Source organism: Podarcis vaucheri (genome assembly GCF_965113315.1).
Source record: "Podarcis vaucheri genome assembly, chromosome: 7".
Classification (NCBI taxonomy): Eukaryota; Metazoa; Chordata; class Lepidosauria; order Squamata; family Lacertidae; genus Podarcis; species Podarcis vaucheri.
The window spans coordinates 98,262,364-98,332,358 of NC_138765.1; the positions used below are offsets into that span (position 1 = coordinate 98,262,364).

A 69,995-nucleotide genomic window follows, 5' to 3' on the forward strand; every position below is an offset into this window, starting at 1 on the left:
CAAATTCACCAATGACCAGCTTATGGGCTAACAATTTTAACTTGTGACAGCTGAGCTCATTAAGTTCCCAGAACCGGGATCAAAGGGCTCACCCCTTTCCTCGGATGTTTCACAGATGCACATTCCCAGGTAATGAAAAGACTGATAACAACACTAGGTGGGTGTGAATAGCTGGAGCCCCAGGTGTCAAGCCCCCAAATCAAACTAGAGAACTTCCTTCCTAAGATAACAATTTACACATTTGGAGACTGTCGGTCTGCAGGGTTAAAGCAACAGACCTCTTTCCCATAACTCTTGTGGCTTTTTGATTACCCACAATACTCTGCTCCTTTCTTGACCAAAGTTTGAAATCCTTAACTTCACTACACCCTCCCCTCTAAGATGAAATTACAGGGGTAAGTCCCTAAATTCCATCAAAACAGTGTACAAACTGATGTAAACATTTCCAGCTTCAGTGGTTAAGCAGCCTTTTAAAGAAAAAATCACTAGCAGCACACTCAAACTGATCTTCCCAGAACTAGGGGTGTTGCACAAATAACTCATCCTGGGTCAGTACCGCAGGCACAGTAAAAAAGCTGTGAAATAACAAAAAACTTCCTAGCCGATGTTCTGGACAGGATAGACAAGGATAACACATCAAAAGTACCTTTAGCCTGTTTGTACCCTTCTAGGAAGTCTAAGTGCACAAAGGCTACCTGTGTTCAACTTCCAAAAGGAGTTAACAAAGAAAATTCAAGTTCCACATACATTTTCACAGTATTAGCATGATGTTCTCTAAAAGAATTAGGCACCTTTTGGTATTTCTCTTGATAAAGCACAGGACTTAGCTTGGCCTCAGATGTACTAAGGCCAGGCCAGTAAACGACTCGCTTAGGGGGGAGACTGGTAAGATTTAAAGTTACAGCCCAGTCTCCTTTCTCTCTCTCATTTTTTTAAAATAATTTTTATTAACAGGCCAATCACATCACATTATCCAAATCACATTAGTTCCAAATTATACAGCCGAATTTTAAATTTTTTGGGGGGTACCCATACATCAAGCTCCGGACGAGTCCAAACATCACTTATATTGCTGCATTAATTAAACAGTTCTATCCAGTTCAATCCAGATAGTCCTTTATTACTTTCTTCATCTTCTTGTTGTTATTGTATATTCCTTTCTTTGCGATCTCTGATAATTTTCACAAGCAGATTGGAAACAGAAATGCTCTGTGTGGGTTTTGTACTCTCCAAATATCATATCGCTCAGGGACAGCTGCTGTTCCTCGCTTCCATAAAAAAAAAATATTAATCTTCGGTCTGTCCTTTACTTTTCTCAGACTTGCCCAGTATATCAGGAGGCTCTGTCAGGTCAAAATTACATTCCAGCAATCCTTCTCATTCCAATGGTCCTGATTCTCCTCTCCCTGTCCTCCCAGTTTTGGAATGTTTGGAAGATTTAATAAAAATGTTATAGGGGAAATGGTGGCGGGTTGCTTCTCTTATCAGTCCCTTCTCTGGGTTTCTTCTCAGTCATCGGAAGCGCTTCCTGCATCCTCCCTTGGCCAGCTGGTGGCTATTTCCTCTCTGTGCGCGCTGGATCAGGACCCGAAGTGCGGGCACCGGGCAGCAGAGGCCCTCTGCCATCTTTTGCCCATTCTGCAGCGCAACGAAGGTAAGACTGGAAGAATGCATCCCAGCATGGGGTGGGGTGAGGAAGACCCGAACTAACCCTTTGGCTTTCCTTTGCAGAGACACTGCCACGAACGCCAAGGAAGCAAATGCTTCTCATCAGAGCTGAGAACGTCCTCAATTGCGCCGGAGGACCGTTTCCTGAACTGTTCGTGGATAATTGTCACACTCTTGCCACGGTAAGTCGCTGTCTCTCAAGCCACATGTTCTGGGTTCCGCAGAGGCAACACCTGGGCTTCTGCTCCCCAGCCCTGCCCTGTGGGCATCTCTGACCTTCCTCTCTCGCTTCAGGTCTTTGGCGCCTTTCTGCCTGAGGAGCAGCTCTTGGAGGCCATGTGCTTCCTGGCCAGAGACCTGGTTCTTGAGAGCAGCTTCAACCCCTTGGACATCTCCCACCTGCTGCACGAGTTCATCCAGCAGTTTGGCGGCAGGAAAGTGGAGGTAAGGCGTCTGCAAAGGTAGGCGAGAAGAAGATTCTCTGCTTGGTGTAGGGGAGGCCACCTCCTGCCATTGGGTGGCCAGGACACATGTTAGTTGAGAGGGGCCTGGCAACGTCAGGACAAGAACCTCAGCCAAGGGTCCTGAGAAACATGGATTCAGGGAGGGGGAATCCTCCTCCTTCTGGGAGCAGAATGGAGAGGGGAACTGGCGCCCTGGAGCTGCCTGGGTCCAACACTCCCCAGGACCCTGAGTGGTACCTTGGAAGGAAGAGGCTGTGGTGGCGCACAGGTCAAGGGTCCCTCTTTCAATGAGGGATGGAGGGATCCGCCTGCAGACAGCCCCGCTTCCTTGTACTCTCCAAGCAACTCTCTCCTTTTCTCTGACAGGTGGAGGTGCTGCTGGAGGCCTTCTATACGATCAGCCAGGGGCCTACAGTGCAAGGCAGAGACATGGCCGCCTTTGCTTTGTCCATCCTGTCACACCAGGACCTGGTGAAAGTGGTGCAATATCTCCTCCAGTTTCCCTTCAGGTATGGAGCCCTCCAGGTTGTACTGGGCTAAGGGGAAGGTTGGCAAGCTGCAGGGCTTGCTCAGAAAGCCCTTGCTGCCATTTCCTCTCTCTGGAGCATGGCAGCAAGCAGAAGACTTGAATCTGACCATTGCTTTTGTTTTTGCATTCACAGAGACTGTGAGAGAGTTTGGGAGAAGGTTTTAGCAACGGCCGATCCAATACGACTGACCCATCTCATGGCCAAGCAGATGTACCAAAGCCTCTCTGCCACCAAAGTGGTAAGGACCAACCACCTGCCTTCTGGCTTCCTTCTTCCCAGGGTAATATCTAGGGGTTCCCGTATTCTGCAGAAAAGCAGGGAAAGTGACTTGCACCTCTCTCTCTTCCAGCAACATCTCACCAGCCTGTTGCACGCCATCCTCAGGATGGAGGAATACAAGGCAGCTGTGCGCCAGAACTTCCCACAGCTGCTGATCGCTCTCCTGGGGATGGTTTTCAACTTCCATTACGACCAGGAATTCCTCGGGTGAGTAGTGTGTTCCAAAGAGACCAATGGAGTCCTTACCCCTTCAGCCTCGGGGGGGGGGGGGTTCATTCCAGCTTGGTTTTCTTTTTTTTTTTTTAATAATTTTTATTACATTTTTTACAGAAATAACAGAAAGATCAAAAAGTAAAAAGAAAAAGATAAGAAGAAAAAAGTAGAAAAGAGAAAAATCACAACCACTTCATTGACTTATTTCAAATTCCCATTGGACTTCCCCCGTCTCCCGCATAGTGCATTCTTAACAATAAATTTATCAGCAAATTATATCCTTGTTTCGTGTGTTTCTTTATATTTTCAATTACAATTTAGATTTAAATCTCTTAATCACCATATACTCCAAAAATATACCGTAGTATCGTTTTTACCCATTTAAACCTTAATTCTTTCATAAATCTTATCAAATTTCATAAATAATTAAATTTCGTTACTGGGGCTAGATTCCAAATCATACGACATCTTATGTTTCATATAACTTATAATGCTTTTGCAAATAGTCTTTAAATTTTTTCCAATCCTCCTCCATTGCTTCTTCTCCCAAGTCTCGAATCCTTGCAGTCATCTCGGCTAGTTCCATGTAGTTCATCAATTGCGTCTGCCAGTCCTCCAGTGTGGGCAAATCTTGAGTCTTCCAATGTTTAGCGATAAGAATTCTTGCTGCTGTTGTAGCATACATAAAAAAGGTTCTATCCTTTTTAGACACCTTCTGGCCGACAATGCCCAGAAGGAAGGCCTCTGGTTTCTTGGGAAAGGTGTACTTAAACACCTTTTTTAACTCATTATAGATCATTTCCCAGAAGGCCTTCAATCTTGGACAAGTCCACCAGAGGTGAAAGAATGTCCCCTCAGCTTCCTTACATTTCCAACATTTATTATCGGACAAATGGTAGATCTTAGCTAACTTAACCGGGGTCATGTACCACCTGTATACCATTTTCATAATGTTTTCTTTCAAAGCATTACATGCAGTAAACTTCATACCGGTGGCATTCCAGCTTGGTTTTCCAAGGGAGGCTCTCCTTCAGGCGGCTGCTAGGGAGGAAGGAAGGGGAAGGAATTGGAGTGTGTGGCAATGACCCTCCTGGTGATCCTGGCCTTGCTTTGGTTCCAGAGGGGCTGAGGGAGTTCTGCACCTCCTTCTGGGCACCACTGGAGAGGAAGTAGAGACGGCCGTCGTCGACCAACTTTTCTGCCGGGAGACTTTCAGCCAGGGCTTGTCTGCCATGGTGAGGTAAGAGGAAGAACACGGTGACCTTCCCCAATGGTCTGGCAAACGGAGCTGAAGGCACGGGGTTGGACTGTGCCCCTGTTTGCTTCCTGCGGTGTCTTTCCCTTCCTTACCAAGATCTGCTTCTCCATTTCAGAGTTATCGGAAAGCAACGCTGGTGGATCCCTCCCATGGTGGAAAATATCATCGCTGCTCTCAAGGACCAGGATTTTGCCGGGATGCCACAAGTCGCGGCAGCTATCTACATCGAGGTGAGGGGGACTGAGGTGCAGGAGGAAATGGGGGCAGCAAGGAGGCTCTGGCTTGGCTTCGGTCGAGTGTTGGGCTACTTTGAGCCTAAGGACTGTTGCCTGTTTTAGTGCTCCTCAGAGTAGACCCATTGGATTTGATGTACATGGCAAACTTTGGTCCATTCACTTCAGTAGGTTTGCTCTGTGCAGAATTGCAAATGGTGGGTAAAAGGAGAACGTGCCTCAGCCTCTCCTCACTGAAGGGTTTCTTTCTCTTTGGGCCTCTTTAGCTGCTCAGCGGCCGTCTGGAGGTCTATCCCTGTAAAGATACATTGGACCAGCTCCTCAACTGACTGGAATGCAAACACCTGCAAGTCCGGGAGCTCAGCATCAGAGGGATATCCCTGCTCCTGGACTCTGACATGGCAAGTGATGCTCAGAGGGAGGGGGGGTACAGATCTCAATTCTAATCATGGCCCAGCACTCTTTTGCTGGCACAATACTGAAGGGCCTGTGCTAAAAGCTCTGCTGTAATGGGACATTGTCGTATCGGAACCGCACTGGACATTTGATAAGCATTAAACTAATTAAAGCTTCCGGGACGCCACGGGAAGGAGCGCGAGGCAACTCGTCTGAGGAGCCTCGAACAGCGTGGGGGTCTTAGAGGGGTCACGAAGGCTCCGTGAACCCCTAAACCACAGGTGGAATATCCTGTTGGTCAAAATACTCAGCAAGGCTGCGTGTGCTCGCCTGTGTTGCCGGCGTTTAACAAGGCTGGAGCCGCAGCGAGAAGGGGAAGCACCAGACTCCATGCTGTGAAGCCTCAGGCTCCGAGGGAAAGCGGCGGACCTCCGACAACAGAGGAAAAGCTGGGAAATAGTCCTAAAAGCTTTGAAGAAAGCAGAGGAGGGAGAACATTGGAAAACAATCAAAGTAAAAGCCAAAGGAATTCTGAATGAAGTACCCAGCAGAGAAGTAATTAAAGACAAAAGAAGGAGGAATTCACTACTGGCGGTAAGATTGACAAAGGAGTAAAGCGAAAAGCTGGCAGACGTGAATGAAAGAGCAAGAAGTAACCGCTAGCGAGGGGAAGGAATATCCTCGATAACAAAGTACATTTTACAAAGTACAAAGTACAGAGAGTTGGAAGCAAGGTAATATTGAGTTTGTTTGTTTTTTGATAGACTCTTTACCGGGTTTGAGAGGAGGAAAGGAGGTTTCTGGGGCATTTAGTTGATGCTTTAACCGACAGGCTTTTTGAGGACGTTATCGTTAACATCAACTTTCTTGTTTGAAGTGGGTGGAAGAAAGCCTGGGTCCTCCCCAGACCTTAATGCTGGTTTTATGTTAGTGACTTCCCTATGGGTTTAAAAAAGGGAGGAGGAAGCCATTTCGGGACTTAACTTGGCTTTGTTATTCGCCATTTCAATTTGTTCTTGATCTACTACGTCTCTGCATGCATTTGAGATTTAAAGGGACATGCGCCAAAAGCCAAACAGGAGAATTTAAACCAGCATAAAGAACACTTCCCAAAGAACCTCCAAGTCTCCAGTAAAGGAAAATTTTTGGTGACGCCAGACTTCTATAATACCACCCTCTAGGAGGGTAAAGACTGTAAAAGGTAAAGACTGTAAAACTTTGTGTATAGTCTGACGCCTACTATCTGCTATCTGCTATTACACCCCAACGCCAGACCCGGTAACCTACTAACCCATTAGAGACTATCTGTGATCCTGTGCCTCATCCCTTTTTGAAAGACATTAGGACAGAGACTAGCTTCTGGGGGAGATTATTCCAGATCCAAGGACCCACCACAAAAAGGCCCTGCTACATGTCTCATGGTTATGAATCCTGGGAACTGTGAGCAAATTGCAGTTCAGCAACATTCGGAGGGCTGCAGGTTGACCATTCAGGACTATGTCTCTCTATAAACCTGTCTATAAATCTGCTGCATTTATATAACTCCCCAAAGACATTAGTGTGGTGGACCCTAAGATCTTTCAAGCCTACAAAATGACAAACGGTGCAAAAAAGGGGGTGGTAACACCAGCGGAAAGGAGGCCGTCGAGACAAGAGGATGCTAAGGAAAGCAAAGAAATTAAAGACTATAGTAGTCTGATGGCAGAAATAAGGAAAGAATTCAAAAATAATGAACAATATATTGAGAGAAAATTACTTGAGGTACAAGACACTTTGGACAAGAAATTGGAGGGAGTGGTGGGGGAATTGACAGGAAAGGTTAAAGATTTATCAGTAAGAACCAAGGTTCTGGAAGATTCAATGAAAAAGGTGCAAAAAGATACGAAAACTAGTAAGAAGGAGGTGGATAGAATTAGAGTAGAAGTTAAAGAGATAGAAAGAGTGCAGGAAGAGTTGTTGGACAATATGGCCATGACACAAATGAGGCAAAATCAAACCAACCTGAAATTGAGGGGTGTACCAGAGACCCCAAATGAGAATATTAGATCTAAAATGATAAAAGAGCTGGCAACTTGGTTAAATAAGAGTGAGGAGGAGGTAAACTGTCATTTAGTAAATACTTTTCGAATAAGACCAAAATCAGACAGAGCCAGAAAGAAAAAGCTGCCAGGTGACGTAATTGTCATGTTCAACACTTTGGAAATAAGAAATGAAATACTGCAACAGAACCACATAAAAAGGTTATATATTGAAGGAAACCCAATTATTATCTTTAAAGAAATTCCTTCGAGATTTCTTCGAAGGAGAGAGACATACAAAAAATTAACAAACCAATTGAAGAAGAATGGGATATTGTATAGATGGGAGTTTCCTGAAGGCATTTCATTCTACTTTAAGGAAAAAAGGTTTAAATTAAGCACCAGTGTTGAACTTCAAAAATTTGCGAGGAGATATGAGAAGGACCTGGGAAAAGTTGAAGGGGAGGCGGAAAGGGAAGAACGACAGAGAGATGAGGAGGGTGAAGGGAGTGAAGAAGAAGAAAAAGAGGAGAGTATAACAGGAGAAGGGGAAGAACAAGAGGAGGAAAGCAAGGAACAGTAGTTTCTATTTAATCTAGCTAAATTAGCTAGAATAGTTTAATAGATGGCTTTAAAAACAATAAGCTGGAATGTGAACGGTTTGAACAATAAAAATAAGAGGAATCAGATTGCGCATGTATTGCTGAAAAAGAATTGGGATCTAATTTGTCTTCAAGAAACGCATGTAATAGGAAAACACAAGAGGGTATTAAGTAATAAGAGATTGGGATTGGAATTTGTGACCTCCGACAAGGTTAAGAAAAGAGGGGTAGTAATTTATATAAAGGAAAAATATGATCCGCAATTACTGTACAAAGATGAACATGGGAGAGTAGTGGTGGTGCAGATGGTCTTTCATGGAGAAAAAATAGTTGTGGTTGGAATATATGCCCCGAATGAGAAAAAAATCAGCTTTCTTTTTGGAATTAGATAATATACTAATGGAATGGATGGATCAGAAAATGATACTGATGGGAGATTTTAATGGGGTGGTGACGCCGAATACGGATAGATTAACAAAAAGACAAGATGGGAAAGAAGGTAAATTACCACGATCTTTCTTTGACATGGTAAATAATCTGGGATTGACGGATGCTTGGAGATTTAAAAATCCTACTGCAAAACAATTCACTTTTTTTCCAAATCCGAATCAGAGCTGAGGGCGGATAGACAGTATTTGGGTCTCGAGGGAATTGGTACAGAACTTAATTAAGTCTGAAATTTGGCCTCAAACTTTATCTGATCATAGTGCGGTTTCCATGGAGTTAAAAGGTAGAGAGGTTAAAACAGCCAGATGGAGAATGAATGAATATTTATTTAATGATCAAAAGATAGTAAATTAGGCTATAGAAACAATTGAAGAATACTTTAGGTGGAACTTAAATGGAGAAACTTCCATAGAGACGGTGTGGGACGCAGGAAAAGCGGTCATGAGGGGTTTTTTGATTCAGAAAAATAGCCAACTAAGAAAAGAAAAGGAAAAAAAGAAAGAGCAGATTTTAACACAGATTATGGAAAATGAAAGAAAATTAACTGTTAACCCTAGTGAAGAGAGTTTAAAACAGAACTTAAAAATATTACAAGCTAAATTTGCTACAATAATTAACCAAGAGATAGAGTGGAAAATTAAGAGGATGAATCAAAAGAACTTTGAGTCCGCAAATAAGATAGGGAAATATCTAGCGTGACAGTTGAGAGAAAGGAAGAAGTTGAGTACGATCAGTAAAATAAAAGAAGGAGATATGATTATGGAAGAACCAAAAGAAATAAAAAGAATATTCCAAAGATATTATAAGGATTTGTATAAAAGAGGAGAGGAAACAGAACAAGAAATAGATCAATTTTTGCAAAAACACCATCTGGAACAAATTGTAGAAGATGAAAGAGCAGCACTAGATGAGATAATAACACAGGAAGAGATAAAAAAGGCTATCAAAGAGATGAAAGCTGGGAAGGCGCCGGGACCGGACGGTCTTCCGGCCAAATATTATAAAATATTAATTAACCAAATATCACCAGTGCTGGGAGAGGTTATGAACAATATATTGAGAGAAGGAAAGATACCTAATACCTGGAAGGAAGCCTATGTTACATTGATTCCTAAAAAAGAGGTGGACACTACGGAAGTAAAGAACTATAGACCAATTTCATTATTAAATAATGATTATAAGCTATTTGCAGATATAATGGCGGAAAGATTAAAGAAGGTCTTGATTAATAAAATTCATGGTGACCAAACTGGATTTCTCCCAGGGAGACAATTACGGGATAATGTAAGGAATTTGATTGACATTATTGAATATTTGGACATGAAAATAGACAGAAAAGCTGCACTGGTTTTCATAGACGCCGAAAAGGCATTTGACAATGTTTCCTGGAACTTCCTAAAGAAGGTTTTGGAGAGGATGGGAATTGGCGAAAAATTTAGAAGAGGCATAGAAGCAATATACAAAGAACAGAAAGCAAAGCTGGTGATAAATAATAATACAACAGAATATTTTAACATTTATAAAGGGACCAGACAAGGTTGCCCCCTGTCCCCCTTATTATTTATTATAATTTTGGAAGTACTTAATAAGAGACTGAGGGAGGCAACAGAAGTGAAAGGAATTAGAGTAGGAAAGAAGGAATTCAAAATCAAAGCCTTCGCCGACGATATTGTTCTGACTTTGGAAGATCCACAAGATAGTGTAAAAGAAGCATTACAAAAAATTGAGGAATTTGGAGAGGTGGCAGGTTTTAAGGTAAATAAGAATAAAACTAAAATGCTGGTTAAAAATCTAACTAAGGAAGAAACGAAAGATCTAGAACAAAAAGTGGAAATCATGGTGGTGTAAAAAGTGAAATATCTGGGAGTGTGGATCACGGCAAAAAACATAAACCTATATAAAGATAATTATGAAGTTACATGGAAAAAAATAAAGATTTGGAAATATGGGGGAGGATGAAATTTTCCTTTTTAGGGAGGATAGCAGTGGTTAAAATGAATGTTTTGCCGAGGATGTTGTTTTTATTTCAAACTCTTCCAGTTATTAAAGGTTTAAAACAATGTAAAGAATGGCAGAGAACCCTGATGAAATTCATCTGGCAGGGGAAAAGACCAAGGATTAAAATGAAAATATTAACTGATAAAAAGGAAAGAGGAGGTTTTGCTCTCCCAGATTTGAGCCTATATTATGAAGCAGTGTGCCTACTTTGGCTAAAAGATTGGATAAAATTGGAGAACAGAGACCTATTGGATTTGGAAGGTTTCAATAATTGGTACGGGTGGCACGCATATCTCTGGTATGAGAAGGTGAAAGTCCACAGGGCTTTCTTAAATCATATTTTCAGGGGGCCAATATATCAGGTCTGGGAAAGAAATAAGAACCTTCTTGAAAGAAAAACACCATGGTGGATCTCACCGGTAGAGGTCTTAACAATAAAAAAAACCAACATGGAAGGGAAGACAGCCACTTACGAAGATTTGGTAAGAAAATCAGAACAAGGGTCTAAACTTAAACCTTATGAGGAAATAAAGGATCAATTCACCGGTTGGTTACAATATCATCAGGTGAATGATATGTTAAAGCAAGATAAAAGAAAAATGGGCTTTGAGGACAAGAAATCAAAATTCAATATAGAAATAATAGAAGGTAAAAACAAAACATTGTCTAAATTATATGACATATTACTGGAATGGCATACAAAAGACGAGGAAGTCAAAGAGGCAGTGATTAAATGGGCAATTGACTTCGACTATAACATCGAGTTTGAAAAGTGGTTGAAACTGTGGAATAGAGATATTAAATTTACGGCCTGTACGAGTTTGAGAGAAAATGTTTGGAAAATGCTCTATAGATGGTATCTTACACCGGCAAAATTGGCTAAAATCTATAGATCAGAAAATAAGACATGCTGGAAATGTGGTGAAGTGGAGGGAGACCTCTACCATATGTGGTGGCAATGCAACAAGGGGAAGGTTTTTTGGGAAGCAATATATAATGAACTTAAAAAAGTTTTTAAATACACTTTTCCCAAAAGACCTGAGGCCTTTTTGCTGGGAATTATGGGTAAGGAAATAAAAAATGAAGATAAAAAAATATTTCTCTATGCCACCACAGCCACAAGAATTATGCTGGCACAAAACTGGAAAACAGAAACTATACCTAACGTAAGTGACTGGCAGGTCAAAATGATTAACTATGCCGAGCTAGATAGATTAACAGGCAGAATACGAGACCAAGACGACCAGAAATTTCAAAAAAATTGGAGTAAATTTTGGAAATATATTGGAACGGATATATAGGAGGAACTGGCGGTATTAGAAAAACTTTATCAGCTAATAATTATTGTCAGGGGTTCAGGAGCAGAGGCGAGGGCAAGGGAGGAAACAGAGAGCGAGGGGGAGGAGGCAGAAGAAAGGATGAGTGACGACGACGACCCGAGATCTCCGAGTCTGTCCAGTGAATCAGAAGATTCACAAAGAGGAGCACCAGTGGCAAGGGCAAGGGGGGAGACTAGGGGGACACCCCAGGAAGAAAGAGCCAGAGGCTCTTTCAAAAACTGTTTTTGTTTTCTGGTATTAACTGAGATATTTATTGGCTTTAATCTGGGATAGATTTTGTTCTGGCTCAATCATGGAATCCACTCCATCTCCAATCACAACTTATATTATGATCCAACAGGGATCCTTACTGAGAGAGTCCATGATCCCAAGATTCTCCTCCTTGACCTCTTTATGCAAAGCTCTCTGGTCCGGATTCAGCAACGTGCACCCCTTGTCTGTGAAACAAACAGCAACATCTTCACCTGAACACTCCCCATCAGAAGGTATCTCAATCTGGTTGGTCAAAATTTAAATTGACAGATGGCAATATATACAACTTAGAAGTATATTCAACTCAGATCAAAAGAAAGGATTTGTGAAAGAAGATTTGAAATTTAAAGTCACAGTGATACAGAATAACAAGAAATTGTTATCCAAAACCTATAGTCTTTTATTGCACTGGGAATTGATGGAGGAGGAAATGAAAGAAACGATGATTAGATGGTCTCAGGATCTCAGACATACTATCTATCTAGAGCAATGGGAGAAACTCTGGCGAGAGGCTATACGATTTACTGCCTCATATACAATTAAAGAACATTTTGTAAAGATGTTCTATAGGTAGCATTTAACGCCAGTTAAGCTGGCAAAGATATACAAATTGAAATCCAACCTCTGTTGGAGATGTGGTGGAAAAATAGGAACAACAATACAGATGTGGTGGAGGTGTGAGGAAATTAAGAAATTTGGGATAGTAGTGCACGAAGAACTAAAGAAGATGTTGAAAATATCAATAACAAAGAGAACCAGAGACATATCTCCTTGGATTGAGAGATGAAGAGATACCACGGGGGGGGGGGATTTTTCTATATGCAAGTACTGTGAGGAGAATCAGAACGTACAGGGTTAAACAGTTCTGTGTGACGTCTCACATTCTGAGGTGTGGTTTTGTTCACATACGGGAATCTTTCTTTGCGTGTGAATTACTTTCGTTTTTAGCTGTCAAGCCGAGGAGATGTCCGCTCGATCTCCAGGTTGATTTATGATGTTTTTCTGTACAATGATTAAAGACTTCTTAGATGAGCAAGAAGCCTGCGTACAGCCTTGGATTTATCACCCACCCAAGGCACGACTGCTGCTGCGAAACTCGGCTTGGAGCCAGGAAGACAGCTTAAGGCTCACAGTTGGCACGGAGAGTTGGCACAGGAAAGTGTGGCGGACGCCATTACATTCCACAAGTACAGCTGCTAGAATAGTGATTGCTGCTCGGTGGAAGTCACAAACTATACCCACAAAGGAGGAATGGATTTGTAAACTAAATGAATATTTAATTCTGGCAAAATTAACTGAAATTAGAAGAAATCAGTCGAATCAAAAATTTAAAAAGGAGTGGAAATGTTTTGATGAATATATGGCAAAATATTGCTCAAGAAAAGATACGCTAATATGCCTAGATAAAATGTGAAGTACTGGATGGAAGAAAAATTAGTAAGGAAAGATAATAAGAATATGAAGATGATTTGAGAAGGTTGTAGAATGCAAAGATTATTGTAAATTGTATAATGTGGAGGAAATACAGTGGGGGCGGAGGGAAGTGGGAGGAGGGAGAAAAGGATAATAGGATGGATTGAGGAAATAGAAATGTAAATGTATGGGGGGATGGGAAGGAAATTGTGTTGGCTTTGGTACATCTGTATTGTAAAGTAATATGTGAAAACCAATAAAAATAATAATAATTTAAAAAATTAAAACAGGAAAATATTTAAATTTATACGTAAATCTCTTTCTTCACTTTGAACCCCCCCTCCCATTTTCATGATAAGACCAGCTTTGTGTTGTTTCATTGGTAACAGAAGCGGAAAAATGACTATTACTCACTTAATCTAAGCACAACGGCCACAAGAGCTCCAGTCTAGGCATTTGGCTCTGCGATGTTGAATGTTCTCTGTGCTCTCCTGTTTCCCCTTTTTTTGTTTCAGTTGAAAGCAATTCATGGACCCAGAACTCATACACTGACCACTAATGATGAACTATATGTTATAGATACTCCTGCAAATTTATTCTGCTATGTTTGAGATATACAGACTCAGCCTACATATTTGTATCATCTATTATTCCTATCTTGCTTGTTTTATAAAGTTAATAAAAGTTATACAAAAAGAAGAGAAAAAGGCAACACACGGAGGCCCCATCTGAGTTCACACTGCACAGCAGGATCAGGTTCCTTTAAGGAGTCCAGGGCTGCGCGATGGATCAGTGAGTTGTCAGCTATTGGTAGGGCATTCAGATCACAGAACTGGTTTTAGACATTTTGAGCTGCCAATACATCGCGTTGGCCGGGGAGCTGTAATCTATTCCTAGCTGAAATTGCCTGCAGATGACAAAAGCGTAGGCAGGCAGGCAGGCAGGCAGGCAGGCAGGCAGGTGGGGGAGCCCGAAAAGGTGCTCCCCTTCTCCATCTCCATCCGCCTGCCGGCCTGCCCCCACCCCCCAGCTGAGCAAGCCCCAATTCCTCTCTGGCTCCATCCCTCCAGGTCCCCATCTCCACTCTCCTGGGACTCACCAGATCTCTCAGAGGTCCCTGGGAGGGAACGCTCAGAGGTTGTGGGGAGGGATGCAGGAGACAGCCGGACCAGGTCAACCGTCCATCTTCCCCCTTCCATCCTTGCTAGGTTTGCAGGATCTGTCTCTTTCACCCTTTCTGAGGAGTCAAGGAGCCAAAACGAGCTGGAGGGTCCTGGGAGAGAGGAAGAAGCAAAGGGAGCCTCAGAGGCCCTGCAGGGATTTTCTGGCTGGAGGGGAAGCCTCCCAATATGTTGGGGGCCCCACCCACAGCAAAATCCCTGCTTTATCTCATTTCTGGCCAGAGAACTTTCCCTCTTCACCCTCCATCCCTCCATGTTCCCATCTCCCCTCCCCTGGAACTCACCAGATCTCTTGGAGGTCCCTGGGAGGGAACGCTCAGAGGTTGAGAGGAGGGATGCAGGAGACAACCTGACCAGGTCAACTGTCCATCTTCCCCCTTCCATCCTCACTAGGGTTGCAGAATCTGTCCCTTTTATCCTTCCTGAGGAGCCAAAACGAGCTGGAGGGTCCTGGGAGAGAGGAAGAAGGAAAGGCAGCCTCAGAGGCCCTGCAGGGATTCTCCTGCCCTAGATATTCTCCTGCCCCTGGAGAAGCACAAATGGGGCGGCCCCTTCCCAAGAGAAGCCCCATTTCTATACCTCTCCAGTGGTATAGAGTTGGATGTGGTCAAAAATGTGATGGCAAGAATAAATATTGACATCCTAGGCATCAGTGAACTAAAATGGACAGGGATGGGCGAATTCAGTTCAGATGACCATCATATCTACTACTGTGGGCAAGAATCCCGTAAAAGAAATGGAGTGGCCCTCATGGCCAAGAAAAGAGTGGCAAAAGCTGTACTGGGATGCAATCTCAAAAATGATAGAATGATCTTGATACGAATCCAAGGCAGACCTACAAGAAATAGAGTACAGATTTCCAAAGAATAGCAAGGAGAGACAAGAGCAATGCAAAGAAATAGAGGAAAACAATAGAATGGGAAAAAGCAGAGATCAGTTCAAGAAAATTGGAGATATGAAAGGAACATTTTGTACAAAGATTGCCATAATAAAGGACCAAAGTGGTAAGGACCTAACAGAAGCAGAAGACATCAAGAAGAGGGGGCAAGAATAAACAGAGGAGGAGGGGGAGGAGGAGGAGGAGAAGATATCCCGCTTTATCACTCCCCTTCAGGAGTCTCAAAGCGGCTCACATTCTCCTTTCCCTTCCTCCCCCACAACAAACACTCTGTGGGGTGAGTGGGGCTGAGAGACTTCACAGAAGTGTGACTGGCCCAAGGTCACCCAGCAGCTGCATGGGGAGGAGCGGAGACGCGAACCCGGTTCCCCAGATTACGAGTCTACCGCTCTTAACCACTACCCCACACTGGCTCTCCAGAGGAATTATACCAGGAAGATGGAGGGCACAAGGAGAAGGGGACGACAGAGGACGAGATGATTGGACAGTGTTCTCGAAGCTACCAGCATGAGTTTGGCCAAACTGCGGGAGGAAATAAAACACCACCTAACAGGGTGGATCCAGTATCACCAAATAAATGAGGTCTTCAAAGCTGACAAGAAAGAGGGTTTTGCAATTTCAGTATTGGATAAAGATTTACTACAAAACAAAACAAAATTAATTTTTAAAATCTATGGAATCTTACTGGAGTGGGAGGACATGGATGAACAGGTAAAGGCGGTAATGATCAAATTGGCTATGGGTTTAGGGAAACCTATTCAAGTAACATCATGGGGGAAATTATGGAAGGAGAGTTGGAATTTTACGGCTTGTGAGGCAATAACAGAAAATTTGATAAAGATTGTCAGGGTTACTTCCAGATCCTAGCTCACAGAGGATCACGCTAGCCAGCGGTTGTTGATTAAAAGTCTTTATTGAGTTACAGTCTCCATTCTCGAGCTGCTGCGTGCAACCCTACGCCTTATGCTTAGGTCGGCGAAGCTCCTTCTGAGTCTCCGCCCCTTGCGCACCAACTTAATATCCTAGCCCTGCTCCACCTTTTCCGCCTGACAGTTCTCCTCTGGGTCCCTCTGCCCCCCTGGGTCTCTCCCTTCCGGGATTCTTCTGACGCTGACCCCCCTGACTCCCCTGTCTCCTTGCGCCGGGCTTTAGGACCTGGCTCTCTTTCCGGGCTGCCTACTGCGCCACCTTCCTGTGCATTTGAACTTGGCGCGCGCGCCCAACCTTCCACTTTCCGTCTAACCGTCACTTCGCTCCCCGATGAAGGTGTGGCCACTCCTGACTCGTGCCCTCCCTCCTGTTGCGAGCTGCCAGCGCTAGCTCCCAGGCGCTCTTCCTCTTCCCTACTCTCTGGCGGTGACGTAGGTCCCGATCTCCAACTGCTCCCCTCTGAGTCCCCTCTGGCTCTTTCTTCCTGGGGTGTCCCCCTAGTCTCCCCCCTTGCCCTTGCCACTGGTGCTCCTCTTTGTGAATCTTCTGATTCACTGGACAGACTCGGAGATCTCGGGTCGTCGTCGTCACTCATCCTTTCTTCTGCCTCCTCCCCCTCGCTCTCTGTTTCCTCCCTTGCCCTCGCCTCTGCTCCTGAACCCCTGACAAAGATGTTTTAAATAAGGAAATATTTCTTTACGCCACAGTGGCAGTGAGAACATTTATTGCCAATTAATTGCCAAAAATTGGAAAAAAAGAAATAATTCTGACCAAAAAAAAGCTCTCTTTGGAGGAGGGTCCCTGGCACTCGGGGAGAGACCATAAATGTTGTAACTACTCCGGGTCAACGCTAGCTTTCCCCTTAATTCCTCATGAAGTTTCCTAATACCAGTTATACCATATGCCTTATACCATTTCCTAAAATTCTATGATTATCCCCGCTGTGTTTTATTTAATGGAAATTGAGACGGGTTTCCTAGGTGAAGCTTTTTCCACATTCTAAACAGTCCCTTGCAGGAAATATTTCATGGAAAATTAGATTCACCAAAAGAACGAAGCCAGACAAATGTAGAAAGGGAAAAAGAAAGTTAGACAGGATGTACCTCCACGTCCCTGAGATCTCTGAAGCCTACATGGAAGAAGGCCTGGGCAGCTCAGAGCAGCCTCATCCTGGTTGGAAAAGGCAGGACTGGTGGAAGAATATTCCCAGACAGAACAGGAGATGCATCTCCTATGGAGAGTTGTGGGTGGGTTAACATCTCAGGTGCTGCAGGGGGCGCTATGGGGCTCCCTCAAAAGAGAGGAGGTTTGTCCTTCAGAGATCTGTATGGAATTTCAAAACTGATCTCATGATCCAGCAGGGAGCCTTACCAGAGAGGCCGCGATCCCAGGATTCTCCTCCTCGACTTCCTTCTGCAGAGCTCTCTGGTCAGGATCCAGCAAAGCCCAGTCCTCCTCCTCTGTGAAAGGAACAGCTACGTCTTCAAAGCACACTGGACCCTAAGGGGGAAAGGGGGAATAAAGATGATATGATTCTACACGTTGCTCTGTTCTTGTCTGTTGTGTATTTAATTGATGGGTACAGTGGTACCTCGGGTTACAGACGCTTCAGGTTACAGACTCCGCTAACCCAGGCACAGTACCTCGGGTTAAGAACTTTGCTTCAGGATGAGAACAGAAATTGCACGGTGGTGGTAGTGGAGGCCCCATTTTCTAAAGTGGTACCTCAGGTTAAGAACAGTTTCAGGTTAAAGATGGACCTCCAGAATAAATTAAGTTCTTAACCCGAGGTACCACTGTATTAATCTTTGTGTCAGCGGGGGAATTCACGTAATAATATTATTATCTCTATATGGCACTCATCTTCATGGAAATCTTTGCAAGCATTCCCATTTTCCGGATGGAAGGACCTCCTCTCCCTTCATCTGGTGGGGTGGACCCTCCCCCTGCCCTCAAGCCAACTTGAAGGGGCACCAGGAGGGGGTGGGGAGGGGATGGTTGGTTGGTTGGCATCCATCTGTCTTAGGAGTGGGAGTGAGATCTGGGGGAGAGACATGTGCTGTTGCATCTGGGGCACAGGAAGTGGTGCTGGAGATGCAGAGGGGCTTTTCTTCTCCCTGTGCTCCCCCCACGTGGGAATGTTCCCCTCTGGCTGCAGCCTCTGGGCACAAAGGTGACCCCTCTCTCCATCTGAAGGGGGTTTATTTCCTTCTCCCAAAGCCCCCTCCCCCCGAAAGGAAGGCAGCCCCCTCCCTGGCTTGGCAGAGAGGGCAAAGGAGGACCCTCTGCTCCCCGACTTGGGGCTCTCCCCCCACCGCGCATGACCTGAGCAGGGACCCCCATGCCCCCTCCCTGCCCCCCCCCTTATCTCCTGGGGGGGGGGAGAAGAGGCGAAGGGCTGCCTAGTGGCGGGAGGTGCCTTGGGCTCAGAAATGGCTCCCTCCAGACCCCCCCCCAAGAAACACCCCCTCCCCCCCCACCAGGAAAATAGGGAGATGAAGACGTGTCCCAGGCCAGGGATGAAACGCCCTCGCCATCTTGGGGGGGAGGCCGAAAGGAGCTTCCAGGAGAGCCACCTGCAAAGGACCCCTGGAAGGGCTTGGGGCCCAGGAGGGATCCCTTCAGACCCATGGACCAGAGAGGGGTCCTGGGGAGGAGTCCGCCCCTGAAGGGCCGCCTGGCCGGCCAGGAATCCTTGGCGCCCCAAGGGAGGCGAGGCGGCAGTTGGGGAAAGCCGTTGAGGGGAAGCAGCCGCGGGGGGGGGGAGGGGGGGCCTCCCCCTCTCTCCTCCCTCAGGGACACAGAGAGAGAGAGAGAGAGAGAGAGAGAGAGAGACACAAGGGGGGGGCGGAGGAAAGGGGGGCTCTCCTCCCGGAAAGGGGGGGGCAGGGGGGTCTCCTCTCTCTCTCTCCCCCTCACAACCCCAGGGCCTTCCTCGAGAAAAGAGATGAGCCCCCCCCCCGCCTGTCTTCCCAGGCGGAGGTTTGGACAGACACCCAAGGAAGGGGGGGGGCCCTTCGGAGAATGGCTGGTCTGGACCACCTGAGTTGGGGAGGAGAATCCCTCAGAGGCTCCTTTCCTCCTCGCTGGTGTTACAACTCAGTGTGAGAAGGCGATGGGGAGCCTGGAAAGAGGGAGAGATTGACCGTTGAGAGGGGACTTGAGAGAACGTGACTGAAATCACGGGGGGGGGCCCACATATTTCAAGTTAAATGTTCCAAATATGACGCCTGCATGTGTCCTTTCCACTTGACAGCCCTCGCCTGCCCCCCCCCACCTGGGCCAAGACCTCTCTTCCTCAGTTCCACAGGAGAAGTGGCTCTCCCTCCAGATCCCTGCAGGCCTCAGGGGGCCACTGGAGCCCAGTGGGGGGGGGGACTCTGGGGAACTGGCCAAGTGAGGGCCGCCCAGAAAGGGCTCCTGGGACCCCCAGGGGCCAGAGGGGGGGTCTCCAGCCTGGCCTCTCCCCTCTTTCTGCAGGTGGAGCCCTTCTCCTAGCGCTGACTGGGAGAGGAATTTGGAGGTCTTCGATATATCCTAGAATCACAGAGTTGGAAGAGGCCACCAGGGCCATCGAGTCCAACCCCCTGCCAAGCAGGAAACACCATCAGAGCACTCCTGGCATGTGGTTGTCAAGCCTCTGCTTAAAGACCTCCAAAGGAGGAGACTCCACCACACTCCTGGGCAGCAAATTCCACTCTCGAACAGCTCTTACTGTCAGGAAGTTCTTCCTCATGTTTAGGTGTGATACGGACCGAGGGGGGGTGCCTATTCCCCCCTTCTTCTCGACTGTCCGAGGCGATGACCTCAAGGGTGCCATCGCACACCCACCCTAAAACCCCCTTCACCGTTGCACAAGCACCACACTTTTCCCAGACCTTTTCCCGAGCGAAATAAGCTCTAATATATATATATTCCCTATCCTTTCCTATGCCTATCTGCGCTCCATACTTAGAATGAGTAGACCGAGTGTTTCCCTTCTCCGCTTATTCCTATGGCCGCGCTTTGGCCAATCACAGCCATGCATTCGTCCTGCAGGAGCTAGCTCAGGGAGCTCTTGCACGCCTCATTTAACCTCCTGACGAGCTGCTGACGGCCCCCCACGGCGAGAACAATAGAACCGAAACTCCCGACCTCGTAAAACTGTCAAACCCTTGTTACAATGTATCCATTTCTACAAGAATGGATACATTCTGCTTCCGCTTTTGATCTAGGCTACGGAACAGGTTGAAAGTTATCAGAACCTTTCAAAATTCATATAAAATCAACCACAGCTCCAATTTTCTCGCTCTTGGTGTCATTTGACTCAGTTTCCCCAGGACTCCATGATGCTGCCCGACTCCATAATCCCCGAGACGGCAAGTCACGTACACAGGAACTCTCTAATCCCGTCAGATCGTTCTGCCCAGCCCTTCCTCCAGGCAATACCAGGTGGCAGACGGTGCATATCAGTAACCCATTGTCCCACCGCCACCGGTACTCATGAAATGTATATTTGTATATGACCCTCGCTCTGCATATTCCACCCCTCCCTTCTCTCAAATGTAGATTAGTGTAACCCCACCTTTCTCTGAGATATTCATGACGTGTGTAATGTATTCCTGATGTAATCCATAAGACCCAACCTTCCCATAATGTATTCATGACGTTTCGCGCACTGTGTTGTGGGACTTGGAGGGAACTTTTAAAAGTTTGTGTCGCCCCATTCTCGGGGTTCAATGCCATTTTGAACCTGTTGCGCAATAAACTCGGATCTTTGTACTTTGCTCCTGTGTCCGGCTGAGTTTCTTTTTCCTCCGCAAGGACCCGCGGACCTAGTCCGACGAGCCGGGTGGCTGTGCAACTACGCACCCGGAATTTTTCCGTAACAGGTGGAATCTTCTTTCTTGTAGTTTGGATCCATTGCTCCGTGTCCGCTTCTCCGGAGCAGCAGAAAACAACCTTTCTCCCTCCTCTATGTGACATCCTTTTATATATTTGAACATGGCTATCATCTCACCCCTGAACCTCCTCTTCTCCAGGCTAAACATACCTGCAGCAGTTTTCTCTCCAAAATAAAAGCGAGCAAGTTTAAGCAGCCTTGTTCCAAGATGTGACTGGGGTGGGATGGCCAGAGTGCCAGCTCCTACTCCCAGAGAGGAGGGTTCAATTCCCCACTCAGCCAGGAAGCACCTTAGTCGGCGTTTGCAGCCTCCCTCGCAGGGTTGTTGTGAGGAAGAAATGGGGAGGAGGAGAACCATGTACACCACCGTGTGTGTGTGTGTGTGTTACATTTATATACCACCTTTACTCCCAAGCAGCTCCTTGGAAGAAAAGGGTGGTATAGAAATGTAATAAGAAGAATAAATTGTATGTAGCTTGGCTGCCAGGCCTGCTGGCTTTGCTAGCTGTGCCTGTGAGGGAGAGGCAGCGTGGAAGCAGCATCTGGCATAAAGTGTCATGAGCTTCCTGCTTCTTCCAGTCCAAGATGGCTGGAATAGTGGGGAAGGAGGAGGACTGCATCACAGAGCAGGGAGGACATAGGTGGAGATGGCCTTGTGGTTCTTCCATCCTCCACCTCATCTAGCAGGGGGCAAAAATGGGCACAGGAGTGAATGTGAATTTTGCTTTGGTTCATGAGGCTGGTTTCTACACACAAACTGTGGCATTCCGCTCTATCCTCCAGCCAGACAAGCAAGAACCATTATCAGAGTTCAAGACCACATTCCAGCAAGTCAGAAACATTTGAGGAGAGGTTGCAAAGTAGGGCTAGTGAGAGGGGTGGAGATTCTGGGGGCAGGGGGGCCTGGAGAGAGTCCCAGGGGCGAAACAGAATAGACCTGGGGGGTCACATGTGGCCCATAGGCCTCTGCTCTCTAGCCCCCAGTGACCACGGCTGCAATCTCCCATCTTGATCCCGAGCAGCCCCATGGATGCAAGATGTGTGCAGAGTACCTTTGGAGAACAGGCGGGAGACTGAATGCTCTGCTCCTCCTTTTTCAGATACCAAAGCCAAGTGTTACCAGGGCGCTGGAGAGGGCTACATGGGGACATGGAACACAACTGTGAGTGGAGCCAAGTGCTTGAACTGGAAGCTCGATTCCTTGAGGAATAAGCGGTACAATGCGTACCGGGCAGATGCCGCTAGGTTGGGCCTTGGAAACCACAACTATTGCAGGTGAGAAAGTGAGTTTAGGAGGGGCCTCTTCCTCTTCTTGCCCCCCAATACCATGGGACATTATTGCAATCAAACCAATAATTCATGTTTTACCAGATTGGCACATGAAGGGGCTCATAGAGCTTTCTTGTCAAATTTGCTAGAGAGAACTCTGTGAGATCACTTCCTTTGTCTGCTTTGGCAGGAAGCTGTAGCCCTACATCCTTCCAGCCTGGGCAGCCTCCTCTTTCTTCGTCATGCTTCCAAGCTGACCACATGTCCATGTCTGAGGTCTGCAGCTCAGACACAATTTTGAACTTACCTTTTGTACTTTGGTAACTTAGATAGTACAATCGTACTTTGGTTTTGGAACAGCTTAGTTCCTGAACATTTTGGCTCCTGAATGCTGCAAACCCAGAAGTGAGTGTTTCAGTTTGCAAACTATTTTTGGAAGTTGAACGTCCAACAGGGCTTCTGCGGCTTCCGATTGGCTGCAGGAGCTTCCTGCAGCCAATCAGAAGCCACGCCTTAGTTTCTGAACGTTTTGGAAGTCAAATGGACTTCCAGAATGGATTCCTTTCGACTTCCAAGGTACGACTGTAGTTATAAACATGCTTTTATTTGGTGCTGCAATTGCTACTTCAACCTAGATTGTGTAAGTAAATACTACTTTTACTTCTTTACAAAACAGTGTTGTGATTGTTGTTTTTAAGGGGTAGACAATGGGTAATACCAGGAAAATCCAGTCTGCCTTTAGAGCATCCTGGATTATTGTTTGTAAAAGCTTAAATCAAACTTTTCTTAGCTTCAAAGTTTAAGCTGCAAAGGATGGTACTCTGTTAATCTCACAAATGTGAGCAAGGAAGAATAATAACTAAACCATGTATCCTCTCCTAGTGCCGAAATCCATTCCCACAAATACATCCTTGTAGGCAAAATCTACTCTGAGCGGGAGAAATATTGACATTGTCAAATAAGGATGCTGCAGAGCTGGAAAAGGTTCAGAAAAGGGCGACCAAAATGGTTGAGAGCATCTCCACTGTGAGGAAAGGTTACAACATTTTAGTTTAGTGTAAGTGAGACTTTGGGAAGACACACAAGGTGGAGGTGTATAATATCATTTCATCATAATTTCATGAAACTGTGTGCGCTTTGTGGAGAAAGGGAATAAATAGGAAGACATCTAGGCCATATAGTGAAGCTGAAGATTGGAAGATTCAGGGCTGACAACAGGAAGGACGTCTTTGGAGAAGAGAAGAGTTTTGGATTTGATATCCCGCCTTATCACTCCCCTTCAGGAGTCTCAAAGCGGCTCACATTCTCCTTTCCCTTCCTCCCCCACAACAAACACTCTGTGGGGTGAGTGGGGCTGAGAGACTTCAAAGAAGTGTGACTGGCCCAAGGTCACCCAGCAGCTGCATGTGGAGGAGCGGAGACGCGAACCCGGTTCCCCAGATTACGAGACTACCGCTCTTAACCACTACACCACACAAGTCTTCCCTCAGGGCTTAGAATTAAACTATGGAGCTCCTTCCCCCAAGGCGTAGTGTCAACCACCAACTTGGGTTGAGAAGACCAATTTCCACGAGCCTAAGAGGAGCCTGTGGGAGCCGGTGGAGGCAAAGCAGAGTCAAAATGGCCAGCAGCCATCAAGAGCCCCTCTCCGCTGCTGCCTCCTCCTCCTCCTCCTCCTCCTCCTCCATGAATTGGTCCAGTTCTCTTTTAAAGACATTCCGGTTGGTGGTTACCACTGCCCCTGTGGGCGTGAGTTCCAGAGCTGAATTCTGCACTTCAGGAAGAATTATTTTTTAAAAAAATCTATCCTGAATCTTCCAACATTCAGCTTCATTGGGTGTGATATGAGAGAGGGAAGAAAACGTCTCCAACCACTTTCTTCATGCCTTGCATAATTTCATAAAATTTCATTGTGTCACCTCACACTTGCCTTTTCTCTAAATTAAAAAGTCCCCAATGCAACAGCCTTTCTTCATAGGAGAGTCACTCCATCCCTTAATTAATTTAGCAGCCCTTTTCTTGACCTTTTCCTGGGGGATAAGGCTGTCAGTGGCTACTGGCCTTGACGGAGGTGATGCTTCCCTGGGGGGGGGGGAGGCAGTCGGCTTCTGAATAGCAAGTGGGGGGCGGGACAGGGCAAGTGCTGTTGCACCCAGGAAAGGCTGCTTCCAAGCCTTTCACTGACTTCTAGTTGGCTGCTGTGAGAACCGAGTGTCTGTCTAGATGTTTCTTCGTATGATCTAGCAAGACTCTTCCTACATTCTTAAAATTATCAGTGTATTATTTTGAGTATAAATGTTGGCCTCCCCCCCCATTTTTTCCCTTATTTTTGAGGTTGCAGCTGAGTTTGCAGCTGTCCCCAGTGGTGCAGTGGGCCAGTGCATCTGGCTATCAACCAGAAGGTTGGTGGTTGGACTAGATGACCCCTGGAGTCCCTTCCAGCTCTACAATTCCACACTGCTATGATAAATGTCTTAATGGTACAAAATGCCCAGTGTTTGCCTTTCCTTTCCTCTAGAAACCCTGATTCCGACATCATGCCCTGGTGCTTTGTCTACAAAGGAAACAAGTACAGCTTTGAGTTCTGCAGCCTCCCTCCCTGCGCCAACAGTAGGTTCAAGGCTCCTCTGCAGTGGGGCAGAGCCAGATGGGGCGGTGAAAATGTTGTGCTATGAGCATTGGAGCCGAAGGGAAGAAGGCTTTTAGCAGTTTCTCTCCACATCACGGCCCTGATCCAAATTAACTTGTGTGAATTCCACACCCACACACTTGTATTTTGGTCTGCTCCTTTTCAATAGAAATATGCACCAGACTCCGAGAATCTTGCGTGGAATCTGGAGCTCTAGTTCCACCACAATCATTCCCTATTTGTGCAGCATGTTTAGTTTTGCAGAAACAAAGAATTGGCTTCATCTATGGTTATTGCCATGCTTGCGGGAAAATGGAGTAGAAAACTTGTGTTAGTTGGCCTCAGTGACCAAACTCGCTCATTACGGTAGAAAAAGGAGACAATGAGAAGATGCAATATATACTAAAAGAGACTTGATTATGAATTAAATAAAAATGGGAGGGTGCTGGCTTCAAATAATCATTTTGCAATGTTCTGATGGCATTCAACTTAAACATTTTCTTAATGTTGCATTTTGGATATTGATACCTTCATGCTTGCAGGAAAAATGTATTATCTTGTTTATTACAAATTATTTAATAGGGCTCGTATTCATAAGGTATGTGTAAGCTTTGTTCTAAGACATGTACAGTAACTTTCAGCTTTTTATTAGGCCAGTCACACTTCTCTGTAGTCTCTCAGCCTCACTCACCTCACAGAGTGTTTGTTGTGGGGGAGGAAGGGAAAGGAGAATGTTAGCCGCTTTGAGACTCCTTCGGGTAGTGATAAAGCGGGATATTAAATCCAAACTCTCCTCCTCCTCCTCCTCCTCCTCCTCCTCCTCCTCCTTCTTTTTCTTCTTGTCTGTGTTGGTTTTCTAGTTAAATAAAAATCATTTAAAACTTTTCTAGTTAAATAAAATATGTAAAATTTAATTTAAGAACCAGCCCCATCCCTTGTAACATCTATGGCGCTGTACAGATGAAAAGTGGATCCCTGCCCCAAGGTTCATACATTTAAGGCACACACCCCCCAACTTGGAAACTGTGGGTCATCAGGGGTGCTGGGAATTGTAGCTCTGTGAGAGGTAAACTATAGCTCCTATGATTCTTGGGGGGGGGGGATGTGCTTTTAATGTAGGCTTCACAATTGAAAATCTGCAGTGAGAAAAAAACCTCAAACTATATGCCCCATGAATGTGGTTCGGGCCTGATGCAAACCTGCCTTTTTTGTCACAGAAAGTCACACTTGCATTTCTGGAAGAGGCAACAACTATCGAGGTCCCCACAACCGCACGGAATGGGGTGCTGCTTGCTTGAGGTGGGATTCCCAGTTCCTTACTGGGCTGGTCTTCAATTCCCATCGGGAGGATGCAGAGCAGCTCGGTCTCACCAGCCACAACTTCTGCAGGTAAGCCGACCCTCACCTTTTCTCCTTGCAGTTTTTTGTCCAAAAAGAAAAACTAAATGCAAAACATGGCTTATTGATAAGATATGTGTTTGGCTTTTCCAAAAAGGCTCTGGACCACTCTGCCTTATCTAGTGTAAGAACAATAACCTGCTGATTGGCTCTGCCCTGTGTGCTGCTTTTATTGAATTCATAGAAATAATTCTGCAATTAGATGAGGCTGTGTTTTTTGGGTCATCCAATCCATTTGTGCCATTTCATTCATGTTTGCTACAAATGCCTATGTGGTTGTTGATAAAATATTGGTGAAAACCCGAATTTGGATGTGGTCATGTGTAGGATTGCATTCAGGGTCTTGGCGTGTGTTCCACTGGTGTATGCATATATGATCTTGCACACTGGTAAAAAACCACACACCACACACAATGGATCTCGATGCAGTTATCTAGAAACTCAGGAAGTGGACTTGTACATTCCCTGCACCCACCACAATATGGCACTGACTGGCATTGGCACTGACTGGAGATGGAACGTGGGTCCCTTGGCATCCCACCATTGGCCAGGCTGGTGGGAAACATCTGGAGGGCATGTTTAGCAGCCACTTTCCAACTTTCACTGAGAGTCCCCTTCTCTCTGGGATCCTTTTAACTGAACATTTCAGGGATTGAACCTGGGACCTGTGGTCCATCCCTGAATGTACCTTGACTTGTCCCAAGGCAACCCTGACGCATTGTGGCAATGCATTGGTAGTGTGTTACCAGGGCACATCTGTGCACCGGGAACACATTGCAGGGAAGGGAAGAAGTGCAAAAGAACGGAAAGCTGTTGCAAAACATGCCTGCCTAGTGCTCTGTCCAACTTGAAAACAGTAAAAACAAGGGAGAGTTTCAATAGCATTGCTTTCCAGTGCAGAAACTATTCAGATCTTTTAGAATAAAATTGGGATGAGGACAATTTCTCTAAGCGCCCCCTTCCCAAGGACTCTGAGTGAGGCTTTGAATCACAGCTGAGGCCAGAGGCCACTTCACACAGTGTCTGTGAAAGCCGACCAGGAGGAGGAGATGATGCTGGATTTAATGGCTTTTGACTATCCCCAAGTGTTTCCAGGCCTGCCTGTGACTTTATAGTATAGGATGGATTGATGGATGGACACAGGAAGTCACGGCTGATGCAGAGCTTTCTGTGGCGTGGACCAGTTTCAAATTCATGTTGTGTTAAGCTGGGTGGGGAACCTTTGGCCCTCCGGTTGTTGCTGAACTCCAACTCCCATGCACCCACAAAAAGGGCCAAGGATGTTGGGAACTATCATTCAGCACCGTCTGGAGGGCCGCTTGAGTCATGGCTTTCCCCCAAATAATTCTGGGAAATATGGTTTGTTAAGGGTGCTCAGAGTTGTTAGGAGACTCATATTTGCCTCCCAGAGCTACAATTCCCAGAGTGGTTTAACTTATTGACAGTAAGAGCTGTTTGACAGTGGAATTTGCTGCCAAGGAGTGTGGTGGAGTCTCCTACTTTGGAGGTCTTTAAGCAGAGGCTTGACAACCATATGTCAGGAGTGCTCTGATGGTGTTTCCTGCTTGGCAGGGGGTTGGACTCGATGGCCCTTGTGGTCTCTTCCAACTCTATGATTCTATGATATTCATCCCTCTTCACAGGGAACTCTGGGAATTCTAGCTCTCGGATCAGGAACAGGAGTCTCCTACTAACCTTCAGGCTACTTAACAAACTGCAGCTCCCAGAATTCTTTGCAGGAAGCCCTCTAAAGTGGCATCATAGTGTTTTAAATGTATGGTGAGAATGTGGCGCCTTGACCAATCTGCATTGAATGGGGCTGATGGCCAAAACGTCAGGAGTGTTGGGAAAAAGCTGTTCTAAGTACATGCAAAAAACAAAGGTTATCAAGCAGCCCTCCGTAAACTCCAGAACATCATCCTCAGGGGACATACAAACCTGGGTAGCCCACACTGCTGCTCTTTGCAGGGGCAGAGAGGGGGGAGCATTTGATCTCTGAAGTAATCCTGTTCCACTTTTGTGTTGCAGGAATCCTGATAATAGCACCCAGCCTTGGTGCCACGTGCTCAGGGGTGGCAAGAGGAAATGGGAATACTGCAATGTGCCAGCTTGCTGTAAGTGCCTGCCTTATCCGTGGGGCAAAATGCCAGCAAACTGCATTTCAGTTGCTGGCTCCAATGGTGATCTGATGTACCTTTACTGTTGTTTTCATTGCTTTGTATTTTATAATAATGTTTCTAAATGTTGTGAGCCACCTTGGCTCTAGCTCTGGGAGGAAAGGTGGGATAAATACTACTGCTGTCTATTGTCTTCTGAGCACCAACCAAAGACCTTCCTCTTCCAACTTTTAAGCAGAGATCTTTCTGTGTCTGCATCTGTAGTGGAATTGTTTTGAAGATGCTTTTATCATTGAACTGTTTGCCACCCGGGTTCCTTTGAGAGGACGGATGGGATAGCAATGTGCTAAATAAATGAAGAGGCCCTGGGAGAGCATTTTGCCCCAAGCGGAGAGTTAACGTTGTATCTGAGTCTGGGGCACATTTTCCTTGTTTTCCTGGCCACGTGTGGAACGAGAAAGTACCGCCAGTCTCAGTTTCGGATCAAAGGAGGCCTCTACTCGTACATCCAGTCCCACCCGTGGCAGGCGGCCATCTTTGTCAGGGTACAAGGAGTGGAGGCCTACCTCTGTGGTGGGGTCCTGATCCATTCCTGTTGGGTCCTCTCAGCTGCCCACTGCTTTGTGGAAAGGTAAGAGTCCGGCGCCTGATTTGCCATCTCTTCTGCACTTGCTGCCCCCTCAGGAAGTCTCTTGAAGTCAGAGGCAATTTGTGGTTCTGGAGATGAAGAGCCAAGTGGGAGTTAGCAACATTTGTGCATTTAGCAATTGTTCCGTTCGTGCAGGTTTTTCTTGGAGTAATAGCAGGTGGGATTCTGCTGTGGGGAGGGTTTGCTGCTGCAGTCCGGATCTCCCCCGCTCCTCTTCCTGCTATTTGTATTGGGAGGCAAGTCCCAATTCTCCATCTACCTCAATACACCCCCCCCCCCGGACAGGAAACATCCCTTCAAGGTCTGGGGCAGGGTTTTTTCTTATTCCCCCCAAGACACAAAATGTTTGCTTTGTTGTTCTATGAAAGTAATCCATCCAGCAACTTTGCAAGGCAGCCAGTTTTCTCCCCCTGTAAGGGATGTTGTGAAGAAAGACAGTCAGTCCTTAACTAACGCACCAAGAAATGTAGCCTTTCTAGCCCTTTAAACCATGGATAGGAATCGTTGCACCCAAGCAGGGACGAAAAGAGTCAAACGACACCAAGGGGTTAAATCCAGAGAAAGAGCTTTTATTCTGCCATGGGGGGGGGGGCAGAGGAGCAAGTGTGATAGAGTCACAAAACAAGCAGGATTTCACAGCCATTTGCACAGAGTATATATTCCTCTTCCAGTTCCCTCCCCTTTCTCCTCCTTCTGAAAAGTTCTGCCCCATGTCTCCTGAGCATGAACAGAAAGTTCCTGTCTTGGGACTCTTTTTGGACTCTTCCCAGAAAGGGGGTGAGAAACCAAAGGGGGTTTCAGAGTGTTCAGATATGTTTCATTCTCTTGTCCTGGCATAGTTCCCGGAAAGAAAGTTGCAATTTGGTTTTTAACAAGGCCACTGGCCTTAGAAACAAACAGGCTCTGAGAAACAATGGACTCTGTTCTCTACCTTCGTTAGAGTCTTTTTGTTACAGCAAGAGGAATATGCTTAGCTAACGCTTTTAGCCTTATTTGAAAAGTGCTTGAGGCGAGGCTTTGAGGCCTGGCTGGGGAGGGGGAATTCATAAACAGTTTGGGGGTTTTAGGGTAACCTTAACTGACTGTCTTTCTTCAGTTGCACATGGTTGAGCTGAAGCTTGAGCGAGGCCCAGAGCAGGGTCTTGTCGCCTGGGCAGCCCAGGACCTCCGTCCACACTGCCCAGGCTTGTGCCCCAGGGAAGTCACTCCAGTGCTGCTATAGCAGCAGGTGGACTTCACCCCCAGAGGTGAACTCCATTGTCTCAAGACTGAAGGACGCTAACTTCCAATGTTCCAGCTCTCGTGTGCCATTTTTCAGCAGTTCATTTTTTGAACCTGCTGCTCCATAAGCCTGGGATATTTCTCCACCTTTGAGCCAAACAGCTACTTATTGAAAGTGCATTTTCTCTCTCTGTCTGTCCTGCTGTTTTTTCATGATCTTCCTTTCTCCCCTCTGCATTCCCTTTCTCTTACATACCATAGTTTATTAGATTGCAAGCCTGGGAGTCAGAATGTGCCCCTCTTTGATTTCTGCGTGGTGCCCAGCAGGATGCTGAGGACAGCACAAACAGCAAATGTTGGCGAAAGGTCAACTGCAGGAATCAAATAGTCCTCATATATAGAAATGACAGAAATAGAAGATAAAAGAAAAACAAGCAAAATGGTTCAGGGCAGTTAAAGGTGAAGAAAAGAAACAGAAATCATGCAGGATTATAATACTTCAGAATTTTGGGCAGCTATCCCTGAAGCCTTTGGAGCGCAGCTGGAGTTGCTTTCGCTGAAGCCAAGGAGAGTCCAGATAAGCTGTTTAAGTTTCAAAGAAACTCAAAAAACAGGGCTGAAAAGCTCCTGACTGCTGATGTTAAAGACTGGTACAGGGAGTTTCCAATCACAGGTTTTTATACTGTAAGGCAAAAGAATTTTTAAAGGGACAGACCATCTAGTTCAAACAAAGGGGGGATTGCTAAGATTTGTAAAGAATAACCAGAATAATATTAAATAGAGTTGTAAGAAATTATTACAAGAAGGAACAAAAGTCGATATAAGAATTGAGACCTGACGGAATTAAGGAACCAAATATAAAAATAAAATACGTTTATTTCTCAAAATATCTGCATTTATCTCAGGAGTTTGAGGTTTATAAATGATCAACCATCTGAAATCCACTGCCTTACGTTTAGCTTCTAAGAAGTGAGATGTAAGAGGTGCTTCCGTAACGTAACGTTCTGTAAAGGTAATGTTTCTGTGCCATTTCTCAGTTCCGCGACTGTCTCCCCCCCCCCCATCAGCCTCACCTGTGGAGCTCCTCTTCGGACGGGGAGTACTTGGCGGTGACGTCAGCCAGGTCTCCGAAAATCTGGTTGCCGTAGACGGTCAGCGAGGAGAGGAGGGCCAGCTCCTGCCAGGTGGAGCCCAGGAGACAGGTGTAGTCCTTGATGGACAGCTCGCCAAAGAAGGGCAACTTCTTGACCCAGGCGATCTGGCGGAAAAGGAGCTCATCGGCCAGGCGGCAGAGCAGCGCAAAGAGCTCCGACTGGGTCACTTTGTACCTGCGGGAGGGAGAGCGGTTAGGGGCCCAAAGCGAGTGTCGGTTATGGGCCCACCGGCCGACGTTGCATTCGCACCGTTTAATACCACCCCTCCGTGGGTTTCTTTTTCACGGGTCTGCTTTGCATTTTTTAAAGGACGCGGGTGGTGCTGTGGGTTAAATCACTGAGCCTAGGGTGGTCGGTTCGAATCCCCGTCAAGGGGCAAGCGCCCGTCACTCAGTCCCTGCTCCTGCCAACCTAGCAGATTGAAAGCACATCAAAAGTGCAAGTGGATCAATAGGTCCCGCTCCGGAGGGAAGGTAAACAGCATTTCCGTGCGCCCCCCCCGTGTGACAAGGCTCCCCACTGTGCTGCTCTGAGGGGGCCAACAGCGGGCAGAAAGGGGGTGCGCCACTCACCCGTCTTCGATGAGCATGGGGGTGCCGAGGGGCCCCATGTCCTCGGCCGAGACCAGCTGGCTGATGAGGAGAGCGGGAGCCTGGGGGTCAAGGCTCCGGGGGGGGGCAGCAGGGCCGAGTGCGCCGGGCAGCTCTGAAGGTGCGGGAGGTATTGGTAGGGGGTGGGCCCCGGGCCCCCCAGGTATGGATCCCTGAGTGCAGCAAATCCGTTCAGCTCAACAGATCTGCTGGAATAGGAAAGGCGGGGGTTAAGAGGCAGGGGTAGGGGGGCGCAGGAAATGGAAGAGGGGGGGTCCAGAGCTTCAACCATTCCATGCCATGATTAATTGTTTGATTGAATCAATATATCAACCGATACCAACGATGGCCAGACTTGGGGATGTTTTGGGACTACAATTCCCATCATCCCTGTCCTGGGAGCAGGCGATGATGGGAGTCAAACGTGGCCTTCCTGCTGTTTGGGGATTACATTGCCCATCTTCCCTGACCACTGCTCCTGGGAGCTAGGGATGATGGGAGTCAAACGTGGCCTTCCGGCTGTTTGGGGACTACATTTCCCATTATCCCTAACCACTGGTCCTACAAGCTATGGATGATGGGAGTCAAATGTGGCCTTCCGGCTGTTTGGGGACTACAATTCCAATCATCCCTGACCACTGCTCCTGGGAGCTAGGAATTATGCAAGTCAAACATGGCCCTCTAGCTGTTTGGGGATTACAATTCCCATCTTCCCTGACCACTGGTCCTACGAGCTAGGGATGATGGGAGTCAAACGTGGCCCTCTAGCTGTTTGGGGACTACAATTCCCATCTTCCCTGACCACTGCTCCTCGGAGCTAGAGATGATGGGAGTCAAACGTGGCCCTCTAGCTGTTTTGGGACTACAATTCCCATCTTCCCTGACCACTGCTCCTGGGAGCTAGGGATAATGGGAGTCAAACGTGGGATTCCGGCTGTTTGGGGACTACAATTCCCATCTTCCCTGACCACTGCTCCTGGGAGTGAGGGATTATGGGAGTCAAACGTGGGATTCCGGCTGTTTGGGGACTACAATTCCCATCTTCCCTGACCACTGCTCCTGTGAGCTAGGGATGATGGGAGTCAAACGTGGCCCTCTAGCTGTTTGAGGACTACAATTCCCATCTTCCCTGACCACTGCTCCTGGGAGCTAGGGATGATGGGGGTCAAACGTGGCCCTCTAGATGTTTGGGGACTACAATTCCCATCTTCCCTGACCACTGCTCCTGGGAGCTAGGGATGATGGGAGTCAAACGTGGCCTTCCTGTTGTTTGGGAACTACAATTCCCATCTTCCCTGACCAGTGGGCCTGGGAGCTAAGGATGATGGGAGTCAAACGTGGCCCTATAGCTGTTTGGGGACTACAATTCCCACCTTCCCTGACCACTGGTCCTGGGAGCTAGGGATGATGGGAGTCAAACGTGGCCCTCTAGCTGTTTGGGGACTACAATTCCCATCTTCCCTGACCACTGCTCCTGTGAGCTAGGGATGATGGGAGTCAAACGTGGCCCTCTAGCTCTTTGGGGACTACAATTCCCATCTTCCCTGAACACTGCTCCTGGGAGCTTAAGGGTCATGGGAGTCAAACGTGGCCTTCCGGCTGTTTCGGGACTACAATTCCCATCTTCCCTGACCACTGGTCCTGGGAGCTAGGGATGATGGGAGTCAAACGTGGCCCTCTAGCTGTTTGGGGACTACAATTCCCACCTTCCCTGACCACTGGTCCTGGGAGCTAGGGATGATGGGAGTCAAACGTGGCCCTCTAGCTGTTTGGGGACTACAATTCCCATCTTCCCTGACCGCTGGTCCTGGGAGCTAGGGATGATGGGAGTCAAACGTGGCCCTCTAGCTTTTTGGGGACTACAATTCCCACCTTCCCTGACCACTGGTCCTGGAAGCTAGGGATGATGGGACTCAAACGTGGCCCTCCAGCAGTTTGGAGACTACAATTCCCATCTTCCCTGACTACCGCTCCTGGAAGCTAGGGATGATGGGACTCAAACGTGGCCCTCCAGCAGTTTGGAGACTACAATTCCCATCTTCCCTGACTACCGCTCCTGGGAGCTAGAGATGATGGGAGTCAAACGTGGCCCTCCAGCAGTTTGGAGACTACAATTCCCATCTTCCCTGACTACCGCTCCTGGGAGCTAGGGATGATGGGAGTCAAACGTAGCCCTCAAGCTGTTTGGGGACTACAATTCCCATCTTCCTTAACCACTGCTCCTGGGAGCTTGGAATGAATGATGGGAGTCAAACGTGGCCCTCTAGCTGTTCGGGGACAACAATTCCCATCTTCCCTGACCACTGGTCCTACAAGCTAGGGATGATGGGAGTCAAATGTGGCCCTCTAGCTCTTTGGGGACTACAATTCCCATCTCCCCTGAACACTGCTCCTGGGAGCTTAAGGGTCATGGGAGTCAAACGTGGCCTTCCGGCTGTTTCGGGACTACAATTCCCATCTTCCCTGACCACTGGTCCTGGGAGCTAGGGATGATGGGAGTCAAACGTGGCCCTCTAGCTGTTTGGGGACTACAATTCCCATCTTCCCTGACCACTGGTCCTGGGAGCTAGGGATCATGGGAGTCAAACGTGGCACTCTCGCTGTTTGGGGACTACAATTCCCATCTTCCCTGACCACTGCTCCTGGGAGCTTATGAGTGATGGGAGTCAAATGTGGCCCTCTAGCTGTTCGGGGACTACAATTCCCATCATCCCTGACCACTGCTCCTGGGAGCTAGGGATGATGGGAGTCAAACATGGCCCTCCAGAAGTTTGGGGACTACAACTCCCATCTTCACTGGTCCTGGGAGCTACGGATGAGGGGAGTCAAACATGGCCTTCCTGCTGTTTCGGTATTACAATTCCCATCTGCCCTGACCACTGCTCCTGGGAGCTAGGGATGATGGGAGTCAAACGTGGACTTCCGGCTGTTTGGGGCCTACAATTCCCATCTTCCCTGACCGCTGGTCCTGGAAGTTAGGGATGATGGGAGTCAAACGTGGCCCTCTAGCTGTTTGGGTACTAAAATTCCCATCATTCCTGACCACTGCTCCTGGGAGCTGGGGATGATGGGTGTCAAACATGGCCCTCTAGATGTTTGGGGACTACAATTCCCATCTTCCCTGACCACTGCTCCTGGGAGCTTATGAGTGATGGGAGTCAAATGTGGCCCTCTAGCTGTTCGGGGACTACAATTCCCATCATCCCTGACCACTGCTCCTGGGAGCTAGGAATGATTCGAGTCAAACGTGGCCCTCCAGCAGTTTGGGGACTACAATTACCATCATCCCTGACCACTGGTCCTATGAGCTAGGGATGATGGGAGTCAAACGTGGTCCTCCAGCGGTTTGGGGACTACAATTACCATCATCCCTGACCACTGGTCCTATGAGCTAGGGATGATGGGAGTCAAACATGGCCCTCCAGCAATTTGGGGACTACAATTACCATCATCACTGACCACTGGTCCTATGAGCTAGGGATGATGGGAGTCAAACATGGCCCTCCAGCAGTTTGAGGACTACAACTCCCATCTTCCCTGACCACTGGTCCTATGAGCTAGGGATGATGGGAGTCAAACATGGCCCTCCAGCAGTTTGTGGATGATACGGAACGGGGGGGGGGGCAATGTCTTCTTCACTACAATATATTTGCTCAATTTCTCTAGGACTCCATCACCCCTCCCCTGTCCTCCATAATCTCTCAAGTAATACTGTCAAAATCCTGTTACAATGTATCCACTCTGTTTCTGCTTTTGCTCTATAGTACAGAGTGGCTTAGAAATCACTGAAATCTTCAAAAATTGATATAAAATCAACCGTAACTCCGATTTCTTCACTTTTGGTGTCATTCAACTCACCTCCCCCTGGACTCCATAATGCTACCCCTACCTCCATAATCCCCGAAGCGGCAGGTCACGTACACAGGAATTTCTTAATCCTGTCAGATAGTCTTGCAAAATCCTTCCTTCGGGCAATATTAGGTGGCAGACGATGCATATCTCTGACCCATTGTCTTGCCACCACCGGTACTCAATAAATGTGTATCTATGTATATTTCCCGCTCCGCATATCCCCCCTCCCTCATCCGAAAATGCTAATTAATGTAATCCCACCTTTTCATAATGTATTCATGACGTGTAAAGTATATTCATGATGTAACTTGTGAAACCCAACCTTCCCATAATGTATTCGTGACGTTTCATGCACTGTATTCTGGGACATGGAGGGAAAACTCAAAAGTTCATGTCACCCCTTTCTCACTGTTCAATCTCGCCTTGAACCTGTTGCGCAATAAACTTGGATCTTCTGCAGTTTGCTCCTGCGTCCGGCTGAGCTCATTTTCTTCCGCAGGGACCCACGGACTTAGTCCGATGAGCTGGGTGGCAGGGTAACCCCGCACCCAGATTTTTTTCCGTAACAGTTGGCTGCCCAACGTGGGGCTTGTGGTTCTCCCAAGCTGCTGACTGGGGGCCCCGAAATCTTCAGCCGGCTCCAGGCCATTTTGCCTGGGAAGATCCTTTTGGACCCCCAGCCATCTTCTGGGCGGTAATCGAAAGCCCTAGGAGTTCAGCCGGGGAGCAAAAGAGGGATCCAGCCGGCTTATTCATCGATCCCGGGATCATCATAGAAGACGCGTGAGTATAAGGAAAAAGGAAAATCCAGTGCACTGGTGGGAAGGGGGTGGAAGTCTCCTGGCAACTGAATTCTCTGCCCTCCTCTCTATCGCTCCTTCTTGCCTTTCTCTTGGTCTGGTTAGTGAGAGAGACCGTGGACCGCTGCTCAACCCGAAAGGGGGGTTCTGAGCTCTATCCCTTTTCCTTAAAATCTCCAGCCAGCCGCACCAATTGGGAGCCCGAAAGTAAGACGGAGAGACCCGACTTGAAAGATAGCCGACTCTCTGCAACGGGCATCCCAGTTGAAAGCAAGGGGTTGGAGCTCTCTTTCCGATCTTCCCGAGCGTCCTTTCTAGGGGGCAGGAAGTGGTCTTGCTTTCTATCCCAATCCCAGCCGCACCGGTCGAGCTACATACCACGTGTACTGTAAGCTCGCTTCCGAAAGCAAGGGGGATTTTCGACCCGAAATTCTATCCAGGGACCACCCGATCTGGCACTGCATGGCGCGGGCGTCCAGTAGGGCCCCTTTTCCTGAGATGTGACGATAGGTAGGAGGTTGCCAGGAGGGATAGCCCATGAGGAATTGGGCAGGACCGGCAGAGTGGAAAGAGACCCCAGGTTATAGGAAATAAGGAAATAAGGAAATAGGAAATGGAACGCAAGGAACCGGATAGCTAGAGCTCTCTAAAACCCACTAAGGAAGTTGCCAGGCAACTAGAAGCCCCTTCTCCTCTTTACTATACGTCCCTGTACTAAGCGTACCAAACCCCTAGACATACCAATCCTAATCAACCCCTCTTTTTTCCCCTTCTCTATCCCAGACACACACACCCCCCCCCAAAAAAAGGAAAAAGCAAAAAAGCAACAACAGCAACGCATGCATCTATAAAGGGGTACCCAGTCAACCAAGCGTTGTGAGCCCTACCAGTCTGATTACCTGGTGGTGTGTTTGAAGAGGCAAGGAGGCTCATAAAACCATGTGGGACCTTCCTACTAATTTCACTTAATGAAGCCAAAGGTAGTTGCAATAACCAACTAAAGGATGAGAATATATATGTTTACATGTTGTCTGTTATGTGTGTTGTCTGTTAATACATATATGAGAAGATGTATGTTTACATGTTGTCTGTTATGTGTGTTGTCTGTTCCTTCTGTCTCTGGCAGACTGCCTTTCTTAAGTGTGCATAGTTTAAACTGCAAGCTTGCTTCAAAATTTAAATCTAAGGAAGTCATGCTGGATCTTAGCAGTCCTAAATAAGGAAGTCATGCTGGATCTTAGCAGTCCTAAATAAGAGAAAATGAGAATGAAGTGTGCAAATGTTTACCCCACCTCTTGCTTTGCCCCAACTTTTGAGATTGCGAGTCTACAGTCTTATTTTGGAAGGTGCTGATAACCTAATGTTTCTGCTGCAAAAGCCTAGTTGAGCCAACTGCTCTCAAGCTAAAATGCAGTGTATGTATTTCATTAAGCATATGCCTATGAAAGTATGGTGTTCCTTCTAAGAAAATATCTGAGTCCAGTTTTAACTTTGATTTGGTTGGACAGAAGAGTTATTGTAAGGCTCCTGATATCAGTTTCTATAAGACTTCCTGGCCTCTTTTCTTAGAAAATGCCCCCCCCCCTGTTTCATTCTGTCTCTTTCAGGGTTTTTTTTTCCCCTCCTTCTCCTTCTTATTCTGTGCCAGGTAAATTTACTCCTGAGTAAGCTTCCTTTAAAGGAAACTGCAAGGGGGGGCATAGATTAGGCTTACTATTGCTCTGCAAGTTCAACAAAATTGTCAAATCTATGGCTGTTGTAATTATTTGTGAGTGGTTATATCAATTGAATTAACTTTGCTTTATAAAAGATCCTCTCCCTATCTTAGGAAAAATGTTAACTTCAATCTTCCTTTAAAGATAATTTCTATAGGTATGTGTGTGTTTCTGGTAGTACAAATCTTGCTATGAACCCTGTATTTTAGGGTTGGACTAGATGACCCCAGGTCCCTTTCAACTTTCCCAATTTGTGGCTGATGAGTTGAAATTCAGCCCAGGTTGGCTCTTTGTTTTTTAAAAGGTGTGATGAGAGGTGAAAGCCATGATGTTTGAAGCAGAACTGGTGATATCAAGCATTTAAGTGATTACAGTGTTTATCATTTTGTCTATTATTTACAAAAATCAGACTTAAAAGTCTACTCAAAGTTTAAGCACATACAAATGGATAATCAAGTAGAATTAGCCTTGACCAATCCATTTATATGCAAATGGTAAGGCCGAAATGACTGAGAATGTTTTTTAAAAAAAAAAAATTCCTATGAATTCTAACTCTCTGGCCATTTTTACTCATAAATAAGAGAGCGGTTGATTGTTCCGCGAATGGCCAGAGGGATATTAGCCCTTTCCTGTACATAAAGGAAGCAGTCTCGTTTGCTTGGGCCGAAATCGCTAGCTTTGGTAAATACTTAAATTGCTGAGTTTCTCTTTTTTGTTTAAAATCAAACCCTGTTTTCAAAATCTACTCCATACCCTTCCCTTCCCTTATTCAAATGTTAATTTAGCCAAAGGATGCAACATTTTCAATAGTACAAAAGGTTTGCTGAGACATGAACTCTGCACATGCACAGAGGCTAGATCAGCTAAAGAAGAGAGAGAGAGAGGACGGGGGGGGGGGGACTGTAAGGAGGGAGAGGAGGTTTCTTCCAAATGTAAAAGAAAAGTCAGAACCATTGAGGGAAATCACCCTTAATCTGTCTTTGCCCCAGGGGCTACTTAAGACAAAAGGCTACAAAAAAAAAAACAACTAGCCCATCAAAAGTCAAGAGCTTTCCAGGTTCCAAATCTTAACATGCAAAATTCTTTTCACAGGTAAATATCAAAGCATTCCCCCCTGATTGGGAATTTTAGGAACAGCATTTCCTGACAGGCTTTTCACATGAAATAATTTTCCCTTTTAACAGGATATGTGAACCCTGATAACAAAGTGTTTGTCCCTTTTCCTCCCACAGCAACTTTCTTTCTGTTCTGTGAAACAAGTCTGAATCCCTGCTGTATTAGTGACCTCTATCTCTTTGTGCCTTTGACATTTTTTTTAAGTTACAAATAATCTGTTTTCATTTATTTAATCAGTTTCTCCATGATGTCTATGAAGTTAATCGAAGCACAACCAAACATTGTTTGTGGAATGGTACTTGTTTACCTTTGGCCTGAGCATTTCTTACTAATTCTGTCATTTTGGCTAGTGCAATGTACCTGCACAACTTTAAATTGCCATTCATTTTATTGGTATTAACTCATTTCCCAGTATTCCGCTATTAACATTACAGCTGATGTCACATCAAGAAACACTTTTATTTTCATTTGGGATGTTAGAATGCCAAAACAGATTACTTCAGGTTACTTATTAATTGTGTGTCTTAGCATTTATTTATTTTTGGTTCCTCATAGCTCATTTTTGTGTGTTTGTGTTTTACTTTGGGGGACATGTTCATCACATGTTGAAAGTCAGTCTCACGAAGTTCTTTTATTGAATAGCACATGGTGAATTTTAAGTTTTCCTCATTGTTTTTCCATTTTTTCCAGTCCAGTAGTAATATGTGTGGTTTTGATAATATCTTTGTACTATTTAATAATAGTTATTTTCTGAATCTGATGTCTTTGTGTCAAGTCCATTTTCATCTAACTGGTAATCTAATTTTTTGCTTTCTTTTTTATTTTTTAACCTTTGTATTTTTTACAGTTCTCTTTCTATACATGTGGAGTAATTTTTTATTTTATAATATGAAAAGAACAACAACAACAAAAATTAAGTGAAGGAAAGCAAACAAACTTAGCAGATAATCACAGTAATTATATGGAAATGTGATAATGAATAAAATGTTTAATCCACTAAGATTTTATTATTTGCAACTTCCAACAGAAACCGAAGGACATCCTTTTCGCCTTTTGCCCCCTCCCTTTTCTAACTGTCTTTAAGCCCCAAAACCCTGCCCCTTACAGGATATCACTTCTACAGATGTGCAAGGATGAAAAGCAGCAACAACCCCTCATGGCTAAGGGGAGGAGTTGAATTGCAAGGACATTTTCTCACTTTTGAACCTTAAGACTGTGCTCCAGGATTCAAAAGATACATGCATAAAAGATCACAATTGTGTCAAGATATGTAACTGATATTTAATTAATTTGTTTTGTATTATGTGTTATTATGTGAGAATGTTGAAATGTGTCTGACAGTGTGATTTCCACAAAGGGGGGCAATTTTTGTGTGTAATTGTTTTTATGTTAATGTCTTATTGCTTACACACCAATGGAGAATTCTCATGCATTTTATACTTTCTAATAGCTCACACTATTCTGGAGTCCAATGTTTAGATCAATTTATAACCACATTTAATTGTTCCACCTGGCACCCTGCCAACTTTCCATATCCATTTTAAAATGTGTTAAACCTCGTTTTTCCAAGGACAAGCTTCTGGATCCATAAAACACCAGGTACATGAAGGTGCATATGCTTTGGTTTAGCAGGAATGATCCCTTATAGAGTTAAATTGACTTATTTGGACAACTGCCCTTGTTAAGAATGGTTTTCATTTAACAGATTGGTTTGAAGAGTTGAGAACCATGGGGCAAGATAAATTCAAATTGGACTCAGTTTGAATTGGGCAAGTGTATCCAGGCTGCAATTAGCCTTTTGGTCCTTTAAGTGCAAGTGAGCAACTCTCCATGCGTGCAAAACCACAGCCTATAATAGAATCCCATAGGAAGGCCAAGGCCAAGGCATCTCCCTCACGAGATGCCCAACCTATGTGCCAGCTATGGTGAATGCCAGGCAACATGGTTAAATGAAAGCCCCGAGGGGATTCAACAGACAGGATGTGTTGCTGTAGCACTATGTCAGTGTGAGACCACAGAAGAGCTAGCTTGACACCTGAGAAACACACAAAAATGGCAAAGGACAAAACACCAACTGCATTTTTCAGTCAATTAGACCTTCCTGCTAGGTGTAAAGCATAAAACACTATTGAGAATGCCACAAGTACACTATTGAGAATGCCACAAGTAATTTAGCAACAAAATACAAGACGTGTTCTTTATATAATACCCTATATGCAGCTACCTGCACTGATATACTTGCAAATGACCGTAAGAGGCATGGCTTGCAAGTCCCTTTCAGGTTTGCATAAAGCCACACATCCCATTCACCGAGATTTAGGGTGCGGAGAAAAGATTTGCAAGTTCTTACAGAACTTTAATGCAAATCTATCTCCGAATGGGGGACTGATACGGAACGGGGGGGGGGGCAATGTCTTCTTCACTACAATATATTTGCTCAATTTCTCTAGGACTCCATCACCCCTCCCCTGTCCTCCATAATCTCTCAAGTAATACTGTCAAAATCCTGTTACAATGTATCCACTCTGTTTCTGCTTTTGCTCTATAGTACAGAGTGGCTTAGAAATCACTGAAATCTTCAAAAATTGATATAAAATCAACCGTAACTCCGATTTCTTCACTTTTGGTGTCATTCAACTCACCTCCCCCTGGACTCCATAATGCTACCCCTACCTCCATAATCCCCGAAGCGGCAGGTCACGTACACAGGAATTTCTTAATCCTGTCAGATAGTCTTGCAAAATCCTTCCTTCGGGCAATATTAGGTGGCAGACGATGCATATCTCTGACCCATTGTCTTGCCACCACCGGTACTCAATAAATGTGTATCTATGTATATTTCCCGCTCCGCATATCCCCCCTCCCTCATCCGAAAATGCTAATTAATGTAATCCCACCTTTTCATAATGTATTCATGACGTGTAAAGTATATTCATGATGTAACTTGTGAAACCCAACCTTCCCATAATGTATTCGTGACGTTTCATGCACTGTATTCTGGGACATGGAGGGAAAACTCAAAAGTTCATGTCACCCCTTTCTCACTGTTCAATCTCGCCTTGAACCTGTTGCGCAATAAACTTGGATCTTCTGCAGTTTGCTCCTGCGTCCGGCTGAGCTCATTTTCTTCCGCAGGGACCCACGGACTTAGTCCGATGAGCTGGGTGGCAGGGTAACCCCGCACCCAGATTTTTTTCCGTAACAGTGGACTACAATTACCATCGTCCCTGACCACTGGTCCTATGAGCTAAGGATGATGGGAGTCAAACATGGCCCTCCAGCTGTTTGGGGACTACAATTACCATCGTCCCTGACCACTGGTCCTATGAGCTAGGGATGATGGGAGTCAAACATGGCTCCAGCCTGGCCTCTCCCCTCTTTCTGCAGGTGGAGCCCTTCTCCTAGCGCTGACTCTTGGGGTGACTGGGAGAGGAATTTGGAGGTCTTCGATATATGGTCATGTTCATAACCGCACATACATAGATCAGCACAGGAAGACTGACCTGGAGCCATTTTGATTCCTAAACTGAGCAAATGTTCTCTCTGCAAGGTCAAAGTGGGAAAGCCTCCCCATTGTCTTTTCCTTCACAAATCCTGTCTTAAGGTTATGTCTCTGTTTGAAAAGGGTGAGCCTGTGACCTGACTCAAGAACTAAGTATTTTTCACTACAAAGGAATGGCCAGGCTCCCCAGGCAATCCAATCAAGTAACCTGCCAGACAGGAGATAAACAACAACAGGAGAGAAACAATATTCAAAGCTCTGTTTTAGTCCGCCTTTTCGGTGATGTCGGTGTGATGTATCTGAGGGGTGGTCTTAGGTTACACCCCTTCTGTGATGTATGTATGATGTTTCTGGGGGTGGTCTTGATCTTGTTGTTGTTTAGTCGTTTATTCGTGTCCGACTCTTCGTGACCCCCTGGACCGGAGCATGCCAGGCACTCCTGTCTTCCACTGCCTCCCACAGTTTGGTCAAACCTTCGAGAACACTGTCCCACCATCTCGTCCTCTGTCGTCCCCTTCTCCTTGCGCCCTCCGTCTTTCCCAACATCAGGGTCTTTTCCAGGGAGTCTTCTCTTCTCATGAGGTGGCCAAAGTCTTGGAGCCTCAGCTTCAGGATCTGTCCTTCCAGTGAGCACTCAGGGCTGATTTCTTTAAGAATGGATGCGTTTGACCTTCTTGCAGTCCATGGGACTCTCAAGAGTCTCCTCCAGCATCAGAATTCAAAAGCATCCATTCTTCGGCGATCAGCCTTCTTGATGGTCCAGCTCTCACTTCCATACATCACGACTGGGAAAACCATGGCTGTAACTACACGGACCTTTGTTGGCAAGGTGATGTCTCTGCTTTTTAAGGTCCTGATCTACAGGGTGGCAATTTCAAAAGTCTTTATAAGGCCTTGCAGACCATCTTTCTGGGTCCTTCCTCTCTCCTGCAAGTGAGGGGAGCACCCTGTTGCAACAGTTCAATCAAGGCCAAGCCTACAGGCTGCTGTTTTGCTCCAAGTAATCCTGGTTGGTGTCTTTCTTTTTTGTCCAAGGGAGCCCTCGGATTTTCCCGTTAACAAAGTGAAGCTGCGGAGGAGGCCCAGGAGGCGGTCCAAGGAGCTCCCCCTTCCACAACACCCCTGCCAGGCTGGCCTCTTGCATGTCGCCCCCTTTCCAGCAGGCGAAGCTGCAGGGGCCACTCACTTCCTGGCCCTCCAAAAATGGAGGAGGCCTTGGACCCTGGATGAGCCTGAGAGGAGCCTTGAGGGGGGCAGAGAGGGGCTCTTGCCCCTTCCCAGACTTTTCCTCCAACCATTTATTGCTACTGTTTATCAAACTTGGCCACCCTCACCTCTCCTGCAGCCCTGGAAGGAAAAAACAGACCCACAGCATGCAGTTCTTTTCAAGGCGTGTTTATTCTCCAGGTTGGCTCTGCCCCACGGGGCTTACAGTCTACAGCAGAATCTACACAGAATGGGGAGGGGGGAGCTCTGGGCTCTGGGGGGAGGGAAGGGGGGGCAGGTCCTAGTCCGTATCGAGAGAGAGAGGGCCGAGGGGAACGAAAGCTGCTCTGCCTGGCCGTCTCTGCAGGGATGTTGCGGGGAAACGGGCTCCTTTTGCACCCAGGTCTCTAGAGGGGATAAACCTGGGTCTGGACTGTACCACTTCAGGTCCCCCAGAGGGGGAGGTAAAGGGACACCCAATGACCCACATTTATTTATTTTGGGGTGGGAGGGATATGCTGATTTTGCTCAAGTCAGTCTCCCCTCCTCCAAAAAGGTTCTCTCCCACAATCCCAAAGACAACACAGGCCCCCCGTCAAGAGTCTCCCAGAGCATGTGCAGAGTCAGAGTTCAGAGATGCTTTTGTTGCGATTCCTGTCCTGCGGGGGGTTCGACCAGATGACCCTCAGGGCCCCCTCCCAATTCTACACTTAAATAATTTCACAGCACGGAAGTGAGGAGGGGCAGGGACTGCCAGAAAGGGGGGCTTTTGCTATGCACAGATCCGGCCCCCTCCTTAAAATCACAGCTGTGAATCTGCAGGATGCGAAGCCAAGCAGACCCCTGACCCCAAAAAGGCAGGGGAAGGGGGCTTCCCACAAGGGACCAGTGGGGCAAGACTGGGCAGCCAAAGAGGAGGGACCCAGGAGTCCGGGGGCCTACGATCCACTTTGCTCTTTCAACGGGATCCGGAGACAGGCAACAAACCAAGCCGGGAGCCCAGAGTCCGTTACTGCAGAAAGAAGAGAAATCCGTGAGATACTGACCCGATTCAGAGAGGAAACATTAGCTGGCTGGGGGTTGCAATTGCAGGAATTGCTCCACAAGAACCCTGCGAAGTAGGCAGACTGGATCCTGCCCCCCAGCCCCCCTGCGAGCTTCATCATGGCCAGGGACTGGGGATTCAAACCCAGATCTCTCGGCCAGGGCCTAGTCTGGCCCTCTCACCACTGCACCGCACTGCCTCTCAGTGGGTGGCACAGAGATGTTTTTTTAAAAAGAATAGAAAAATGAGGAATCGAGAGAACTTGGCAGTCTTGGGCGTATCTTGGGCACTGACCTCGGATTTGGGCTTCTCCGATTTGGGTTTTTCTTCAGAAGCTGGAAAAAGGAGGATAATGAAGCAGGGAAAGGTGAATCCCGAGAAAACCCAGGGAAATGGACAGGAATACTTGAAAGCATGCAGAAAGCTGAAATGGAGACCAACATTTCTGAGCCGCTGGGCAGGGATGTTTTTAGCAGGCGACCCAAGAGAGTCTGGCCAAGGCGCCTGGTTGGTATCAAGAGGCAGAGAGTTCCAAAGAGCCTTGGAGCCGGGAGGGACCCCGAGGGTCATCTAGTCCAACCCCCCGCAAGGCAGGAATCTTGAACCCACAACCCGGAAATGAAGAGCCTCTCCCAGCTGAGCTTCTTGTACTGGCAACTGTGGGAAAGGGGAGTCAATTGGCCAGTGCCAGTTCCGCCAATCAAAGGTGTCAGGTGGTGGAGGAGAGATTTCTCAACTGCTTTTACTGTCAATATTTGCATGGTCTCAATAGATTCTGAATTGTCTCCCCCAGGAAAATATGTCTATTTTTCATTATAATAATTAGACTTGCTGGAGGCTGGGTTATTTGTTTTGGTTCTCATTTTTATCATGTACGTTGTGTTTTCATCGTGCATTTTTATGCCGCAAACTGCCCGGAGATCCAGAAAAGGAGGATGCTGTGCACATTTATAGAATCCTAGAATTGTAGAATCAGAAGGGACCCCAGGAATCTCAGCTAAAGTATCCCCTAAAATATTGACCAAATGGTAAAATAGGACCATATTGATAACAAAAATAACAGTACAGAAGGGGTGGGTGGGAACAACCTTACCCCATCGGAAGAAGGACCGCAAGACCCCCAGGAGCACAATGGCGACCAGGAACAAGCCGATGGCGTCCTCCAGGGAGGGGCCCAGGGACCCTGGGGGGGGGGGGAGAAGGGGCAGAGGCAGAAGGGGGGCGTCAGAGAGGGAGAAGGGGGGCGACGTCAGACCCCCACCCTGCCTTGGCCACCCAGTGCAGGTCCCAAAGCTGCACCTTCGCCCCACCCCCCATATCCTCCCCCCATGCCCGACTTGATCAGTGCCAATTCACAGAATCCTAGTTGGGAGGGCACCCCAGCGGTCATCCAGCCCAACCCCCTTCAAGGGAGGAATCCCAGCTAAATCACCCAGGACGGGCGACCCCCCAACCTCCGCCAGTCAGGAATCACACCCGCAGCCGATCTTCTGGGCCTTGCTACCCAGCCCCCAGGGGACCCCGCCACAGACCCCCAAGTGCAGACCCCCACCTGCCACATGGAGCACGACCGCCTTCTTGACCCCCACCTCGCCCAGCCCGGCGTGGCCCACATGGCAGACGTAGGAGACCCCGTGGTCCTCGGTCGGGACGGGCAGCAGGCGGGCGAAGCTGGTGAAGCTGAAGGTGCCGTCAGGAGCCTGGCGGTGCCCCGAGTCCCCGATGTCCAGGAAGCTGTCCTGGGGGGCGTCGGACTCCCTCCGCTTCCAGCTGACCGAGGCACCCAGAGGGAAGAAGCCGGAGACCTCGCAGGCCAGCTGGGGCCAGGCACTGGGGGGCACGGAGAGCGTCGTGGGGCGCAGCGTCACCTGGGGGGGGGCTCTGCAGGGCGAGAGGGAGTGAGCAGAGCGCCCCCTGCTGACAACCAGGAGCGCTGCAGGCTCCCAGCTGCCGGGAGGGGAGAGGGGGGCTCTTGGATTCCAATCCTGAGGAAGACAGGGTCCCTGTTGGCTTGACCAAGTGGCCAGGCGCTTCTTAAGGAGCCTCCCAGCCCAGGGGCAGTCTCTCTGGATCGCTTGGTTCTTAGAAGCGTAGAATCAGACAGGTGGAAGGGATCCCCAAGGGTCATCTAGCCCAACCCCTGCCAGGCAGGGATCTCAGGGCAATTTGGCCACTGCGAGGTTTAAGCACTCTCCCTATGTTCTCTTGGCGCCTCCAGGCCCAGGAGCAGTCTATCTGGATCCCTAGGGCCTGGCCGGCATTTGGCCACTGTGAGAATGCAAGATGGGACCCCCCTTTCCCCTTCCTTCCCCCCGCCCTCCCTGCGAGGGAGACCCCCCGGTCGCTCACTCACCCACCACCTGGGCGTGCAGGTGGGGCAGGTAGACGGTGCAGATGTAGGTGCCCTTGTGGCGGACGGCCACGCTCCGCAGGCACCCCCCGCGTGGCTCCGTCGAAGGCCAGCACCACCTTCCCGGCCCCCCGGAACTGATGGCGCCACTCCACCGAGAAGGCCGAGGCCGGCGCCGAGAAGCCGCAGTGCAGGACCGCCGGGCGCCCGAGGCGGGACTCCAGGCGTGGCGTCCGCGTGAAGACCGACAGCACCGCTGCGCAAGGAGGGAGGAGGGTGAGGTGAGCGGGAGAGATCCCCAGCGGTCATCTAGACCAACCCCCGTGCAAGGGAGGAATCCCAGAAGGGAAAAACAACAAACCCAGGGCTGTGTTTAGCAGATGCGGTGCCAGGCTGCAAATGTCTGCCCGATAGTGTTGGGGTGGCCGTAGCTGCGCACTGCCAGCCATTGTGGGGGGCGCAACTCTCCCCCATGCCAATGCAGGAGAGCGATCCCCCGAGAGGCCAGCGCCCTATGGGAAAGACGGCTCTGAACAAACCCACCATCTATTTGATTTATTCATTTAATTCCGTGGTTCTCAGATTTGGGGGGGACCCCCATAAACGCTCTCCCTTTCAGCCAGTGCCCTAAAAGAGGCGCCATGGTTTGGAACAACTGTTTGCACGACCCAGTAAGATGAAAGCAAGATTTGAAAGAGCAACAATTACTTGCCAAATGACTCAAAATCCACTTCAAACTACTCCAAGTAGTTCAACCCAGCAGATGCATTTGATCCAGGGATTTCTGCTTTCCGCTTGCCCCACGGTGCCCCCCACCCCCTGACCCCCAGGAGGGTGTCACCAATGACTTTGGGCACTCCTGATAACGGCTTTTCTGCCCCGCCTTCTCCTCCCAGGGGCTCCAGGCGGCCTCCCTCCCCTTCCCCCGCGCTGACCCTGCGAAGCACCGACTGGCCCTCGGTCCCTCTCTCCCCGGCTGCGGGCGCAGGGCTCTCACCGCTCGGCCGCTCCCCTTCCGCTCGCCCGGTGGGACCTGCGGTGGTGGGGACGCTGCTGACCCCATCCTGCTGCTTCCAAGGCGGGGCCTCCTCCGTGTGCAGGACGCTGCTGACCCCGAACTCGGCCTCGGGGGCCTGGATGCTGGCGATGAGGCACTTGCCCCTCTCCAGGGCGCGGGGGCAGCCCCCTCCGCCCGCCAGCCCCTCCGCCCAGGCGACAAAGTGGGACTGCGTAAGCGTTGATCTCGCAGGAGGATTCCGCCTCGCTGGCATCCCGACTCAGCCAGGGCGGGGGGGGGTGGCCGAGGCCTGACCGCCCCACAGGGCCCCAGAGGGGTCTGCCGGGGGGACAAAGCGGGGGGAGGTGAACCAGTGTCTGGGGGGGGGGGGAATGATGAGCCTGGTCTCTCCACTGCCGGACCCCCCAACCTACATCGCAGGGGGTTGGAGTGGATGACCTTTGGGGTTCCCAACTCCACCCTTCTGGGTCAAACCAAAAAAACCAAGCAGCTTTGTACCTCTGAAAAGTGGAAATGTTGAGGTTGGAAACCAATCTGAAGTAGATCCAGAATAAGCATAACTAAATAAAGTTAATCCACAACAATAGGACTCCTGAGTTCTTGAGATGATTTCTTTTGTCCATTTACTGTATTTATTTTTCCCAATTGGAACTATAAAGTGGTGATTTTCTTGAGTCAAAATGAGAGTAACCCTGAACCATTTTTAGGAAAAAAGCACTGTACCTATATACCAGAGAAGCATGTATGGAACTGTAGTTGTTTGTATGTAGCAGGAACACCCCGCCAATCATTCAGTTTGTACAAACTTCACACACTCACACTCACACACGACATACGCTACGCTTCTGTTATAAATTCATAGAAAAATCAACCATACATCGGATTTGCACTGTTCTATTTTTTATTTTACTCCATATGACAAGGACTATCAAAGGGGGGTGGCTTGTCTCTGGTCAGCCATAATCCCTTCACCATCCCAGCACATCCACAGGAGCCCTGCCCAGTTGCTATGTCAACCCTGATGATCCCAGACAGAAGACCATCAGGATCACAAAGAACTTGCATATGGGAGTGGATTCAGCATGGACTGGAACAAAGGACAATGATCAGCTCTTCCCTCTGGGGGCAGGAAACTGCAAACTCCCCTCTGTCACCTGGAAGTGACTCATGGGGAGGGGGAAAGGAGGAACCTGCCAGGTGACAGGACACTCAGGTTACCACCCCCCCCTCCTTTCTGTGATGAAGGTGTGATGTTTCTGGGGGTGGGCTTGACCTGGAGGAGGGGAATTTCAAAACAGGGCGGACAGAGAGGGAGGAGCGTAGGGAGACCCCCAAGAAGGATGGCTGAGGGGACCCCCTGGGTGTGGGGGGCGGACTGAGAGGGGGGAGCGGAGGGAGACCCCCCAGAAGGAGGGCTGAGGGGACCCCCTGGGTGTGGGGGGCGGACTGAGAGGGGGGTGAAGGGAGACCCCCAAGAAGGAGGGCTGAAGGGACCCTCTGGGTGTGGTGGGCGGACTGAGGGGGGGGGTGAAGGGAGACCCCCAGGAAGGAGGGCTGAGGGGACCCCCTGGGTGTGGGGGGCGGACTGAGAGGGGGGAGCGGAGGGAGACCCCCAAGAAGGAGGGCTGAGGGGACCCCCTGGGTGTGGGGGGCGGACTGAGAGGGGGGAGCGGAGGGAGACCCCCAGGAAGGAGGGCTGAGGGGACCCCCTGGGTGTGGGGGGCGGAGGGAGACCCCCAAGAAGGAGGGCTGAGGGGACCCCCTGGGTGTGGGGGGTGGACTAAGGGGGGCGAAGGGAGACCCCCAGGAAGGAGGGCTGAGGGGACCCCCTGGGTGTGGGGGGCGGAGGGAGACTCCCAAGAAGGAGGGCTGAGGGGACCCCCTGGGTGTGGGGGGCGGACTGACAGGGGGGCGGAGGGAGACCCCCAAGAAGGAGGGCTAAAGGGACCCTCTGGGTGTGGTGGGCGGATTGAGGGGGGGGTGAAGGGAGACCCCCCAGGAAGGAGGGCTGAGGGGACGCCCTGGGTGTGGGGGGCGGAGGGAGACCCCCAAGAAGGAGGGCTGAGGGGACCCCCTGGGTGTGGGGGGTGGACTAAGGGGGGCGAAGGGAGACCCCCAAGAAGGAGGGCTGAGGGGACCCCCTGGGTGTGGGGGGCGGAGGGAGACCCCCAAGAAGGAGGGCTGAGGGGACCCCCTGGGTGTGGGGGGCGGAGGGAGACCCCCAAGAAGGAGGGCTGAAGGGACCCCCTGGGTGTGGGGGGCGGACTGAGAAGGGGGAGCGGAGGGAGACCCCCAAGAAGGAGGGCTGAGGAGACCACCTGGGTGTGGGGGGCGGACTGAGAGGGGGCAGCGGAGGGAGACCCCCAAGAAGGAGGGCTGAAGGGACCCTCTGGGTGTGGTGGGCGGACTGAGAGAGGGGAGGGAAGGGAGACCCCCAAGAAGGAGGGCTGAGGGGACCCCCTGGGTGTGGGGGGCGGAGGGAGATCCCCAAGAAGGAGGGCTGAGGGGACCGCCTGGGTGTGGGGGGCGGACTGAGAAGGGGGAGCGGAGGGAGACCCCCAAGAAGGAGGGCTGAGGAGACCTCCTGGGTGTGGGGGGCGGAGGGAGACCCCCAAGAAGGAGGGCTGAGGGGACCCCCTGGGTGTGGGGGGCGGAGGGAGACCCCCAAGAAGGAGGGCTGAGGGGACCCCTGGGTGTGGGGGGCGGACTGAGAAGGGGGAGCGGAGGGAGACCCCCAAGAAGGAGGGCTGAGGGGACCCCCTGGGTGTGGGGGGCGGAGGGAGACCCCCAAGAAGGAGGGCTGAGGGGACCCCCTGGGTGTGGGGGGCGGAGGGAGACCCCCAAGAAGGAGGGCTGAGGGGACCCCTGGGTGTGGGGGGCGGACTGAGAAGGGGGAGCGGAGGGAGACCCCCAAGAAGGAGGGCTGAGGAGACCTCCTGGGTGTGGGGGGCGGAGGGAGACCCCCAAGAAGGAGGGCTGAGGGGACCCCCTGGGTGTGGGGGGCGGAGGGAGACCCCCAAGAAGGAGGGCTGAGGGGACCCCCTGGGTGTGGGGGGGCGGACTGAGAGAGGGGAGGGAAGGGAGACCCCCAAGAAGGAGGGCTGAGGGGACCCCCTGGGTGTGGGGGGCGGAGGGAGACCCCCAAGAAGGAGGGCTGAGGAGACCTCCTGGGTGTGGGGGGCGGAGGGAGACCCCCAAGAAGGAGGGCTGAGGGGACCCCCTGGGTGTGGTGGGCGGACTGAGAGAGGGGAGGGAAGGGAGACCCCCAAGAAGGAGGGCTGAGGGGACCCCCTGGGTGTGGGGGGCGGAGGGAGACCCCCAAGAAGGAGGGCTGAGGGGACCCCCTGGGTGTGGGGGGCGGACTGAGAAGGGGGAGCGGAGGGAGACCCCCAAGAAGGAGGGCTGAGGGGACCCCCTGGGTGTGGGGGGTGGACTGAGAGAGGGGAGTGGAGGGAGACCCCCAAGAAGGAGGGCTGAGGGGACCCCCTGAGTGTGGGGGCGGACTGAGAGGGGGGAGCGGAGGGAGAACCCCAAGAAGGAGGGCTGAGGGGACCCCCTGGGTGTGGGGGGCGGAGGGAGACCCCCAAAAAGTAGGGCTGAGGGGACCCCCTGGGTGTGGGGGGCGGAGGGAGACCCCCAAGAAGGAGGGCTGAGTGGACCCCCTGGGTGTGGTGGGCGGACTGAGAGAGGGGAGGGAAGGGAGACCCCCAAGAAGGAGGGCTGAGGGGACCCCCTGGGTGTGGGGGGCGGAGGGAGACCCCCAAGAAGGAGGGCTGAGGGGAACCCCTGGGTGTGGGGGGGCGGAGGGAGACCCCCAAGAAGGAGGGCTGAGGGGACCCCCTGGGTGTGGGGGGCGGAGGGAGACCCCCAAGAAGGAGGGGTGAGGGGACCCCCTGGGTGTGGGGGGGGCGGATTGAGAGGAGGGAGCGGAGGGGGACCCCCAAGAAGGAGGGCTGAGGGGACCCCCTGGGTGTGGGGGGGGCGGAGGGAAAGGGGGGAGGGAAGGGAGAACCCCAAGAAGGAGGGCTGAGGGGACCCCCTGGGTGTGGGGGGGGGCGGAGGGAGACCCCCAAAAAGGAGGGCTGAGGGGACCCCCTGGGTGTGGGGGCGGAGGGAGACCCCCAAGAAGGAGGGCTGAGTGGACCCCCTGGGTGTGGTGGGCGGACTGAGAGAGGGGAGGGAAGGGAGACCCCCAAGAAGGAGGGCTGAGGGGACCCCCTGGGTGTGGGGGGCGGAGGGAGACCCCCAAGAAGGAGGGCTGAGGGGACCCCCTGGGTGTGGGGGGCGGAGGGAGACCCCCAAGAAGGAGGGCTGAGGGGACCCCCTGGGTGTGGGGGGGCGGATTGAGAGGAGGGAGCGGAGGGGGACCCCCAAGAAGGAGGGCTGAGGGGACCCCCTGGGTGTGGGGGGGGCGGAGGGAAAGGGGGGAGGGAAGGGAGAACCCCAAGAAGGAGGGCTGAGGGGACCCCCTGGGTGTGGGGGGGGCGGAGGGAAAGGGGGGAGGGAAGGGAGACCCCCAAGAAGGAGGGCTGAGGGGACCCCCTGGGTGTGGGGGGGCGGATTGAGAGGAGGGAGCGGAGGGGGACCCCCAAGAAGGAGGGCTGAGGGGGCCCCCTGGGTGTGGGGGGGGAGCGGAGGGAGACCCCCAAGAAGGAGGGCTGAGGGGACCCCCTGGGTGTGGGGGGCGGAGGGAGACCCCCAAGAAGGAGGGCTGAGGGGACCCCCTGAGTGTGGGGGCAGACTGAGAGGGGGGAGCGGAGGGAGAACCCCAAGAAGGAGGGCTGAGGGGACCCCCTGGGTGTGGGGGGCGGAGGGAGACCCCCAAAAAGGAGGGCTGAGGGGACCCCCTGGGTGTGGGGGGTGGACTGAGAGGGGGGAGCGGAGGGAGACCTCCAAGAAGGAGGGCTGAGGGGACCCCCTGGGTGTGGGGGGCGGAGGGAGACCCCCCAGAAGGAGGGCTGAGGGGACCCCCTGGGTGTGGGGGGCGGAGGGAGACCCCCAAGAAGGAGGGCTGAGGGGACCCCCTGGGTGTGGGGGGCGGAGGGAAAGGGGGGAGGGAAGGGAGACCCCCAAGAAGGAGGGCTGAGGGGACCCCCTGGGTGTGGGGGGGGCGGATTGAGAGGAGGGAGCGGAGGGGGACCCCCAAGAAGGAGGGCTGAGGGGACCCCCTGGGTGTGGGGGGGGGCGGAGGGAGACCCCCAAAAAGGAGGGCTGAGGGGACCCCCTGGGTGTGGGGGGGGGCGGAGGGAAAGGGCCCCCCCCAAGTCTGACTCCAGAGCCTCCAAGTCCAAGGGAAGGAGGCGCCTGTCTCCGGACCCCAGCTTGGCCCCCCAATTCAGTGGGGCTGCCCCCGGGAAGATGGGGGGGCTGGAGGGAAGACGTGTCTCCCTCGGGGGGGGGGGATCTGGGCTTCCTCTTCCTCTCGAGGAGGCTGCTTGACTCCTGGGGAAGCCCCGTCTCCCTGGCGCGGAGTCGGGCTCCGAGGGGCAGCGGGGAGAGGGAGGGCCGGGCTGGCAAGGGTTAAGAGGAGCAGAGCTGGAGTCCTAGAGAGGACGGGGAGGGGGAGGGGGAGAGGGCAAGGTCCTCCAGAGCAGAAGCCCCTCCCTCCCTCCCTCCCTCCCTCCCCCCCTGCTTTCTTCTCCTCTCTCCTTGGCAAAAGCCCCTCCTGGAGTCACCTGAGTCTCCTCTCTCCTCCCCCTGAGGGTGCCATGGGGAGATCATCGCTTCGGACCCTTTGGTGGCAGGCAAAGGGAGAGGGAAGGTACCCCCCCCCTTTCCTTCCGTATCACTACCATCCATGAACTGGTAGAAGGAGCAAGTGTGATAGAGTCACAAAACAAGCACGAGTTCACAGTGTTACGGCTAAAATCTGGGTGCGGGGTTACTCTGCCACCCAGCTCATCGGACTAAGTCCGCGGGTCCCTGCGGAAGAAAATGAGCTCAGCCGGACACAGGAGCAACTGCAGAAGGTCCAAGTTTATTGCGCAACAGGTTCAAGGCGAGATTGAACAGCGAGAAAGGGGTGGCATGAACTTTTGAGTTTTCCCTCCATGTCCCAGAATACAGTGCATGAAACGTCACGAATACATTATGGGAAGGTTGGGTTTCACAAGTTACATCATGAATATACTTTACACGTCATGAATACATTATGAAAAGGTGGGATTACATTAATTAGCATTTTCGGATGAGGGAGGGGGGATATGCGGAGCGGGAAATATACATAGATACACATTTATTGAGTACCGGTGGTGGCAAGACAATGGGCCAGGAATATACATCGTCTGTCACCTAGTATTGCCCGAAGGAAGGATTTGCAAAACTATCTGACAGGATTAAGAAGTTCCTGCGTACGTGACCTGCCGCTTTGGGGATTATGGAAGTAGGGACAGCATCATGGAGTCCAAGGGGAACTGAGTTGAATGGCACCGAGAACGAGCAGATCAGAACCACGGCTGATTTTATATCAATTTTTGAAGATTTCAGTGATTTCTAAGCCACTCTGTACTAGAGAGCAAAAGCAGAAACAGAGTGGATACATTGTAACAGGATTTTGACAGTATTACTTGAGAGATTATGGAGGACAGGGGAGGGGTGATGGAGTCCTAGAGAAATTGAGCAAATATATTGTAGTGAAGAAGACATTGCCCCCCCCCCCGTTCCATATCAACAGCCATTTGCACAGAGCATATATTCCCCTTCCAGTTCCCTCCCCTTTCTCCTCCTCACGAAAAGTTCTGCCCCATGTCTCCTGAGCATGAACAGAAAGTTCCTGTCTTGGGACTCTTTTTGGACTCTTCCCAGGAAAAGGGGGTGAGAAACCAAAGGGGGGTTTCAGAGTCTTCAGATATGTTTCATTCTCCTGTAAGAAAGCTGCCGTCTGGTTTTAACAAGGCCACTGGCCTTAGAAAGAAAAAGGCTGTGAGAAGCAAAGGACTCTGTTCTGCACCTTCGCTTCAGTCTTTTTGTTACAGCAAGAGCAATATGCTTAGCTAATGCTTTTAGCCTTAGAAGGGGAAAAAAGCTTTGAGAGTGTGCAGTTTGAGAGAGCCTGAGGCGAGGCTTGGAGGCCTGGCTGGGGGGGGGGGGAGGATTCACAAAGGGGTTTAGGGTTTTTAGGGTAGCCTGACTGTCTTTCTTCACTCCTGCAAACTGGCCCCTCCCTGGCTTGGCAGAGAGGACAAAGGAGGACCCTCCGCTCCCCGACTTGGGGGTCTCCGCGCCCACCAAATTCTTCCTGAAAGTTAATAGTGGGAGCAGAAGCACCTCACTAGGGAGGGTGTTCCATAAACTTGGGACCACCACTGATGGCAAGGGCGAACAAGTTAAGAGCTGGGAGTCTGTTAGGTATGTTTAGCCAGGAGAAGAGACTATCATATAGGAAAAGGAGCAGATTCTTTTTCTCTTGTTCCAAAGGATTGAAACAACAGGTTCAAATCAAAGATGATTTAGACTTGGAAGAACTAATGATGATGCATGCTTCTTTGACAGTGTAAGAGGTGGTGATCAAGCAGAGGCTCTAGTAGTAAATTTACTGCAGTAGGTGGGACTAGATTTCTTTTTGAGGTCCCTTGCAGTTCCATGAACCCAGCTTACACTCAGTCAGGCCATTGGTCCATCCAGCCCAGTACTGCCTACTCTTAACTGGCAGCAGTTTTCCAAGATGCCAGGCAGAGACCCGACTGCTACTTGCTACCTGATTCTGGACCTAGACCTGTCTTCATCCAAGGCCTGTGCTCTACCAATGAACTATAGCCCTTTCCTAGTAGGAGGGGAAATTGCCTCCCAACTGACTTTTGAGTAGTGCTGTCCATTGTGTCCATGTGAGGGACAGGGTGGGTGGAATAGCAATATATATTGTTTTAGTTCTATTATTGCTTAATTACTTTTAAATGATTGTCTTTTATATGTTTTTAGCTTTTTGTATTTTATCTGAGTCATTTTAATTTGTGCAAGTTTCCTTGAGTCCCCGGTATGATGAGGATGATGATGATAAATATAAATATATGAGCATTGCTAAGCAATCCACATCGCCAGGTGTTTGTGCTGTGTGGACAGTGTGACTTTGGCTCCTGAAATTGTGTGTATGAATATGGCGGCTCTTCAGATTTTGCTCTAAGTCTCTCCCTCCCCTTTCTGTTCTTGTAGGAATAGCCAGCATTGATCAAGTGTTAAATGTTCTTCTCACTACAGCCATGTTCGTTGGGGGTTGTGTAGCATTTATTTTAGACAACACCATTCCAGGTGAGTAGTGCAACAGGCTGCCTTTCCCCACTGTTTCCCTCCCCTGCCTTCCAGTTGAAGACACGGGTGCTGCTTGAGGCTGAAAATAGGCAGCACAGCCACAGGTTGACACAGAACACAATCCAACAGTGCAAATTGTGTGCTCCTGGGGAATCCTCATTCATTTCTGTGTGGCTCGTGGGTTTGTAGGTCCCCTTCTACTGCCCTGAGGCAGCTGGAGCCCCTGTGCACAACTGCACAAGTATCACTTTCCGGGTATCCCACTCAGTGCTCAGGCCGATGGAGTGGGGCCAGCTTTCCTGTGAAAGGGGCTTAGAAGCACATCAGAAGAGCATCTGCTGGATCCGGCCAATGGCCCCTCTAGGCCAGCACCCTGTTCTCACAGGGGCCAACCAGGTGCCCTGATGCAGGCCTGTCCAAAGTCCATTTCGGGGGCCTAATTGGTTTAACCCGGCCCCTGTGGCACTTTATTCCCTGGCATAAAATCCTAAAAAACCCTCAACCACTTCAACCCTAAGAAAAGTTCAACAACTTTGGTCGGCCCTTAGGTCGGCCCTCACGGTCCTTCACTTCATCAAATCTGGCCACCACTGCATGGGGAGCCCACAAGCAGGCTCTGAGCACAAAAGCACCCTTCTCTCCTTTGGTTTCTAGCAACAGGGGAGCATTGGTTCCTCCAACGGGAGAGGAAGAGCACTGCCATCAGGGCTATCAGTCACTGATGACCCTCTCCTCCATCAATTAGTCTACTCTTTTAAAGCCATCTAGGTTGGTGGCCATATCTGTCTCCTGCAGGAGAGACGCAGGCGGCTCTGTGGTCTAAACCCCTGAGCCTCTTGGGCTCGCTGATTGGAAGGTCGGGGGTTCGAATCCACACAACGGTAGTGAGCTCCCGTTGCTCTGTCCCTGCTCCTGCCAACCTAGCAGTTCGAAAGCACACCAGTGCAAGTAGATAAATAGTTACCACTGTGATGGGAAGGTAAACGACATTTCCATGCGCTCTGGCTTTCATCATGGTGTCCCGTTGTGCCAGAAGCGGTTACTCACAGCCCAGACAGCTGTCTGTGGACAAACGCCGGCTCCCTCGGCCTGAAAGCAAGATGAGCGCCGCAACCCCATAGTTGCCTTTGACTGGACTTGACCGTCCAGGGGTCCTTTACCTTTACCTGTGGGAACAAGTTCCATAGTTTAACTCTGCGTTGCATGAAGGAGGACTTTCTTGCAGCATGCAGTTTCATTGGGTGTCCATGAATCCCAGTGTTATTAGAGAGGGGCTTATGTCTCCAATGTTCAGCTCTTGATGCAGCTCTCTCCCTATCCTTTTGATACCCAGGAAGCCCCGAAGAAAGAGGAATCCAGAAATGGAAGAAAGGAGTGTGCAAAGGCAGCAAATCCATCGATGGCATGGAAACTTATGACTTGCCTTTTGGCATGGAATTTGTGAGGAAGTACAAATGCTTCCGCTTTTTACCCATCAGCCCCACCTTCATGGGCTACACATGGAAAGGCTTCAGGCAAAACAGTGGCTGCCAGAGCACAGAGGAGGAGGAGGACTCGGAGGAGGCCACTGTATAGCCCCTGCTGCTGCAGCCCCTGTCCACCAGCTGCAGTGACAGACACCTCTGCAGTTCCTTGCTGACCTTGTTTTGTTCTATGTTTTTTGTATTTCTGCATTTTGAATTCTGGAACCAGAGCCGAAACAGATTAAAAGAAATAGCTTTCCTATTGTGGACAGTGACAGCTATCTATAACGTCTCTCTATAATTACGTTGTGCTTTTTGTTTTGTTTTTAAGAAGTACTGTTAGAATTGCTTTTGCTGATTTTGGCGGGGCAACTACTGTTCAACGTTTAATCCAGATCCAAAATGGGTAAATATTGTAAACACGGCGCTTAAGCAGGCTGTGTCTTTCCCATTTTGTAGCTGATACATTCCATTTTTTTATTTAACTCTCATAAGCCCCCAGTCATTCGTTGGGATTATTCTGGCAAATTATACCAAAGTGTTCCATACTAGACAGTGCTTTCAAAGCTTCCCAGCATTGTGTATTGGATGTACCGACAAGTGGTGCCTTTGCACACGCTTCTGTTCCTAAGAAAGTGACATGGCTCTGGGGTGCTTGACGAGTCCTAGCTGAGCACCTTTTGTGGACAGGGTTGACTGGGGCTTTGCCTCTGGCTGCCGTCAAATTGCACATCCCTGAACCTGACAGATTGCCTAAGCAGCTCACGGTCTTGCATCCCTTCAGGCCAGTCTTTTAAAAGTGATATTTATTAAGCAGCCAAATTCACGACTTCTCAATGGAGAACGGAATTATCTAGTTGTCTCTGGATTTGTACTGACCTGCTTCATGCAGTTCTGCCTCTCCCAGAAACAGCCTTCAGTTAATGTTGCCTTTGTGTTTTCCTCCCTTTCTGAGCTTAACATGGGACCTGCTTTTAAAAGAAGAGAGACCGTGTGTGCATCACTGTCCACTGGGTGGTTTAACGGGTATCGGGGGCCCACGGTGGGTGCCATTCAGTCTCTTGATTTTTTTCTTCTACTAATATAGTAATAATAATTTATTATTTATACCCCGCCCATCTGGCTGGGCCTCCCCAGCCACTCTGGGCGGCTTCCATAAAAACCAAAAATACAATAAAATATCACACGTTAAAAACTTCCCTGAACAGGGCTGCCTTAAGATGTCTCCTGAATGTCAGGTAGTTGTTTATCACTTTGACATCTGGTGGGAGGGCGTTCCACAGGGCGGGCGCCACTACCGAGAAGGCCCTCTGCCTGGTTCCCTGTAGCTTCGCTTCTCACAATGAGGGAACCGCCAGAAGGCCCTCGGCGCTGGACCTCAGTGTCTGGGCAGAATGATGGGGGTGGAGACGCTCCTTCAGGTATACTGGACCGAGGCCGTTTAGGGCTTTAAAGGTCAGCACCAACACTTTGAATTGTGCTCGGAAACGTACTGGGAGCCAATGCAGGTCTTTCAAGACCGGTGTTATATGGTCTCGGCGGCCGCTCCCAGTCACCAGTCTAGCTGCCGCATTCTGGATTAGTTGTAGTTTCCGAGTCACCTTCAAAGGTAGCCCCACGTAGAGCGCATTGCAGTAGTCATAGAATCATAGGATCATAGAGTTGGAAGAGACCACAAGGGCCATCGAGTCCAACCCCCTGCCAAGCAGGAAACACCATCAGAGCACTCCTGACATATGGTTGTCAAGCCTCTGCTTAAAGACCTCCAAAGTAGGAGACTCCACCACACTCCTTGGCAGCAAATTCCACTGTCGAACAGCTCTTACTGTCAGGAAGTTCTTCCTAATGTTTAGGTGGAATCTTCTTTCTTGTAGTTTGGATCCATTGCTCCGTGTCCGCTTCTCCGGAGCAGCAGAAAACAACCTTTCTCCCTCCTCTATGTGACATCCTTTTATATATTTGAACATGGCTATCATATCACCCCTTAACCTCCTCTTCTCCAGGCTAAACATGCCCAGCTCCCTTAGCCGTTCCTCATAAGGCATCGTTTCCAGGCCTTTGACCATTTTGGTTGCCCTCCTCTGGACACGTTCCAGTTTGTCAGTGTCCTTCTTGAACTGTGGTGCCCAGAACTGGACACAGTACTCCAGGTGTGGTCTGACCAGAGCAGAATACAGTGGCACTATTACTTCCCTTGATCTAGATGCTATACTCCTATTGATGCAGCCCAGAATTGCATTGGCTTTTTTAGCTGCCGCGTCACACTGTTGGCTCATGTCAAGTTTGTGGTCAACCAAGACTCCTAGATCCTTTTCACATGTACTGCTCTCAAGCCAGGTGTCACCCATCTTGTATTTGTGCCTCTCATTTTTTTTTTGCCCAAGTGCAATACTTTACATTTCTCCCTGTTAAAATTCATCTTGTTTGTTTCTGCCCAGTTCTCTAATCTGTCAAGGTCGTTTTGAAGTGTGATCCTGTCCTCTGGGGTGTTAGCCACCCCTCCCAGTTTGGTGTCATCTGCAAATTTGATCAGGATGCCCTTGAGTCCATCATCCAAGTCGTTGATAAAGATGTTGAATAAGACCGGGCCCAAGACAGAACCCTGTGGCACCCCACTAGTCCAAGCGGGAGATAACCAGAGCATGCACCACTCTGGCGAGACAGTCCGCAGGCAGATAGGGTCTTAGCCTGCGTACCCGGTGGAGCTGGTAGACAGCTGCCCTGGACACAGAGTTAACCTGTGCCTCCATGGACAGCTGTGAGTCCAAAATGACTCCCAGGCTGCGCACCTGGTCCTTCAGGGGCACAGTTACCCCATTCAGGACCAGGGAATCCTCCACACCTGCCCGCCTCCTGTCCCCCAAAAACAGTACTTCTGTCTTGTCAGGATTCAACCTCAATCTGTTAGCCGCCATCCATCCTCCAACCGCCTCCAGACACTCACACAGGACCTTCACCGCCTTCACTGGTTCTGATTTAAAAGAGAGGTAGAGCTGGGTATCATCGGCATACTGATGAACACCCAGCCCAAACCTCCTGATGATCTCTCCCAGCGGCCGCATGTAGATGTTGAAAAGCATGGGGGGAGAGGACAGAACCCTGAGGCACCCCACAAGTGAGAGCCCAGGGGTCTGAACACTCATCCCCCACCACCACTTTCTGAGCACGGCACAGGAGGAAGGAGCGGAAGCACTGTATGACAGTACCCCCAGCTCCCAGCCCCTCAAGACGGTCCAGAAGGATGCTATGGTCGATGGTATCGAACGCCGCTGAGAGATCCAGCAGAACTAGGAAACAGCTCTCACCTTTGTCCCTAGCCCGCCGGAGATCATCAACCAGTGCGACCAAGGCAGTTTCAGTCCCATGATGAGGCCTGAATCCCGACTGGAAGGGATCAAAATGGTCCGCTTCTTCCAGGCGTGCCTGGAGTTGTTCGGCAACCGCTCGCTCAATCACCTTGCCCAGGAATGGAAGATTTGAGACTGGGCAATAGTTGGCCATCGTGGCCGCATCTAAAGATGGTTTTTTAAGAAGCGGTTTAATAACCGCCTCTTTTAGCGGGTCTGGGAAGGCTCCCTCACGGAGGGAAGCATTCACCACCCCACGAAGCCCATCGCCCAGTCCTTCCCGGCTAGCTTTTATAAGCCAGGATGGGCAAGGATCCAGGAGACAGGTGGTTGGTTTCACTCGTCCAAGCAGCCTGTCCACATCCTCAGAGGTAACAGATTGGAATTGATCCCACTCAACTTGACTAGACAGGACTCTTGCACTCTCCCGCCCCGGTCCTGCTCCCACGGTGGAGTCTACTTCTTCCCGAATCTGAGCGATTTTATCTGCAAAAAACTTTGCAAAATCATTGCAGGAGAACATGTGGCCCGTACTGGGCCCCGATGTTGCAGGTGGTTCCGCTAAATTGTGAACCACCTGAAAAAGTCTCCTGCTGCTGTTTTCTGCAGATGCAATAGAGGCGGCGAAGAAATTCTTCTTCGCCGTCGCTATCGCCACTTGGTAGGCTCGACGTTGAGCTCTAACCTGTGTCCGGTCAGATTCGGAATGAGTTATCCGCCACCGGCGCTCTAGCCGTCTCAACGATTGTTTCATTGCCCTCAGATCCGTGGAAAACCACGGGGCTGTCCGGGCTCCATGCAATCGGAGAGGGCGCTTCGGAGCCAGACAGTCAATAGCCCTGGTTAACTCCACATTCCAGCGGGCCACCAGGGAATCAGCTGAAAGGCCATCAACATGGGATAGAGCATCCCCTACCACTCTCTGGAAACCATTTGGATCCATTAAGTGGCGGGGGCGGACCATCCGAATTGGTCCCACCTCCCTGCAGAGGGGATGGGTCGCAGAGAAGTCCAGTTGCACCAGGAAGTGATCTGACCATGGCACTTCTTTCGTTTCGCTTTTACTTAGTGTCAGATCACCAACATCCATAGAGGTAAACACCAGGTCCAAGGCATGTCCGTGGCTGTGGGTTGGGCCAGACTTATTCAGGGACAGCCCCATGGAGGCCATGCTTTCCACGAAGTCCCGAGCGGCCCCTTGTAAGGTCGTGTCGGCATGGATGTTAAAATCCCCTAGGACGACCAAGCTAGGTGTCTCCAGGAGAACATCTGCCACGACCTGAAGCAGCTCGGGCAGGGAATCCTTGGTGCAGCGGGGAGGTCAGTACACCAAAAGGAATCCTGTACTGCCCCTATTGCCCAACTTCCAGAACATGCACTCAGAAAACTGGGTCTTCCCAATAGGACGCCTGGTGCAAACTAATGACTTCCTAAAAATCACTGCAACCCCCCCCTCCCCGCCCACATGACCTGGGTTGCTGTGCATAAGAGAAACCTGGTGGACAAGCAGCGGCAAGGACAGGCCCATCTGCTTCATCCAACCAAGTCTCTGTTACACATGCCAGGTCAAATCCTCCATCCATCTTGGCTCTGACATTACATAGCTGTTAATGCTCATCATGCATTTATAATTGTAAAAAAAAAATTCCTGTGTAATGTTCTTACTGTTGCAGATTAGTTTTTAGACATCAGCATTTTGTTCCTTTCTTATTGTCGCCCCCTTACCCCCCCCACCCCCCCCGATATGGCCCAAAAGGCATTTTTGAAGCTGTGGAAAGATTTGTTAGAGAGGCATTAGGGTAAGTCTTCTCTCAAAGCCTGTACTCTCAAAGTCGGTGTGATCTAAAGTGCTCCTGTTTTGTATCTCTATTTCTCTTTTGGTTCCCAAAGCAGGTACTGTACATTGGTTGCCGGTTTCTTGAGCATGAGAGGCATAAAGCCACTCTTGTTGATTACTGAGGCTATTAGGGTTTGAGAAAGGTGTAAGGAGCGTTGATGTATCAGTACTGAATGGTTGGGAAGGGAAGGCAATCAGCAGATGGTGGGTGTTTCCCACCATTTCAGTGACATTTTCATTGTATAGCTTTTCACATCAGGGTTATATCCCCTCTCTCATCTTTCCTCAGAGACCTTGCAGCAGTTTGCTGTCTTGGATTCAAACCAGGTATCACGAAAACCAGCCCAAAAAGTAGCTGCTTTTAAATTTTTTAAAGAGGTTAAATCGGGGCTGTTGCATGAGCTTCAGAAACTAAGGCCACAACCCTGTGCATACTCACCTAGGATTAAGCTCCACTGGGCGCAGTGGACTTACTTCTGAGTAAAAGCACAGGGGCAGCATGTTTGCTTTCCACCTTTATTTTATGAGCAACCAAAGAAAAGGTGGGTGGAAAGGAACCGCCCCCCCCATAGGTGGCTTATAATAATGCAAAATGCCAAAGCCAAGATTTTCCGCACACATTAGAGCAGCCTTCGCCAACGTGGCCATATGGGAATTGCAGTCCAAAATCTAGAGGACACCAGGTTGTCGAAGGCTGCATTAGAGAAGCAAATGTTGTGTATTCATAACATTGTCAGAATTTAGTATATCCTTGTTTGGGTCATTTTTGTTTTCTAAGGTGCCGGTTGTTTGTTTATAGCAGAACTGAAGATGTCACTGAATGTGATGCACTCCTGTAATCACACTCTTCCACAGCTTCCCCTTTTGCTTCAGTAAAGGAGTAGATCTCCAATAGATTGGGCCCAGCGCAGTAAATAAGAAAGATGGGCTGTTACATCTGCCCTGCTACCAGCTGTGTGGCTACAGCTGTCTTGAGTAGCTTTCATCTTCTGCTAACAACTGCGGCAAGGTAAGCACCCAACTTCTTCAGTAGCCGCTTGACACATGCAGCTAAGAGCTAGTCCATATATCACACAGAAGGAAAAGAGGTGTTAAAGTGATCCATCCTTCTTGTCTCACTTCTGAGGTGCAAATGACGTGAGTTTTTAAAATGCCCTCCTGCCCTCCTGGGATATAGATCTATGGGATGAAATGTTTCCAGAGTCTTGCAGTGTTTACAGGTGCAGTCCGCTTTACTCTGCGCCCCCATATATATATATATATATATATATATATATATATATATATATATTCAGAGAGAGACGAGGCAGGTTCACTTTGAAAGGCAAAGTGGTTAAAGCGAAGGCCGTGGCGGGTTTTCTCTTGCAGAAGCAACCACAAGAGGGCATTGCAATTGCTGCTGCTTTTAGAAAAGATTTTTGACAGCCTGGATGCAGAGCATCCAGAAGGTCAGGTGCTTTTGCAGCTGTGGCAAGAATACTTTGCTGTCCTGAGAAGAAAGCATGCTTTTAACTTTGGAGAGAATTTTGAGAGTCCAAGATAGGAAAGTGTAGTGAGATAGCAGGTCTTGGGTATCATTAAGAGCAGGAGATGGGAGTCAAGCACCACTAAAGCCAAAGAGCACAGCAGTGTTCTTTCACATTAATTTCAGTGATGTTGGACACATGAATGGCAGGTGGCACCCTGTGTTAATTAGTGAGAAGAACCATAATCTGCGCCTTGTCCAACTCGGGGATCAAAATGGCTTAGGGCTGTATTCCTGAGAGAGAATTCAGAAAACTCATTTTTCTGGATAACCTCCAAGGCCTGTGAATTTCAATCAAGGGGAGGTATCTCATGTACCTCTTGTTAACTTTTCAAAGTGGTGTATGAACTTCAGCTAGCAGACATTGGGCTCCCACCGTATATATGCTGTGTTTGGAGTAGATCCCAGTATTGTGTGAGAGCAGAGAACGGTTAGCTCCTTACATGTATCCTAGCTGGAAGGAAGTCAGAACAAGGTAGCGATGCTTTGAATTGTGTGCTTATTGTAGCCTCCTGTCTTTCTGCTATTAAACAATGCTGCCCAGACAGATCACCTTATGAGAGAGGTTGGGGGAAATCACTGACAAATTTCGGTTAAAAGAAATAAATATTCATGACTAAACCATCACTGTCATGTCAAAGATCTAGAAACGTATATTGAAAGCAAAACAATTTCTGAGCTTTTGTATTTAAAATAAAAACCTATGTTAATTTTTTTTAATTAAGTACTCTGGCTACGATTTCTGAATGTGTCTTATAAAATTATGCCTCTTGAATTTATATTTAATGGTTAATTTTATCTGTGATTGAAAAAAAAGTATTAATCAGAATAAGATGCATCAGGGAAGGAGTTTTTAAATTTACACAGTCGATTTGTCTTAACATCCTTTAATACTAACTTTCAATATGGCAACTTTGTACATGAATATTGCAGTATTCTATTTCCATAGACTTAAAAAAACCACACCCAACGAGTAACATTTCCACCCAGGATAATAATTGTCACAGGTTTCCTGGTGATATGATTGTCATGACAATGTCATGTGATAGAATTTCTTCATTGACGAATTGCTAGCGATTGTTTATACTTTATTTACCCATGCTTATGTCCTTTAAGTAAAAACAGAGAGGAGTTGTTGATCACCTCTCTCTCGAAAACATTGGTACCGGTAACAGCATTGCTTGTGTACTAGCAATGGAACATGTTCAGCCCAGAGCAGTCCAGCCATGAGACGAGATGCATGGACATCTGACAGAGTGGCTTTTGATTCTGACTCCTGTTCAGCAGGTGACACAGTGGGAGGCGACCACACCCTGGGCCCCGGGGGAACAATCCACAGGGACGTTCTCCTACTTCCTTGAAGCGAACGGGGGGGGGGGGGGTTAACTGTGCTTTCCCCCTGCTGCTGTTCGTTTCCATGAGGCTTGTGAAGGAGAACTTTGCTGCGTTAATTACTTTGTACATGTTTGGAGTCAGGAGGTTGAGAACGCCGTTTGGATTTTCTGCCTCAAACACCAAAATGTCTCTGGCCGGCTCTGGTTGAGAATTAGAAAGAGATGCAAATCAGATGCAAAGATTAAGCAATCAGACCAAAACATGTCAACCTCTCACTGATGGCACAGTTAGGCTCTAGCCTTCTGTCATCTATGAAGTGCCAAATTCTGATGGCATGCATAACTTCAGGCTTCTTCCCGTGTTATGGTTAAGGACAAGGAGCGTCCTTCGAGCCCCTCGCCCTCTCTGTTTTTCACCTTGGTGCCTCCTTGCTTTCAGCCCAATCCCAGCCACGAACTCTGCAGCTAGGGTTCCTAAAGCGATTCCTGTAGGAGTCGATGGGAGGAATTGGGGAGAGCCTAATGTTTCAGGAGCTGATGGTTTAAAGCCATTGGCTAGCCTGAGCCTACTTCACTGGCTGAAGTATGTTTTCCACATATATCGAGGTGCTCCAAGGACGCAGCTGCCTCTCTATTTGGCTGCTTTTGCCTCCCAGAAAGAAGAACAACCCAGCCTAGGGAAGGTGTTTGGGGGAAGGCGTATGATAAGGCTGCTTGTACACTCTTGGGGTTTCGATAGGCCCAAATTCAAAACGGGCCATCTGGTTCTCGACCGCCGTTCCCTTCCCTTTTGTTAGATGCAAGGGGCAGAGCCTCAGAGGTGACTCCCATCCCACTTTCCCAGAAGCAGCCTCCTTTCCCTTTACACCATAAAGTGGAGAAGCAGCCCTGTGCCATCGGACGTGTGCCTGCATTCCAAAGTGACGACGCAACTCACATCTCAATATGCATGACAGACCAGCACAAAACGGCCTCTCCCCCCCCCCTCTTCTCCAGTGGCCTTCTTGAACCAAAAAATAACCAACCTTTCACCACCAGAAGAAGGCGGCGGCGTTGGGAGCAAGATACACTCACCATTTGTATTTTGTATGGTTTTCTTTTGCATGGTGCATGGTGCATATATAGAGTTTCTCACTCAAAACAGTTTCTTAACCTGCCTGGATGGAGGAGAGCAGACTGCTGGGGCTTCCCATTTTGTAGTGGTAGATCCTTTCCCATCTGTGCTGTGAGGCGGCCACGTGCTCACCAGTATTTAGCTTCTGCCCATTAGTCTCTATAACCGTTATAGTGCTGGGCTGCTTTAAGTATTGAGAATTCACCTTGAGTGGCATCAAAAACATTCCTGTCTGGTTATAATTTGCTTGTGGCTGTGATTAGTCATCAGTACATATTTGATAGCAGAGAATTCCCTTGTGTATTGCCTGACATCTTTCCAAGTGAACCATCTTGCTGTCAATCCAAACTCTAGTGCATCTTCTTTTTCTCCTCTTTGGTCTGTTCATAATAACAACTTTTGATGTAACAAACTCTTTTGACTGTTTTTTAGACAGTGGGGATAAATAATAATATTCTTTTTCCCATGAGGTTTTTTTTTGTGAATGACTTTTGACTGCACAATCTCATGTTACAAACCAAGTTGGGTTTTTCCTCTGAGATGTGTAATTCTTTTATTGAGATTTTTATGAATTTTGTTGTGTTTTGTTGGGATATTTTTTTCTAACATTGCTTTATTAAACGTTGAAATATTTAAGAAATATGTAATATTTGGACCAGATGTTGTGAATAATAGTAGATAAATACTATTTTATTCTGTATTTTTAAAAGCTGTTCAGTATAAATAAAAGTTGACTTAGATGCAACTTTGCAACTGGACTGTCGTGGTCATTCTTCTGAGACAGAAGAACCAACATTAAGATGAACAGATGGCCAGCTCACGCCAAATGCCCAGAGACAGAGAGCTCTTTCTGTCTCTGCGCTACACTAGCAAACTCAACAGGTTCTCCTCCTTACAGGTACTGTAGACTGCAGTACTTTGGAGAGCTACATCAGGAAAAGCCGGAAACTGGGTTTGCCTCTCTGTAACCCTTCGGTCCCCTTCTGAGTAATAACCTGGAGCTTTTTAACTTCAGTTTTCCCCCAGCATGGTGCATATCAATTTGATTAATGCAATTGATTCTTGCAGTCCATGCACTTAGGACTTCAACCAGGGGCCCCTACAGAATGAAGATGCCACTAGCCTTAAGCTTATTAAGTGTGGAACAAAATGTGTAGCAAAATAATTAAACACAAAGTCAGAGGTTGTCGTCCCTGCAAGCCTCCAGAAAAAAATTAATCCAAAAATTGAACCAGCTTCTTCATCCTATATTGAATGCCTTGCAGAGTAAAACAGTAGCTCACCTTGCTCTTGTACCACTATTTTTGAATATATACAGTGCCAAATGCTATTCTTTATAGAGCACCACCAGTGTGTGTGTGTGTGATGTTTTACAGGGTTCAAGAGGGCAGGTCCCTGCCCTGATGAGGTGGTGACTGCCAGATATTCTTTAGCTGTGGTTCCTGCACTGCAGGGAGCTGGACAAGATGACCCCTGGATTAAGGGTTTTCCAGAGTAACTTGCTACCACTTGCTTTACCCCCCCCAAAAAAAAATAATCTTGGGGTTGCTGATCTAGTCAAATTAAGGGATGAATGAATTACTGCCTGGTTCCCATAGTCCCAGCCTGTCCCCCCCCCCCACCAGTCATACCAGGGATGATGAAAGGTGCAGTCTGAAAATATCTAGGGGGGCACAGCCCCCACGTCTCTGTCCCAAGTAGTTTCCTGCAATGCCTAATGAGTTGGGTCAGCCCTGGTTCTATTTGAAAGGACAATAAAGTAAAAACTAGTATTTCAAGAGTGATATGTTTGCAGGATGCTGAAACAGGCCTCGAATAGCTTTTTCTGAAACAAAGCCTGTCTGATAATGTTCTCTTCCATTTGGCTTTCTCATTCCAAGTGGGAGGTAGCCCCGCTCCCCACAAAAAAACAAACCTGTTGTTAGTCCAGGCACATGCCGTGTGTGAAATATTACCAGGTTCCCTCTCAGGGCTGTCTCCTGAGCGAGCTGGCTCTCTAGAAATAGTTCACAATTTATAAATACAACTGACTTAACAGTTTCTCCTCCATTCCTGTTAGTCGTTTCACTTCTTTGCCACCAAGGCCCCAACTTATGCAGTAATTAGCGGGGGTGGGTAGGTGGGTGTGAATGCTTAGGATCCGTTTTCAAGAGCCACAATAACTTAGCTATTCCCAGAGGAAATATTTGGCTCTTTTGCTAATATTTTGGGCAACAATACTGGATGTGACTTGCACAAATTGAGTTCTAATGAATGTTTAATGTGACACCGTAGAAAAGAAGGCCAAACTAATGGCAATAAGAAAAACAGCCCTTTGTGGAGGAAAATAAAACAGAGGGTTTTACTTCCTTGCAATTAGATACTTGATATGGAAGGCAATCAGCTCATACATGAATGATTGTGAATACTGTGAATTATTTCAGCTCAGAGGCACCATGCAGGAGCTTCAAAGGTGTGCAGAATTAATGTCAACGCACCTCTTTTATTGGTGGATAACC

The 69,995-nt window shown here is 48.8% G+C and overlaps 4 protein-coding genes and 1 pseudogene across 5 annotated transcripts; 3 read left to right on the forward strand and 2 right to left on the reverse strand.

Annotated features, from left to right (window-relative positions):
- Positions 1-1,461: 1,461 nt before the first annotated feature.
- LOC309537616 (uncharacterized protein) lies at positions 1,462-5,066 on the forward strand (the record flags this gene model as incomplete). The annotated part of the gene is made up of 8 exons (XM_082232509.1): positions 1,462-1,654; positions 1,871-2,112; positions 2,499-2,641; positions 2,795-2,900; positions 3,012-3,148; positions 4,275-4,394; positions 4,528-4,642; positions 4,912-5,066. The coding sequence occupies 8 exons, from the start codon at positions 1,462-1,464 to the stop codon at positions 4,972-4,974; spliced, it is 1,119 nt and encodes a 372-aa protein (XP_082088635.1). The 3' UTR covers positions 4,975-5,066.
- A 16,872-nt stretch (positions 5,067-21,938) lies between these two features.
- LOC309538276 (tissue-type plasminogen activator-like) lies at positions 21,939-29,215 on the forward strand (the record flags this gene model as incomplete). Its single annotated transcript, XM_082233622.1, has 6 exons — positions 21,939-22,277; positions 24,790-24,881; positions 26,118-26,289; positions 28,327-28,488; positions 28,873-29,046; positions 29,200-29,215. Exons 1-6 carry the CDS (start codon positions 22,033-22,035, stop codon positions 29,213-29,215), a joined length of 861 nt encoding a protein of 286 aa, XP_082089748.1. The 5' UTR covers positions 21,939-22,032.
- A 1,999-nt stretch (positions 29,216-31,214) lies between these two features.
- Positions 31,215-32,119, reverse strand: LOC309537541 (nuclear receptor subfamily 6 group A member 1-like). The gene is made up of 2 exons (XM_082232429.1): positions 32,012-32,119; positions 31,215-31,613 (listed from the first exon to the last, which is right to left on the reverse strand). The coding sequence occupies exons 1-2, from the start codon at positions 32,047-32,049 to the stop codon at positions 31,355-31,357; spliced, it is 297 nt and encodes a 98-aa protein (XP_082088555.1). The 5' UTR covers positions 32,050-32,119; the 3' UTR covers positions 31,215-31,354.
- A 12,274-nt stretch (positions 32,120-44,393) lies between these two features.
- LOC309537617 (tapasin-like) lies at positions 44,394-49,375 on the reverse strand (annotated as a pseudogene). The gene is made up of 7 exons: positions 49,357-49,375; positions 48,649-48,951; positions 47,619-47,871; positions 46,818-47,144; positions 46,359-46,448; positions 45,560-45,600; positions 44,394-45,232 (listed from the first exon to the last, which is right to left on the reverse strand). The product of its transcript is annotated as a tapasin-like (transcript).
- Positions 49,376-56,428: 7,053 nt separating this feature from the next.
- On the forward strand, positions 56,429-59,406 carry LOC309538217 (solute carrier family 23 member 2-like). The gene is made up of 2 exons (XM_082233545.1): positions 56,429-56,877; positions 58,211-59,406. Exons 1-2 carry the CDS (start codon positions 56,829-56,831, stop codon positions 58,450-58,452), a joined length of 291 nt encoding a protein of 96 aa, XP_082089671.1. The 5' UTR covers positions 56,429-56,828; the 3' UTR covers positions 58,453-59,406.
- Positions 59,407-69,995: the final 10,589 nt, after the last annotated feature.

Bases quoted from the DNA above. Each gene is read 5' to 3' on its own strand.
- LOC309538217 (XM_082233545.1), top strand. From the start codon at position 56,829: ATGTTCGTTGGGGGTTGTGTAGCATTTATTTTAGACAACACCATTCCA. The intron at 56,878-58,210 runs GTGAGTAGTGCA...TTTGATACCCAG, and splicing joins TTTAGACAACACCATTCCAG to GAAGCCCCGAAGAAAGAGGA.
- LOC309537541 (XM_082232429.1), bottom strand. From the start codon at position 32,049: ATGGGGCCCCTCGGCACCCCCATGCTCATCGAAGACGG. The intron at 31,614-32,011 runs GTGAGTGGCGCA...TCCCTCCCGCAG, and splicing joins CCCATGCTCATCGAAGACGG to GTACAAAGTGACCCAGTCGG.